Below are 72,089 nucleotides of genomic sequence, written 5' to 3'. Positions count from 1 at the left end.
GTATTACTCCCTCCACCTGTGCCTTTTTCCCTCTCATTCCAGAAAATTCCTTTTCTCCATCACACTCTTCTGCACCTCTCCTCCTCTCGGTGATCTCGTCCCAGACATCACACACATGCACTTACATATTTGCACCTACTACAACTATCAAAATCTCTCCCCTTCTTCCTCAAACCCCATACTCACCCTTTCACACCCTTTAGAATTGTGTAGTTTTCGTATGGTAACTTCGTCGGAATCTCGAACCTTTTGACCAAGGTAAGTTTGGAATTTCCAACCTCAAATCCTTCTCATGTTGAACTCCTAGTGATGTTTTTAATCTTAAATAGAAGGTTTGTGGGTGATTTAATACAGATTTCATCTCGGGGAAGAATTTTCCCAGATTTGTGGAAAGTGAACAGTGGTTGTTTGACCATTTTCAAACTAGATTTACAACCAACTTCGGTTCTCCATTGGGTTTCTTAAGGGTATGATTCTCTTCTCTACATTTCTAACTTCAAAATGGCTTTTGAATCATCAAGTTTGGTTTAGTATCGAACTAGAAACTAGCTAGGAAAGTTAGAAAAAAATTTCCAATTTTCTGAAATTCTTGGACCCGTGACCAACACCTTTAGACCACTTTTCCGGCAAACCCTGTCTATTTCACGAGCCCAAATGGGTATAGATCTATTTTCTACATTCCTAACTTTACTTAGGCTTTTGAATCAAGGATTTTGGTTGAGAATCGAGCTCGAAATGAGCTCTAGAAGTCTTGTGTTCCAAACTGCAAAAGTGCAGATTTTCGCAAGGAGGAAGAAGGAAAAAAAAAAAAAACACTAGAATCTGTTGGGCCAGCCCAACGTTTAAACCATTTCAAATTGGACCTAAGCCATTGAATTGGTTTAGGCCTTATGTTCAAAATGGATTAAGTCCATTTAGTTTTAAGTTGGGTTTTACACTTAAACTAGATTAAGTCCAAAAATTATTCTAAAAATATAAGGATGCTCATGGGGTTGAGTAGGCCACGATGATATATTCAAACACCCCAATTGAGCGACGTATAAGAAATTGATCCTAGGTTTTGTATATGTGCTATTGAATTAACGTTAAATTAATTGTTTCACATATAGGTGAGACGTTTTCGGAGGACGAGTGTAGCCAGGCAAGACTTGGGGACTACGACCTAACTGTATACAAGTGAGTGAGCTTTTGGTTTATATATATATATAGGGATAGGATCAAGGAACAAATATTTTTACACTTTTTAAGCCTTTTGATTACATGACATCAAATGGTTCTTATTTATTCATTAAATGACATGGATGCTTATGTGGATTTTAACTAATATTAAAGATAAATAAAACTGAAAAAAATAAAATAAAATCTAGAAAATTAAAAATATAATTAAAAAAGAAAGATAATTTAACTAAAATTGGTTTTCCCATTCCCATTTCGATCAAGACTTGGATTCAGACTTTGAACCCTAATAAAAAAAATCATGGAACTTCTTCTTTTCCGATGAGGAAGCTTGATAGAATCTCTTCTTTCATTTTATCAAAAATAAACCCTAATAATAACAAAACAAGATACTTTTTAAATTATAAAAATAAAAAAAAAAAAAAAAACGTGATACCAAGCATAGGTAATACCCAATGCAAACAAGGATAGTTTTTATTTTTATCAAAAATAAAACCTAATAATAACAAAACAACATACTCTTTTCCTTCCTTGGAGCTTTTATCGTATTTATCATCTTGTTTTTGAATTGGTGTGATAAAAACATGCTTGAGTTTATATTTATAGACGGTTTTTTAGACAAGTAATTTTGAAAAATAATCATTCAAATATTCAAGTACCTTCCAAGAAAACAAAACTGAATCCCCATCGTTCAACAACCGAAACACAATTCAAACTGAAATAACATGAACAAGGGTAATATATTCAACTTCATGTAATTGCCATAGGATCATGTATTACCCTTGACGAATAATTGTGCCTTGTATGACGAATATATGAAGTCGAAAGCTTCACTTAAACTGTTCATATTACCCTTGTATGACGAATATCTGATAATAATTGTGCCTTTTTTTCATCAAGGGTAATATATTCAACTTCGTATCAATCTAGGGTTTCTTCCCCCTTTTAATTATATTTTTAATTTTTAAGATTTTTTTTCCAGTTTTAGTTTATCTTTAATATTAGTTAAAATCCACATAAGCATCCATGTCATTTAATGAATAAATAAGAACCATTGGATGTCATGTAATCAAAAGGTTTAAAAAGAATGTAAAAGTATTTGTAAAAATATTTGTCCCTTGATCCTATCCCATATATATATAGACACACTTGGTATTTTTCCCAGAAAACTTAATTAAATGGTTTTATATTTTGAAATGCCATGTCAAATGCTCTCTATGTTCGATTATGCATTAGTATGGTTATATATATTGTTGCTTGACGCTGCAGACACTCAGGTAAGCTTCAGATGAGTATATTGATGGTAGTGAGCTTAATTGTGTTGAGATGTATTTAGAGCTTATTATCTTGCACCTTGGTGTTAGTGTTCCGCCCGAGGATAGGGCCTAGCCTTCACGTGATCGTTCACCTCCCGCATCACACGCTCACCTTGGATCTAAGGCAGATGCCAGCCTGTCGTACAGACCACATTAGGTGGTTCCGACTCGTAGGTGACTTGCGATACTTCGCACAGCCTTCACGTGATCGTAGCACTTGAGCGTATTTATTTACATCTAGCCTGTCGTACATACCACATTAGGTGGTGCCGACTCGTGTGCAGGATTTGATTGATGAGCTATGGTCCCAACCGTACAGGTCACTTTAGGTGACTCCGACTGGCATACTATTTCATATTGGTTACATCTGGCCTACTTATTTCTTACTGAGATTTGACATGGTATATTTGTGGAATTGTTATTTCGAATATAGTTTTAAGATATAAATATGCATGCTATTTTCTGGGAAGTATACAGGTTTTACGACGAGGGGTTATTATCTTTGATAATTGAAATGGTTTTTGAAAATCTTTGTTTTTGCCCACTCACACTTTCTGTTTTGTGCCCTTCCAGGTTTTAATTGCTGAAAGTTCGTATCAATGAGGATTCTTGGCAAATCTCAGGATAGATGGCTCTTCTAAGGGTATAATCATTATCCACTCTATTGTACTTAATTATGCTCTAATGTCACATGTGAAGTGGGTTCATTCCTGCTCACCATCGTACTTTGGTATTTAGGCACTCTTAGGTATAAATTTATTCATATTTTTCCACACCATCACACTTTATGGCTTCATCACCTTCCAGGTGTTGGCCAGCACAGCTCAATTCGGAGTCCTAATGGACGTTCTGGGTCGGGGGTGTATCAGTTTGGTATCAGAGCATAAGTTGGGCAGTATTGCATCCATCACACGCGTGATGAAAGCATTCTATGTTCTTGAGTCTAATTTTCGAAATTGCCACCTCGTCGACTACGAAAAATGTGTTCGTTTTTCCTAAGTTTTAGGCAATTTTGTCGACTTGTTGACATTTTAGAAGATTACTTTGGTGAACGCTTTTAGACTTAAAGCAAAGAACTTTTATGCCAAGGAAAGGTGGAGATTTGAGATTAGTTGAAGGCCTTAAAGCAGGGTTAAGGTATTGATATCGGGGTAACACTAGAGATCTATAAATCAATTTCATCATTATTCTTGAGCCATCATTATCAACCTTTTCGAGATAGGGAACCAGAACTAATTTTGATTCCTTGGCAGTACCCATTACTATACCATTTATTGGGATTTCTACGAAGTTTACTTCTTCAAGATTCCAAAATTGTCTTGTGTGACGGTAGGGTGCTAAAAGGATAGAACTTGACATAAGAACATGGGGAACAATCATTTTTGGTCCCCGATAGTACTAATCTCCTTAACCATTAGTTATTATTTCAGATCTTTAGGAGAAAGATCGATTTCCGTTTAAACTAGTTTTAAAGTAGAGTATTAGTAAATTTTCCTTTCTGGCTTGGGAATTCTAACCAATACCAGTATCCAAATTTCTTTTGGTGATGTACTCATCATTTCGATGAGTATAGGACCAGGTTGTGAGTTGTTGGGCCTATGAGTGGTGTAAAATCTTTGAGATAGTGAGTATTTTTTTTTTCCCTAAAATTATGGAACCATCTCATAAGATCAATTTCTTATCAGTCATCCAAAAACCACTATCTGAGCGGGCTCTAGTTTGTGTTTAGCCTCTAGCGACGCTACTAATTGAAGATATTGTCCGATATCCATGAACTGTCAACCGGTATGATTTCTAATACCAGACACATGCTAGTATCTGGAAGTGATACTTTTGTGCCTTACCGTTGATTTACAGTACTAGGGTAGCGAACAATATTAAAATTATCGTATATGTGTCAATTAGCGGCACTACTAATAGATAGAATAACAGCGGCTGCTGAAGCTGAAGAAACTAAATTTCAGAAAGTTAGGAACAAGCTTTGTATTAGGACAGTAAACTCATAGTTGTCTCTACCTTATCACCTATCTAGGTAAATAGAATCTCTTCAATTAGCCACCTTCTAGATCACTTCCATGGATAGATAGGAGAATTGAAGTACGAGTTAATTTCTCACTATTAGAGTGAGCTGAGTAATTAAAAAGTTGTGAGGATCTATTAGCACATGGCGTAGTGAAAGGAAATATTATGGTACGTTTTGAGGACGTACATTCAGGCGTCATATTCCAAAGCTTTACTTGAGATATTATCATCGATCTAATTTTTCATATTACACTAGTTTTCCTTGCGTCCATTAGAACAACTCCTACCATTTGGAAAAATTTAGTTATTAAAGCTTACCAATTAAGGAATTACCCAATCAAACATTTTATCTAGGATACTTCAAACCTAATTGCGACAGTGAAAGACTGAACCTTAGGTTTGTACCTAGACTTTAATAACTTTATCGGGTGATGATTAGAAACCATTTAAGTCCTACTACGAATGAATGGTCTTATTGGTGACTTTCTTAATTACCTCGACGGTGAGACCAAATTCTCTAAGCTCTGTTAGTCAGCTTATTACTAGATTTTTTTGATTAAAAACTTTGGGTAAATTGATACTCTTCTTGGGAGATGTGATATCAATGGACGAGATTATTTTCTTTTCCTAAAAAGTTTGTAACGAAAGAAAGTTGACATTCTCACAAAGGGTTGTGAATTCGATATATCCTTGATCTTGTTGATTTTATCGACAATTTATTAGTGATTTTCGCCTATAGTATCCTTCTTCACTTTTTGGTCAAGGAAAGTTAGTTTAGTTTCGAAAGTCGGGAATGAATAAAGTTTCTGACAACCGAATTGTTGTCTCATTTCATCATAGCTTTACACTCTTGGATGACGTTGATCTTTTGGAGATTCATGACAATGTATCTTTGAATGTTCAGCTGTGCAGAGGCAGCATGACGGATTATCACTTATATTTCCAATGTGTAGAATTGTTTGGAATGAGCCATCTTATCTTATCTATGACTTAGAGTTAACATTTATCATCTTTGCCTGAAAATCAAATGACATTTCTCTGTGGAGAACGTGTCCAAAATTCTTATCAACCTTAGAATTTCTTAAGTACTTTTACTCTTAGAATGAGCTAAGTTCCTAGCAGTGATAATAGAAGGACTAAATCAACATTTACAAATGTATTATGGTGTATCAGTCTGGTTGAACAAAAAGGACATATCTATCCTTGAACACTTTCAGCTTATTCTATCCTATTTTAGTTGGAAAATTCGAGTATCGTTATGGTGTTACCTTTAACCTATCAAGAAATAGTTCGAATGATTATAATCCCTTTTGTTATATGAATGGAGTTGGGAAGTATCAGTATACGCTCTCAGTATGAGGTATTTTGTATGTGTAGAAAATGTGAAAATCAATAATCATGATGTTGAACCAATGCTATGCTTATGTGGTATTCAATTGGTGGTAGCTTTACTTAAGTGGAAAGTCGTATTCTTCCAGCCTCAAAGTTTAAAGTGTTGACAATGATTTCATTCCTGAAAATGGGCGTTGAAATTTCAACAACAAAACACTTAGGAAGGCAACTAAGATAGAAGTGGGACGTTGTTAACTTTTCCATGTGACGTGATCAAGAAGTTCTTGTTGTGACATGATCAAATGTGGAGGTAGGAAATGAATAAAATCGAGGCTCCCTTTGATATGTTTGAAGAGAATCATTTTTCTAGATACACCCCGCTTTTGATTAACGTTGAGAGGATATTGAGGATATGGAGTTCAAACTTCCTGGACAACCACAAATTTTTTTTAATTGTGTCCAGAGGATGATGGCATTATGAGGAGGCTACTTCTAGACTTCTATACAAGTTCAGGCAAACAGAAATCCGACAAGAGTATTTATATTTCATCTTGCTACATGTTTCACTTCCCAAGCCTTTGGAAGTCTTTATGAAGACTATGAGTATTAGATGTTGTTAGTATCACATTTGTACCCCTAGACGAACGATTAGCCTGAAACAAGTTACTTAGACCTTAGTGGACGAATTGCATCTTGTTTGTTCCACCATTAGCTTGGTTGCAACATACCATTATCTTTATTTTAGTTGCTTGTAACCACGGTTACAATTTTGGTTTAGCTATGGTACCATTGGAGTTGACATACAGAGACTTTATGCATAGTGCATATTTGATAGACGCTTACTTTTGTTAGAGTTATGGGTAACTACGGTTATATTCCTACTTAGGAGTATTTGAATGATTGAGATTGTGATGTAGAAATTTTATGTTATTGGCAATGTATGCGTAATTCCCAATAGGGGGCATGATGGTAATATTGCACCCTCGGGAATTGTTACTTGCTTATCGAGACAACAATGAGTTGTCAGTATTGCAGGCTGCAGACTGTAATATCAATAACTTATTTGTTAGGTTCGTTAAACAAGTAAACAAGTAGGTCATTCTATGTTAGTATTTGTATTTACTTATATAATTAGTTATTTATTGTTTGGGCTCGACCCAAAGATAATACATGCTTATTTTCGAAGTACGTTACGCTACGAGTGCGTTTGTGAAAAATATTTTATGTTCATTTTTTATTTCAGTACAACTATTTTAACTTTACTTCATTACATAAATATTCTGATGTTATGTTTTATACGTCTATTTTTGGACCCTATGTTTTAATAAAATATTATATTTTGGCATGATATTGAAGGAGAAAGAAAGTTGAGCTTGGAGGTATGAAAGAGGAATAATTGCAACCCGATTGCGACGGAATGACATTCTCTTGTATACATCCGCTCTAACTTGATATCTCCTTCACGTATTTATTTTTCTACTGTCTTTTCACTACTTTTGTCTAGTAAATGATTTTAAATTCCGGGGACGTAGGTTGTTATAGCCCGTCCTAAATCAAGGTATATATTTTATCACCGAGCATGTAAAATGACAATAATGCCCTCGTGATTTAGTGACGTGAATGGACATATATAGTTTTAAATTATCCCCTCGCTCGCGAAATTAAATGGTGCTCGACGTTACGAGCACGTCGACATGAATTAATAACGAGTATGAGTGTAATTCTAATTTTTCGGGTTGGTTATTTCTTCTTTGAACCCATTTGTAGGGCCTTAACTCAATGGCCCAATTAAGGGCCTTATTACTCCCTCCACCCGTGCCTTTTTCCCCCTCATTCCGGAAAATTCCTTTTCTCCCTCACACTCTTTCGCACCTCTCCTCCTCTCGGTGATCTCATCCCCGACATCACACACACGCACATACATATTTGCACCTACTGCAACTATCAAAATTTCTCCCTTTCTTCCTCACACCCCATACTCACCCTTTCTCACCCTTTGAAATTGTGTAGTTTTCGTATGGTAACTTCGTCAGAATCTCGAACCTTTCGACCAAGGTAAGTTTGGAATTTCCAAGCTCAAATCCTTCTCATGTTGAACTCCTAGTGATGTTTTTAATCTTAAATAGAAGGTTGATTTAATACATATTTCATCTTGGGGAAGAATTTCCCCAGATTTGTGGAAAGTGAACAGTGGTCGTTTGACCGTTTTCAGACCAGATTTCCAACCAACTCCGGTTCTCCGTTGGGTTTTTTAAAAGTATGATTCTCTTCTCTACATTTCTAACTTCAAAATGGCTTTTGAATCATCAAGTTTGGTTTAGTATTGAACTAGAAACTAGCTAGGAAAGTTAGGAAAAAAATTCCAGTTTTCTGGAATTCTTGGACCCGTGACCATTTGGCCACTTTTAGACCACTTTTCTGGCGAACCCTGTTTATATCATAACCCTAAATGGGTATAGATCTATTCCCTGAATTCCTAACTTTACTTAGGCTTTTGAATCATGGATTTTTGTTGAGAATTGAGCTCGAAATGAGCTCTAGAAGTCTTGCGTTCCAAACTGCAAAAGTCCAGATTTTCGCAAGGAGGAAGAAGGATAAATATATATATATATATATATGTTGGGCCAGCCTAACCTTTAAACCATTTCAAATTGGACCTAAGCCATTGAATTGGTTTAGGCCTTATGTTCAAAATGGATTTAAGTCCATTTAATTTTAAGTTGGGTTTTACACTTAAATTAGATTAAGTCAAAAAATTATTCTAAAAATCTGAGGATGCTCGTGGGGGTTGAGTAGGCCACGATGGTATATTCAAACACACCAAATGAGCGACGTATGAGAAATTGATCCTAGGTTTTGTATATGTGCTATCGAATTAACGTTAAATTAGTTGTTTCACATATAGGTGAGACGTTTCTAGAGGACGACCGTAGCCAGGCAAGACTTGGGGACTATGACCTAGATATATACCAGTGAGTGGGCTTTTGGTTTTTAATATATATATATATAGACACACACACACACACTTGGTATTTTTCCCAGAAAACTTAATTAAATGGTTTTATATTTTGAAATGCCATGTCAAATGCTCTCTATGTTCGATTATGCATTAGTATGGTTATATATATTGTTGCTTGACGCTGTGGACGCTCAGGTAAGCTTCAGGTGAGTATATTGATGGTAGTGATGGTAGTGAGTATAATTGTGTTGAGATGTATTTAGAGCTTATTATCCTGCACCCCGATGTTAGTGCTCCGCCTGAGGACAGGGCCTAGCCTTCACGTAATCGTTCACCTCCCGCATCACACTCTCATCTTGGATCCAAGGCAGGTGCTTGCCTGTCGTACAGACCATATTAAGTGGTTCCGACTCGTAGGTGACTTGCGATACTTTGCACAACCTTCACGTGATCGTAGCATTTGAGCGTATTTATTTACACCTAACCTGTCGTACATACCATATTAGGTGGTTTTGACTCGTGTGTAGGATTTGATTGATGAGTTATGGTCTCAATCGTACAGGTCACTTTAGGTGACTCCGGCTAACATACTATTTCATATTGGTTTATTCCACCTGACTTACTTATTTCTTACTGAGATTTGACATGGTATATTTGTGGAATTGTTATTTCGAATATGGTTTTGAGATGTAAACATGCATGCTATTTTCTGGGAAGTATACAGGTTTTACGGCGAGGGGTTATTACCTTTGATAATTAAAATGGTTTTTGAAAAGCTTTGTTTTTACCCACTCACACTTTCCGTTTTGCGCCCCTCCAAGTTTTAATTGCTGAAAGTTCGTATCGACGAGGATTCTTGGCAAATCTCAGGATAGGTGGCTACTTCTGAGGGTATAATCCTTATTCACTCTACTGTACTTACTTATGCTCTAATGTCACGTGTGAAGTGGATTCATTCCTGCTCACCAGCGCACTCTGGTATTTAGGCACTCTTAGGTATAAATTTATTCACATTTTTCCACACCATCACACTTTATGGCTTCGTCACTTTCCAAGTGTCGGCTAGCACAGCTCGATTCAGAGTCTTAATGGATGTTCTGGGTTGGGGTGTGTCACAGAAACTTGAATATTTTTTTTCTAGGCCAACCATATTTTCCCTTTTAGGCAAACGAACAGGAGGCCTAACTTTTTCCTCAGCCAGATTGATAATCCATTTATTTGTATTCCAGATGTAAGAAAAAAGTTTTTCATCTTGCCAGGTATTAAATCGAGCCATGTCTTCGTTCACCCACTATTCTTGTAAGGCACTAGGAACTTTCATTTTGAAAATGTGAGCGAAGGATTTTCGCCTCTCTTCATGGGCATCAAGAATTTTTTTCGCTTCCTATGCTCCTTATTTTCCTCGCACTTTTCAATGTGTTTCTCTATTTGCCTAATATTAAATAACCTGGTAACACATCACTTCGTCTAGAAGGCTAACGAGATGACTTCTTTTAGCGAGAGAATCAAAGACTCCTTGATGCCAAAGACTTGGATAGATAACCAACCAAACTTGAAGTAGCGTTGTTAATCCAAACTAAAGTTACTTTTCAATCACCTGATTCTACAGCTCCAGTGCTGTTAATCCAAAATGAAGATGTTGCCGATTGTTAACAAAGTGCTGTTACTCCAAACTAAAGAGGTGATGGGCGGAGTTAGGTCAGTTAGTAATTTCTCAGAGTGTGAGAAGGGTTCCCGAAAAGCAAGGTTTTATGCAGAACTTTTGGTGTTAAGTTAAAGGTCTCTCTACGTTGCAAATCTCCTTGTATTTATAGAGATGAATTCTTTGATACCCAAGTCTGCCGAATGGTAAAATACTGATAATATTCCAATTTCTCAACATATTCTCTAAATATATTCAAAATTATTCTCACACGAAGCTCCATCATCAAGCCTTGCATTTCTCGACTCAAGTTAGAATTATGAACCTAGTCCTATTATACAATTTAATTCAACCTCTATCTAGAAGCCAATCCTGGTCTTCAAGTACTTTCAAGATAATTATCAATAACCCTTCAGACAATACTATGATTATCAAAACCATAATAATATCTAAAAAAGTTATTGAAATCATCTTAACTTTCTTGTAATCTAACAACTCCAAACCTATAGGCCGAGTGCAAAATCGGGTTTAAACACATCATTTGCAGTAGAAATGTCTTGCGAATGGAATTAGACGCCATATGGGTTGAAATGCCTCATATATGATAACTGCTATATATGGTACAGTGCATGGCAGGCCAAATTTACAAGGACAATGGTGCTCATCACGGTTATGACATTGGATAAACATTCACAAGACACGTGTAAATTATACATGCATGCCACTGTAACACGTACTCGGAAAGAAAAGGAAATACTTGCTTCCTTCCTCCCCATTGTTCCCAATGCCCAAAAGAAAGCATCTACGCATATATATATATATATATAGCTCCTAGTCGCCGGAGTAAAGTACGCGGTCAAGTTCATGTCAGTTTTCTTTTGCAGGGTTTTTATTTTTGGGTAAAATACTGTTTACTATTCTTATGTTTTGTGGTTTTCAACATTTAGTACATCAAGTTTCTTTTGTCTCAGATTACAAACATTTAGTACATCAAGTTTCTTTTGTCTCAGATTCATACCTAAAGTGTAAATTTGGAACAGTCTCATACATCCGTTAGTCAAACTGTTAAATCTGCCATTAATTGTGACGTGGCGCCCATGTGGACTATGACTGGGCGCCATGTGTCATCCACGTTTGTTTTTTTTTTCTTTTCTTCCTTCTTCTGCAACTTTTTTTTTGTTCCTCTTTCTCCTTCTTCCTTCTCCTTCTTCCTTCTTTTTCCTTCTCCTTCTTCTTCTTCTTCCTCCTAATCTGGAGAAGTTTTTTTTTATTTTTTTTATTTTTTATTTCTTCTTCTTCCTTCTTCCTTCTTCCTCCTTCTTCTTCTTTCTTCTTCTTCTTCTTCTTCTTCCTCCTTCTTCCCCTTCTTCCTTCCTCCTTCTTCCTTCCTCTTCTTCTTCTTATTCCTTCTTCTTCCTTCTTCTTCTTCCTCCGAATCTAGGGAGGATGAAGGTTTTTTTTTTTTTGGAGGAAGATGAAGAAGAAGGAAGAAGAGGAAGAAGGGGAAGAAGGGGAAGGAATAAGGAGGAATAAGGAGGAAGGAAGAAGGAGAAGAAGAAGGAGGAAGAAGGAGGAAGAAAAAAAAAAGTTGCAGTTGGAGGAAGAAGAAGAAGAAGGAAGAAGAAAAAGAAGAAAAAAAAACCTTCATCTTCTCCAGATTTGGAGCAAGAAGAAGGAAGAAGGAGAAGAAGGAGAAAGAAGAAGAAGAAGAAGAAGAAGAAGGAAAAAGAAGAGAAAAAAAAAACCTTCATCTTCTCCATATTCGGAGGAAGAAGAAGAAGAAGAAGGAGAATGAGAAGGAAGAAAAAGGAAGAAGGAGAAGAAGGGGAAGGAAGGAGGAAGGAAGAAGGAAAATGAGGAAGAAAAAAAAAGGAAGAAGGAGAATGAGGAAGAAAAAAAAAGGAGGAAGGAGAAGGAGGAAGAAAAAAAAAGTTGCAGAAGAAGAAGGAAGAAGAAAAAAGAAGAAAAAAAAAGAAAAAAAAATGTGGATAACACGTGGCGTCCAATCATTGTCCACATGGGCGCCACGTCACAATTAACGGCAGATTTAACAGTTTGACTAACAGATGTATGAGACTGTTCCAAAATTTACACTTTAGGTATGAATCTGAGACGAAAAAAACTTAATGTACTAAATGTTGAAAACCACAAAACATGAGGGTAGTAAACAGTTTTTTATCCTTTATTTTTTGTCATATTGATATTTCTTGCAACAAGCTCAACGTCAAGCTTACCCAAATTTGCTTCACTCCAGTTTGGGGCGCCGTGTATGACGCTCTCCCTTGGCTTCACATTATACTAAGGAATGATAGCTCTCTCGTCTTCTGACCTTAATTTTTCTATGGGAAATATGCATGCCATCGAGGGAAGAGGGCTCAAATTTCAACCGACCCTTCTCTCCTTTATAATTCAATTAATTTTATAACTTATTCCTTAAAATATGTTTGAAAAGACCAACATATTAAATATAGATAATATCTGAAATATCGGTAATCCAAAAACACGAAAATTTCAATAAAAATATCAGGATATTATTGATATCGATAAAAATTGAATAAAAATCACGAAAATTATAAGAAAAACTTGAAATTTTTTACTGAAACTTTGCATGTTTATTTAATCAATTATTTATTAGTTTATCACAAAAAATTGAAAAGAAATGCATTGCATGATAAATATAACTAATTTAAGTTGATTATATAGCGAGCTAGCAAATATTGTAAGTATAAAAAATATGTAGTAATTAATGAAAGAAATTTACACACACCATAATCATTTATATATAATGAATTAGTATAATATTTTACATTTTATACATTGCATGGTAATATACATGAATGACTTAGCAAGATCTAAAATATCAATGATATCGAAAATATCGGTAGTCCAAAAACACGGAAATTTCGATGGAAATATAAGAATATTATGGATATTTTAGACTATGGAAAAGACGAGATTAAGAAAATTTAAGAAACTATTTAACTACATGAAACATAAAAACTTAGAAAAAATTATTAAGGAAATCCGAGATTAACATCACACATGCATGCTAATTAAAACTTAGCTTAAGAGAAGAAAATAAACTACTAAACAAGACTAGTCATGATCATAAACTCTATGTTTTCACTTCACCCTAGATATTGCAACCAAATCAGAAGTGCTAATTAGAGTACTCAAGCTAGGGAGAGTGAAAACACAGGTCATCCCATCTACTCTCTCCTCACACTCTACCATCACATCTCTCACTTCTCACCCTATCAATAATCTACAAAGGGCAACCCTACACGTGTCCCCACCGAAGTGACTTTGGGCTGCTGCAGAACACCGTCACATGGAGGTTCCACCACCGCAGGCAAATACTCCTCCGAGTGGCACCTAAACACTTTACTCTCAAAGTTCTTCTTCAGTGCTTCGAGCCCCTACAACACGTCAAAACCAAAATGATCAAAGCTCAATAACATCAGTCGATTTCAAACCAGCAAATAAAACATTCGAAACTATATATAAATAAAAAACCGGTCCAGTAAAAGAGTAGAACGTCAACCTGAACCTTAGCGCAAGTGATTTCACATGTTTTCTTGTTGCTGCGGACCTTCCATTGTTCATTGTGAAACTTCTTGTAAAATCTCTTTGCAGCAGTAAAACTGGTGAAATTAACAAAGGCATAGCCCAGATTGGCAGTCCTCTTGTGGTTCCAAAATTGCCTACAGGGATAAAAGGACACAGATTAGCAATTTTTTTACAATTTAATTAATTAAAACACAGTTTTTGAACATTTTAAACTTACATAAAATGACAGTTACTGAACATTTTAAACTTACTTAAAATCCATTGGAAGATAAACAAAATCGAACTCAGATTTCGTGGTAACACCTTCGGTGCAAGCCTGTAGGTTCTCATCACGGCAGTGATTTCTCAGGACGGTCAGCAAATCACACCTCCTGCACAGTATATATATTATTGACTTTTCTGTATGACCAGATTTACAAAATAAAAAAATAAAAAAACAGTATATAAACTTATATCTCTGTTTCATGTTCCCCCAGAAAAAAACTTGCGTCTTGCGTCTTGTTTCTAACACAAAAGGATTCAAGGATAGGAAGACAAAACAGTTACTTCCTTCTTACAAGCTATGATAAAGTAAAAAGAACCGAACCTTAACGTTAAATCCGAACACTAAAGTTACTGCTTGTACGGAAAATAACCAAAGAAAAATAAAACCAAAACCAAGAACAGTAATTTGACCAACCAAAAAACCAGGAACATAAAGAGTTTTTACTGAAATTGGTTTGGGATGTTTTTTATCATGATCGTGGTAGGACCGGAGCTAATTTCCAGATCAGGACTTGCAGGAAACGGAATTACACAACCACCGCCACTGCCACCGCCATCATCACAGCCGCGCACAGTATCTTTCTTTATCTGCCGATACGACGCTGTATACCTCTTCCCAGCCGGCAGATCTTTCTTGGGCACCCAGGCGAGAACCCTAGGAGCACCCACTACATGGTTCTCATCTTCAAGCTTCTTCAAAGGGTTTCTGGACCTTGGTGCAGCAAAATTCCTCTTACTCTCAACACTCTTTCTCGGCACCCTTTTTGTAGTTGGGTTGGGTTGGACCAAGTTCAGTTGGCAAAAAAAGGATCTGGGCTGATGAACGATTCGATATGCGCATACAGGCCAAGCAGGAAGATAAGGCGTCTGAAAACGGTTCAAGAAAAAAGGCTGAGCCTTAGGATTTAGAGCTTTCGAACCCATTGAAAAACTGAGAAGAGAGGAACGAGATTTTTTCGGATTTGAGTGAGCTGAAAATGAAGGAAGAGGAGGGTTGTATATAAAGTAGAAGTGAACTGATGAATTCAACGGTGGGGATTGAAGAAGAGATTAGGGTTTTGTTTTAACATATCTGGATATGGGATCTCCGAAATGATGAAAATTGAACCTCACGTATACTAGTCATGGCTCATGCATTAAATGTTCTCGGCCAATGCAATAATACAAGACAAATCTCATTTGGCATTGGCGGCGTAACATTGAGACAGAGATATCAGACAGACAGAGGGACGAGAGAGCCCTCTGAGACAGAGATATCAGACAGACAGAGGGACGAGAGAGCCCTCTGAGACAGAGATATCAGAGAGCCAGAGGCCCAGAGGGAAGAGAGAGCCAGAGAGGGAGACAGAGAGACAGAGAGGGACTTTCTTGATTTTGTGCTTGCAGAGGGTTGCTTTTTCTGTGCATTAGACTAAAGCACCGAGAAGGTAAAATGTTTGAAAATAATAAGAGTAATTATCATTTTATTATTTTAAATATTATAGTGAAATTTGCGTTTTAGAATGGCAACGGTTCAATTTAAAGACGAAAATATTATATTTATCTTCATAATCATAAAAATTAATCATATCTATAACTGTAAATTAACTATTAGATGTTATTCATAATCATATTCATCGGATAACGAATTTGTCATCAGTTAACGGTTATATTCATCTTCGTTAATATTAAAAATATATTCGTTTAATTGATGTATTACAATATAATAGATACTAATTTCGTCATTATAATATAATGAATATTAGGGGTGCAACTTGGGTTGGGCCAATCCGAACCCATCCATATCCAATCCGACTTTAAACCCGAACAAGCGGATTTTTTTATAGTTATAACTAGCTCGAACCCAACCCAATTTCAACTTGTTCATTGATTGGGTTGAGTTGGGTTTAACATTTGTCTGTCCATCCCCAATCCAACCTAACCCGACTAACCAAACCCAATTTAACCAGATTCTCCTTAAAGGAATATTAACTTTAATAGTAGAATCCTTATAGTAGAATCCCTAAATTTGAAGTTTTTATAGTTTTATGTGATAATTTGATTAGGTACACACTTTTTTACTTATGTTAACCTTTTTTTAATTAATTAAATGCATGAAAATTAAAGAAATTAAAAGCAAAATCTTCAATCAGGATTGTGGGTCCCGTTTTTTACTAAAAGTGCACATTTTGTTGTTTATGTTCACCATTTTTTAATTAACTAAAAGTTATAATCAAGATTGTGGGCATGTTTTCCACTTAAGGTTGTTCTTATACAATTCCTATATGTGAGGACAAACATTATGTATTCGGTGAGTCTCTATACTTTAGGGACTTACTTTCCGATCCATTGGAGATTCATTTTGTCCCTATATTTGTTTTATACCCATTTTATACGGTGGTTGTCTATATTTAGGGACTACACTGGAGATGCTCTTAGTACTACGGTTTAGTGTCAAAGGAGAATTTAATTCATATTATTGCTAGCCTATTGTAAGGCTTAACACACTCCCTCATCATTTTAGTATAGATAATATTATTTGTTAAGGAAAAAAAAAACTAAATTATGTATGGAAACTAAATATATAGAACCATTGGAACTGAGTTCAATTTTGTGTGTAAAATTAAGAGCATCTTCAATATAAGGACTCAGATTTGAAGCCTAAACTCTTATATTCAGTCTAAAAAGGGTAGTGGATTTATGTATTTTGGTTTTCTTTTCCAATGTAAAGACTTAAATTATAAAGTCGTCTACAGTAGACCCAAAAAAATGAGTGTAATACCAATATATTAAACTCATATAGGAATTACACTTCTATAGTTCTGAAAATTTGAGTGATATACCAATATATCAAACTCATGAGTGTGGTACTAATAAATTGAACTCACAATAGTGTAACAATAGTGTTATAGAAATCAACTCAGGATATTTGATTCCTATATGTAATAATCACACTCACTTGCACCGCTGTGGAAGGCCTTGGACTCATTTTGAGTTTTAAGATTTAAGGTTTTGCAGTGGAAGAGAAAACAATGGACTCAATACTCAAATCCTAATTTTTTTAATAAATTTTTTTCTTGTTAGCATGGCTCCACTAACAACCCATCTCATATTGAAACTCAAATTTGGATATCACTTTGCCTCGAAACCAAATCTCATGTGCATCTGAGATACTTTACCTTATATTTGAACTCAAATATGAATTTTGAGTCATTGGAGATGCTCTCAAGTAACAAGAATGGGTTCACTAAAACTCAGCATTACTTATAAATTAGATCTCAGTTCCTTAGAACACCAGTTCCTACAAAGTCAGTCCATTAAAAACTCAGCTCCTACATGTTTCTTGTAGTTTATAGGTCTCATCATGTCAAATATATGGAAAAGAAAGCAGAATTGTTATTAGAATATAACTACATATCCCTTGATTATTTTCTTTGACAAATAATATTGGAATTACATTTGTTGGTCACCTCTCCAATAGAGGTTTAGAGACTTGCGTTTTATTTATACAAGTGAGACTCAAATGTATTAATTAAGTGGTGTGCAAAGTGGTTAGAATTAAATCTAAACGGTATATCTTTATTTTTCACTAAAAAAGAGTGCGTAATAACTATTTTGAAGTTTACATAATAATTCTATAATAAATATAAAAACGGGCTAATTCTTTTCACAAACCCTTTCTCATCTCATTGTCACCTTTCTAGTTGTAACCGTTATAAACAATTCAAGTAAAATTAGCGGTCACAATTAATAAAGAATGTGCACGAAATATAACATAGTACGTTGAAATTACTATCCTATAAAAATGGGGCTTAGATGATATAGTTAAAGTCAATTTCGGTTTGATGGAAAAGCACACCCATGTGTTCATTATAAAAGTGAGCCATTATAAGTAAAATAAAGGCATGTAATTATAAACTATTTGATGGGGTAACAATAATTTCTTAAATATAGTGTAGTAATCGGGATGATTAGGGCATTTCCAACAAAGAGATGTAAATTTGAGATGTAAAAATTATATTTACATTTTTGGAAATGTAATATGAGTTTCACTTTAATGATAGAGAAATTTTTTCAGTATGTTGAGAACATACTCTAATACACCAAGTGTTATAATACAAATAGTTGAAATTTTTTTTTATTAGGTATTCAACAATTTATATTAGGACACTTAGTGTGCCAGATCGTATTCCTGGCACATTGAAAATTTTCTTCCAATAAAAAGATGAAATTTGCAACTCATTTATTTTTATCTCTATTTGACTAGCAGAACCCACCTTCTAAAAATATATAATAAAAAAAGAGATAGAAATATACATTTTTATTTACAAATTCCATTGAAAATCGATAATTTACAATTCGTCGTAGCTTTTCAGCCAAGATAAAAAAATGTAAAATATTCTTTTAAATAAAATCTCAATTTATTTATGTAGTAAAAGAATATTACAAATGATTATATACCTTTCTTTTTTGGTTAAACGATTTATTTGTTAGATTAGGTGTTAGATTAGTGAGCCAACAGAGATTTAAACTCACACTGTGATGCAAAGGAAACACTTATTTTCATCACTGTGATAGAGAGTCACTTGCATAAATAATTATATATCGGTTATCCCAAATCTTCAGAATATGGTTAACCGACCAAAAAACTTGTCATGTATGAGTCCCTATAGTTATATCTTGAACAGTTCTCAATCGTTTTCTTTAATATGCATGAATTCATCTCACATCGCCCCATCGTGTATACTACTTGTAGTATCCTACTGGGGTAAGGGAGGGGTTGACGGAAAAACTGATCAGGCAAATTAAAGGGTGTACGTATATATTTGTGTTTTTTAACAAACGATATTATTTATACTAAGGAGGAGGGGGTCTTAGCCTTATAATTAGCTAGTAATTATATAGTTTAAATTTGCATTTGACAAGAATTAAACCTAAAATCTCTTATTTGTAAGCAAATAGAAATACTACGTAGTACTAAGTGACTGTGTTGTTTGTTATGACCAAGTCTATTACTTTAGGGCATACGATCGATCGTTATTTAAAACTGCATCAACCACTTTCTCAATGATTGGGAAACAAAGTTGGTAAAGTAATTCCTATGGCCTTCGTCGGGTTAAATTGTAAATGAACATATTTGGGAAAAATTGGTAGGAAAATTGCGACTCTGGATTTATTTCGCCCACCTCTTTTAAAAGTCTTGTTTAATTAATTGTTCCATTTTCCTCTTTTAGATCTTAATGTTTTTTTTCCTGTTACAGGCAACTAATCAAAAGGAAACTAATGATAAGGGTTTGAAAACTTTGAATATTAACAAAAAAATCATGTACTAACTTTATTTAATGGTTAGGACAAAACCCAATACTAAACCAGCCCAATTAAAATGACCTAAGCAATGGATTTTCTATTTTGCCCCTGACTACAAGTTAATGTCCGTTTACCATCCATAACCTCAAATCTCCTTCAATCTTGGCAATTCCGATTCCAACTCTGAACCAGAAAAAGCAATAGATTCAAAATCCAAATCCAAATCGTTCAATCCCAACGGGACGAATAAGATAATTTTCAAGAAAGATTGAATAATCCATATTATTTGATACCTTCTTGATGAATTTGTGGGTGGGGTCTTGGAGTCCAAGACAGAGCATCTCCTGTGTTTAAAATCTCTCTCCGCTGTATCGTCGACCACCCGACTTGCAATTAGAAGGCTCTCTTCGTCCCAATTGGCCACCGCGACCATGGATTTGAATCTGGAGTTGAATATAATAGCATTGTCGATGGTGCCTCTGATTTCGACTTCAACTGGGTTTGATTCTCTTTGCTGGTTTTTATCGAACTCTGTTGTGGCTCTTCTTTCCTCGCCAGTTTTCGTTTTCCGTTTTCAAAAAATACATAACGTATTAAATATCTTTTGTAAATTCGCAGGATGAATAAGTCTAGCAAGCTTGGAGGCGAGACCTACACAAAACGTGGCAACATTTGTTCAATGATGTTGCTAGTTAATTGACACGTTTTCATGCATGTGTCGATTTCCTTAGATGATTATGCTGGCATGTTGTTAACACAAATACCTTCACAAGCCTAGTCATTTACCCTACATTTATCGACATATTTACTTGGCTGCTAAGTACTTGGCTACTAAGCCTTAGTAGGTTTGTAGCCGACCTCCACATCTATAAATAGCGATCACCACTTCTCAAATTTTCATGTCTCTTCCTACCCGTCAGTCACAATGCAGGCATATGTTGTAGTAGTTGCATACATAATATTAGTATTATATCTATATAGAGATATTAAAAAACAAAAGAAAAGAGTGCAAATGTACACGGCGTTAGTTGTGATCAATTTTGTAGAGCTTGGAACTTAGATTGGAACAAAAAGTTAGGCTCTAGCTTCGGCGTTATTTCTGAAACTAATACTACACTATTTCTTAAACTGATCATTGAACACGAGATTGTCACTTTCTTAAATTGTACACTAGTATTATCACTATTGTTAAAACTGAACACATGTATTATACTATTTCTAAAATTAAACATTGACTATTTCTGAAAAATGAACACTAGTACTACACTATTTCTTAAATTGATTAATTCTGAAATTGAATATGGATATTATTTCTGAAACTGAACGCGGTTCCTATTTTTGAAATTGACACGAGTACTACACTATTTCTTAAACCGACTATTTATGAAACTAAATAGGGTACTATTTCTAAAACTGAACTCGATTACTATTTCTGAAACTGAACACAGTATTACACTATTTTGTAAATTGACTATTTCTGAAACTAAACATGGATTGGTGTGCGCCTTGCACGCTCATAAGCTTGTGGTTCCTAATTTCCTAATGGGTATTGTAACAGGAGATGGAATCATGGTAATGAGATACACTCAAATGCTTGATAAGCTTCCTCTTCTCTTTCCCATCATGTATATCCTTCCTGGTAGTATCACAGTTCAATTTAAGAAATAGTCAATATTTAATTTAAGAAATAGTCAAAATTCAGTTTACGAAATAGTCAATATTCAATTTATGAAATAGTGATAGTACCAGTGTTCAATTTAAGAAATAATGATAATACATGTGTTCAATTCTAGAAATAGTGGGTGTTCTGTTTAAAAAATAGTCAGTGTTCAGTTTAAGAAATAGTCGGTTCAGTTTAAGAAATAGTCAATGTTTAGTTTAGGAAATAGTCAGTATTCTGTTTAAGAAATAGTGATAGTACAAGTGTTCAGTTTAAGAAATAATGATAATACTCGTGTTCAGTTATAGAAATAGGCAGTGTTCAGTTTAAGTAATAATCAGTGTTTAATTTAAGAAATAGTGATAGTACTAGTGTTCAATTTAAGAAATAGTCGAATCAATTTATGAAATAGTCGATTTAGTTTACGAAATAGTTATTGTTCAGTTTACGAAATGGTCAGTATTCAGTTTAAGAAATAGTGATAGTATCAGTGTTCAGTTTAAGAAATAATGATAATACTCGTGTTCAGTTATAGAAATAGTCAGCGTTCAGTTTAAGAAATAATCAGTGTTTAATTTAAGAAATAGTGATAGTACTAGTGTTCACTTTAAGAAATAGTAGGTTCAGTTTAAGAAATAGTTGGTTCAGTTTACGAAATAGTCAATGTTCAGTTTACGAAATAGTTAATATTCAGTTTACGAAATAGTTAGTATTCAGTTTAAGAAATAGTGATAGTACAAGTGTTCAGTTTAAGAAATAATGATAATGCTCGTGTTCAGTTATAGAAATAGTCAGTGTTCAATTTAAGAAATAATCAGTGTTTAATTTAAGAAATAGTGATAGTACTAGTGTTCAATTTAAGAAATAGTCGATTCAGTTTACGAAATAGTCGATTCAATTTACGAAATAGTCAATGTTCAGTTTACGAAATAGTCAGTATTCAGTTTAAGAAATAGTGATAGTACCAATGTTCAGTTTAAGAAATAATGATAATACTCGTGTTCGGTTATAGAAATAGTCAGCGTTCAGTTTAAGAAATAATCAGTGTTTAATTTAAGAAATAGTGATTGTACTAGTGTTCACTTTAAGAAATAGTCGGTTCAATTTAAGAAATAGTCAATGTTAAGTTTACGAAATAATTAATATTCAGTTTACGAAATAGTTAGTATTCAGTTTAAGAAATAGTGATAGTACAACTGTTCAGTTTAAGAAATAATGATAATAATCGTGTTCAGTTATAGAAATAGTCAATGAAAGGTTGAAAAATCAGGTGACACAAAAATAAAAGGATTTTATATTACCGATGAACACAAGAATTTTGAGCCGTTAAATCTTTCATATTGATTCATTGCTTTGGATATGGTCTTTCCCAACTTTGATTTCTAGTAGATTTATTATTTCACCTTTTTCTTTTTCTGTCTTTGTGGGAAGTGGGGAACATTTGATCAGATTCTATGCGGAATATCATGCAAAATCAAAAGGCAGAAGACAAAACAAAAGTGTTATTTCTAAATTCATAAAGCAAAAAGAGAAGAAAGTCTAAGAAACTTCTTGAAGGGAATGGGCCCCCCTAGAGGTTGACGACGCACGTGAACCCATTTTTAACACTTGCCTCAATCCTGGTTCTTCCAAGTACAACTCCATCTAATATCTACCGTTGCTTCTAACTGATGATCAATTACACACCCTCTGATTAGCCATGTGGCACTACTTTAGCCACGACGTTTCCTTATGACCAATATCCGACGGCTCTGATTTAACCTCGCTAGCGTTCGGTTGCTAAAGCCGCAAGTCGGTTTCATCGTTCTCTACGTTGTCGCCACCGGCCTCTCTCGCGCGCTTGGCCCCAATCATCACCCTGAAAAGCTTCGGACTCGCCTCTTCCTCCTCTTCGTTCTCCCTCTTTCTGGAGAAACGTTTCTTGGGCATCAAATCGAGCGGTTTTAGCTACGGGAAACCGCTCTCCGATTGGGCGCAAGCGTAATTCGATACCATGGTGAAGATGTTGTTGCAGAGGGACTTTACCTCCGCCAGCTCCTTGATGAGCTACATGTTCTCTTTCCTTAGCCTCTCGTTCTCATCCATAATCTCCGACGATGCTCTGATCGGCGACGAACTCGAAGACATCACCTACTCGTCACCGGAGTTCGACGGGGAGATCATCGGTTTTGCCGTTGGAAACGCCCAAACCGACGCCACATGCGGCGGCGGAGGGTTAATTTTTCGACGTTGTATTTTGTAGAGAAGTCGCTTCTCGCCTCTCCGAAAGCTATCGTTCAAGAATTCCCATCGGTCCGACACAACTTATTTCTAGGTTCATAGCTTTGTTTCTCCAATTTGGACTCTGCAAATATATATCTTGAATTGTTTTAGTTTTTCGTCTTCAAATGCAGTTTTTGGGTTGAGGAATTCCGGATTTGATGTGTAGATTATTGTTTGAAAACTTGAATCGAAGTTGAAATTGGTTTGAGAACTTGAGGTTTCGAGCAATGGAGGTTTCGGTTTTTTAGTGCGGTTTGAAGGGGTAGGTATGCCGATCGTAATGGCGTTGGATGGAGGAGTGATTTTGGGATTGTAACCGTTAGTTTGGCTAACGAGCCTGTGATAGGCTCCGTTAGGGGCAATTTTGGAATATTAATTGTTATCCGGTTTGGGCTTTTTTTTGAGCCCGTGTGTTTTAGTTTTTGTAGGGCCTAAAAGATAAGTTTTGTGTCCTTATGATTAAAATTTAAGCCTTTTTTATCAAATAATAGTTTATGGTGGTTTTTCATTAAATAAAAGTTAGCCCAAGCCCTTTTCGTTAACGCTCCCTTATTATAACTATTATATTATTGTCAAACTGCATCTTCAATTCTCCCATGCATGAGTTAAATGAGAATCGAGATTATGAGAAGATAAGAGAGGTGGAAACCTAGAGGAATTCAACGTGGTACTATGCCTAAACCGTATGCTAGCCTCTAAATAAAAAATGTCATACCAAATTACTAAATATCTACATATCACATTGCCACTCAAGTAATATCTATATATTGTCATTAAATTAGTATCTACATACCCTAAACCCTATTATCCAAAGAACAATGTAATCATTATCAAAGCGTACAAGATGCGATCATGAGTATTGGCATAATTTTTTCACATTTTTTGCACTTGTAAATTAATTATTATGAATTTTCAACTCCACCTAAAAACATTGTTGACGAGAGTTTTGAGTCTTAAAAATCTAAGCGACAATGTACCCATCATCAAAATGTAGATGACACCATCACGAGCGTTTGCATATTTGTTTCACATTTTTCACAATTAAAAATTAATTATTATGAATTTTTTATTTAATTTGATATTTCCTACAAAATACAAAAATACAAAAATACATTGAAAAAATTTGAATAAACAATATTATTTCTGCTAAGATGATGGAGGAATGTGCTAAGACTCATTATAGACTGACAATAATGTTGAGATTGCATGTTATTCCTAATGGTATTGTCACGCTAATGTCAACCTTTCGTCACATAAATTAGAAGTTAGACCCATAGATAGATTATTGCCCGATTGAGAAATTGGGCTCGGCATGGAGCCTAATGCCTCATATTTGGCACACCGTCTAGAGCATCAGATATAACTAATAATACAAAACTGGTTATTTGGTGTCCTTACCGGATAAATAGTCACCTACTTAATAATGCGGTCAGCCTTTTTTAATACAGTTGACACCCGCTAGTTAATACACTCCAAAAACTCGGTACTAATTAGTCGGGGTTAGAAACGCACTGAGGTTCTTTCTTCTTTGCGCATCTACTCTTCTGGCGAATCAATTCATCTTCTTCTTTCTCTGTCCCAAAGATCTTTTATCTTCTCTCTCTCTTGCTTCCTCCCTCCTCTCCACGTTTCCTTCCCTAGTCGTCAATATATATTCAGCAATATTTCTCGTCAACACTTTTACAGTTTCAATCCCGGTGTACCGATGACTGTAGGAAAAAATAAAATAGAAAAACTCAGATTTATTCTTCTACGATGTTGCTGCAACAAATTAAAGTCCAAGTTCACTACTCAAATTCATCAAAAGCTTCATTAATATAAACAATTTCATGGGTTTTGCATCTTTGTAAATTGGGGAGCCTAAACCCCAGCTCGCACCCACGCTTTAGATCACCACCGACAAAAAATAACATTATACTAAACAAATTTCATATGAAGGTGAGGATTCTGAACAATTTCAACGAAAATGAGCAGTAAATTAGGAAAACAAAGGTAAATCTCGGAGAAATCCATGACGATAATCTTATGGCACTGATGCAGCCACTGGCCCTCCTCTTTCAATTTTTTTTATTTTATGTTTTCTTTTAATTTTTTAAATAGTCAGTTTTTTAATCCAATACATCATTAAACGTGCGATTAATTTAATCAGTACTATCTGATGAATATTTATCATATCCGAATGAAATAGCCAGTATAGTCCGAACTGCTAAATGAGATCAGGAGGGTTTAATGTGGGATGGAAGGGTATTGGGTGGCCTATTCCGGAAAGAGATCCTCTTCAAATCTCTTCCAACGATTAAAATTATTATAACTTTTAAAAGAGGCCTTTGTTTTTAGCTGTTAGATGAAATTTTAAAGGCTTGAATCACTTGTTCGTGAGTTTTGGTGGAAGAGATTCAGAGATATCTCTTTCTTATCTCCTAGGGGATTTATAAAGAAGGAAAACTAATAAAAATGGTTTGAAAACTTTGAGTTTTAATGATAAAGATAAAGTAAAATGTAAAATGAATAGTAGTAAGATTGATTTTTTAGTGTAAAAATATAATTTTTCGTTAAAGTAAACAGTATTAAAAACTTTTCATTAAAGTTCTCTTTGAGGATTAGAGGTTATCTCTTTCGATTTTTTTGCTTAAAGCATCTCTTTCAAGTTTTCAATCAAATCTAATTAAATATTAAAAAATAAAAGAGAAATCAAATCAATCATCCCTTATCAATATCTCACTGCAGATTTTCATTACAGGAACACTTGGAAGTGATTTCTATCACTTTCCAATCATACCCCATCTGATTTCAGAATTTATGATTTTTTTTATAGTTGGCCTTTTTGCGTACGAAAGTTTATAACATAAATTACGTACAAATGTTGCGCAAACTCCTAAGACCATATTGTACTGAAGAATGATCAGATGATTCGTTTTAATCTTATAACTATTCAAGAAATTAATATTTTATTAAACTATGTCAAGTCATATTTATTACCATCTCCAACCGAGAGGCTAGAGGACCATAGGCCAAACTTAGCATTGTAACAAAAAATCATCTCTAACCAAGAAATTCAAAGGGTCATAGGACCAAACATAATTTATTATTTTAATTTAAATACTACAACAACTTAAATTTAAAGTTTAGAATCATCATCATCCGCCATTGTATGATTATAGTCGGAGGTAAATAACAACTATCGGGCCATAACTTTCCTCTTTTTCCTATTAAAAGAGGCCTAACTCATTGGAGTGTAATCAAAAGTGTTTCTTTGCATATTCCTATCATCTATCTTTTCTTGTATTTGTTTGCCACGTTCTTCATGCCTACGGTTCCTTTCTTCCACGACAATGACATTTTGCTCCGCCATTAATCGCAAAGAGGCCGTCATTTCTTGTTGAAAGGCGATATCATCCTTTGCCTTGCCATTTTCCTTCAATTTTCGAACCTTATTTTGTCCCATAACCCTAGGTATGGAACCTTCACCCGCATACGGATTTTCTACCATTGTTTCTTGAATGGTAGGAGATCCATCTTCATCCCCATCTACAGCTGAGGATGCAGTTCCGAACACCCGCATAGGACCTACTCTATGTTGAGGTGGATCTTCAAATAACACTCACTCTTTACAAATTTCCCAACAACCGTGATGCTGAAAGGGTTTCAAGTTGTCCTCCATATACAATTCCTCCGCTTGGTGTACCTAGAAAATATAATAACAAAAATTAAAGAAAATTAATTTATGAAATTAAATGTAATATAATTAAATATTTAAAATAAATTGTGAAAATACTTACTTTGTCGTAGTAATTGGTGCCGCTTTAATGTCTACTTGCAGCCGTTAACAGTGTTTGATGACATTTATTCAAACTTGAATGAAGATGTTTCTTCCATCTTGAAGAACAACTCTCATGCTTTTGGGTATTCGGTGGAGTGTTGCCTTCATAGAACACATAGTATTTTTTGGACGTACGAGTCCAAACACCTTCACTTGTTTGAGAACTCTCCCTCACACTATCTTCCAAGACCCATCTATAAGCCCTGTAAAGAACTTCATCTTCTTTTCGGATCCAAGCTCTACCTTTCATTGTAGATGTGGCCATTTGAAAATTATTGAAAAAATTGAAGGAAGATTATTGGAAGAGGTAAGAAAATAGAATGTGAAGAATTGAAATAGAATGAAGTGAGATAGTATGAAATTGTGAAAATTATGAGAGAAATGGTTTAGGAATGGCTTAGGTATTTATAGGGAAAAAATAGGAATTTTTAAAATTTTTTGTTTTAAAAATTTGGTAGAAAAAAATTATCAAATCCAATGGCTATCTAACGTTAGCTAGCTGTTGGTTTCAAAAATTTGGGCTAGTCGATTGGCTTGATTCCTATTTTTGGCTTAGTAGGGCCCACGTGCCCTTCGCCCTACCCCTTGGTTGAAGACGCTTTTTGTGTCATTTCGGGCTATTTTCAACCATTTTGCCCTCTGATCGGTTGTAGATGGCCTAAGGTTATGCAAAAATACCAATTACATAAAAAATCTCGTCAATTTACGACTCGAACTTATGTTCTAATGTGAATGTACCATCTTCATTATTTTTTGTTAATTTTTTTTCAAAACATATGATCTACAATGCGTGGGACGTATCTTATGCTTCCTCAAAGACAAATTGATTGTTTTTTTTTTTGAATAAATGATATTATCTATACTTAAGGATAGATGAGTGTACTTAGTCTCATAATGGGCTAACAATAATATGGTTCAAATTCCCGTTTGGCGATAATCAAACCTAAGACCTCTCACTTACAAGTGAAGATGAATATCATTAGACCGTAATACTAAGTGACAAGAAAAATTGTATTAAACATATATAATTTCTACTCCAAGTCATATATAGGAGCTGTGAAAACACTAAGGCGGCATATTTGTGTGAATGTGAGACTCTTTGCCTTCACATCTATACAATATCAAAATATGGAATCTTGGTGATAAATTAGTAAAATTTTTGTTTTATTGTATATGTAAACCTCTTATAAATTATGTGGTGTTTGGAAAATTTCCCTATTCCTTTATAAATTCCATTAAGTCCATTGTAGAAATGATTATAACTGTTATATTATCAAACTGCATCTTCGATTCTCCTTTGCATTAGTTATGTGTGAAGAGAATCGAAAATATGAGAAGAGAAGAGAGGTGGAAACCTAGTAGAGTTCAATGTGATACTTATGCCTAAACCCTTTGGATTTTCGGAATTTCAGACTAACATTTCATCCCAAAGTCTGAAATGTTTAAACACACTATTTTATTCATGCAATATCACTGGAAATGAGGATTATGTGTCGTCAATGCTTTTGCATGATTATGGAAAGTTACGCAGGCTGCTTAGCCGTGGATCCAGTCTTAAACCCTATAGTACAGAGGATAATTAGAAGCTTGAATATTGGTGCTGTGTTCAGTCTACACTAACTCGAAATTTTATTTTCTTTTTGCAAAAAGCCAACTCAAATTTACTTCAAGGAGAACCTCCCAATTTTTTGACTTTGTTCCAACCCTTGACACGACTAGTCATTTATAGTTTAAGAAATTGAATGGTTCCATGATGATAATTCTACAATAAAAATGCAAGTATTATCCCTTACTTAATTACTCTCCTAGATCCATAATTCTAGTCAGATTACATCCGTAATTTTCACAAATAAAATGAAACTTTTATTAGAGTATTATTTAAGATTTTTAAACAAACGGCATACATAAGGTCATACTTACTAACATTTTCTTTCATGTAACCACCAAGGCGAAGTCACCGATTAATCTCATTTTTATAAGAAAAAAAAAACATTTTCTTTCATTTGTTGTTAAATATTGAATATAATTATCATGAACTTCTTTAAAAAAATTTAAACAAAAAACACTGTAATTTCTCTCATGTGTTAACTTTTTTGTAACTTTAATAAAAACTTATAAAAGTAATATTTTGATAGAGACAACTAATCACATTACCAATATATTCTCCAATAAATATTGGTCCAACATTCGATGACAGCCCACCTCTATTAAATTGTGTTTTTTTAGATGAAGTACGATATACAGTGATGGAAGATTGAAAACATAAAAAGATAAGAATATGTTGCTAATAATGGATCTCGATCAAAATCTTGTCAGAAATTTCAACTAAGAGAAAATGAGCATTCCACACTAAGCAACTTATATATCATTGTTATCCTAAAACAAAATATCAGAAAATACATCTGGAAGTTCTTCGAAATAAGTTACTTGTTATTTAGTGTCAAACTTAACCCTTCTAGCCGATGAGCAGCCTTGTTCATTTCACGACGACCATACGACACTTTCCAATGAGAAAAGTAATCTCAGAATCATGCGAACATCCTCAAAAATATGTCCATACGGGCCATCGTTAGTACCATCTACCTTTTGTAGCTCTGCAATAATCATTAGAGCATCCCTTCCAATTCAAAATTTTCTCCCGCTACCACCTCCATAAAGCAAGCTGCTTCTCGTGCAGCCAATAATTCGGCCAGAAGCGGAGAATCAACCCCATTAAATCTCTTCCCCAAGGCAGCCATGAACTCGCCTTTCTATCTTTTCGCCAAGGCAGCCACGAACTCCCCTTTCTCGTCTCTCACCACCACCTGATGCCTCCCACCACGCCGCTATCGTCCCAAAGCCGTCAAAATTGCATTTCAACCACCCATTCTCAGGTTTCCTCCATTTTTTCGGCGACGGCAGTTGTTTCACTTTCTTTTATCCCATGCCATTTCTTGTATTCTGTCAACCATGCTTGAGCTTGATACTGAATATCCACCGGACTCTATTTGTCATACTCTTCCACAAGAACGAGTTGAGGTTTTGCCATAAACAATGATAAATTGCAAATATTACAAGTAGAATACTGAAGTTTCCAATCTTTTGGTGCCGTATGTGTTGATAAATATTGGCTTCACCATAAACATACAAATTAATTACGACACTGATATAGGGAATAATTAATTTCCACAGTCGTAGGAATGTACTCACTTTTGATTAGGGGAGTGTTAACGAAAAAGGTTTGGGCTAACTTTTATTTAATAAAAAATCACCCTAAACTATTATTTAATAAAAAAGGCTTAAATTTTAAAGAAAACTAATGAAAAAGGCTTGAAAACTTTGAGTTTTAATGATAAGGACAAAATAAAGGGTAAAGTGAATAGTACCAGGATTGACTTTTTAGTGTAAAAATGTGGTTTTTCGTTAAAGTGAACAGTACCGGGTGCTTTTCGTTAAAGTTCCCTAAATTTTAATCATAAGGACACAAAACTTATCTTTTAGGCCCTACAAAAAATAAAACACACGGGCTCAAAAAAATGCCCAAACCGGATAACAATTAATATTCCAAAATTGCCCCTAACGGAGCCTATCCCAGGCTCGTTAGCCAAACTAACGGTTACAATCCCAAAATCACTCCTCCATCCAACGCCATTACGATCGGCATACCTACCCCTTCAAACCACACTAAAAAACCGAAACCTCCATTGCTCGAAACCTCAAGTTCTCAAACCAATTTCAACTTCGACTCAAGTTTTCAAACAATAATCTACACATCAAATCTGGAATTCCTCAACCCAAAAATTGCATTTGAAGACGAAAAACTGAAAAAATTCAAGATATATATTTGCAGAGTTCAAATTGGAGAAACAAAGCTATGAACCTAGAAATAAGTTGTGTCGGACCGATGGGAATTCTTGAACGATAACTTTCGGAGAGGCGAGAAGCGACTTCTTTGCGAAATACAACGCCGAAAAATTAACCCTTCGCCATCGCAGGTGGCGTCGGTTTGGGCGGTTCCGACGGCAAAACCGATGATCTCCCCGTCGAACTCCGGTGACGAGCAGGTGATGTCTTCGAGTTCATCGCCGATCAAAGCATCGTCGGAGATTATGGACGAGAACGAGAGGCTGAGGAAAGAGAACATGTAGCTCACTAAGGAGCTAGCGGAGGTGAAGTCCCTCTGCAACAACATCTTCACCATGGTATCGAATTACGCTTGCGCCCAATCGGAGAGCGGTTTCCCAGAGCTAAAACCGCTTGATTTGATGCTGTTTAGGCCCAAAATATCAGTTTGGGCCGAGTATAGAATTATTCTAGGCCCAACGTTTAGTTCTGGACCGGTTAGGTGATGGGCTTCCAAACTTGGGTCGGTTAAGCCATGCTGCAAGACGAGTCGAATTCTGGTGCAATGAGGAGTCTCGGCAAGATTAATAACCTGGAAGTGAATTCGGCTTAATAAAAGGCTAGGTTCACAATTATGGTGAAAATAGGACTGGTTGAGTTGGTATTTGATCAGGAGAAGAAGTCCTAATCCGGGTAGGGTTGTAACTCGACCTTGAAGGTATCCGGTGCTATAAATAGATGAGGCTGTTCATCATTCAGGCTCCCCTCCAATTCAACACACAACTGCCCTACGCAAATTCTCTCAACAACTTTGAGATTTTTATTTTCTCTTTTCACTGACACATCTTCCGTTGGCATCAACAGCACTGTGGCGACGACGGTTGGTTACCTATCCAAGTCTCGGTCGAGAAGGATTTCTGAATCCTTATTGATTGAGGTCATCTCATTAGCCTTCTCGGCGAAGTGAGGTGTTACATTTTACTGAGCTCGGCGCATTGCACGCCGAGTTATTTTATGATTGGATATTCTCAAGTGGGATTTAGAGTTCGGCATTCAGACGGCCAAACCACGTTCACTATTAAGACTTATATTTGCTTTGAGTATTTGTGCCCTTACACTTTGGTGTCGATTCGGCGTGAGTTTACTCTGACGAATAACATCATTGTGACCGAATCTGACGACGACGATTCGTGAACTTCGTAAGAATAGTAGCCTTGTCTTCAGGATCGAGAACCCAAGAAGCCGAGACGCGTTCCTTCTTCGGTCGCAATCGCAAGACGCAGAAGTCAGCCGTGCACCCAACGTAACATCAACAAATTTACTCCTCGACCGATGAGTTGGCACGCCCCGCATTCACCGAAGGACTTAGTTAGCTTATAGATTACTCGGCTTGCGCGCCACGTAGGCTTGGTAGTTTTTAGGGTCAACATTTTGGCATGCCCAGTGGTACCCAGTGCTAAACTACGAAGTTCATGCCAATTAAAACGCGATCGATAAAAAAGAAAACAGCTATGGGAAAATCAACAGCCGATTTACCAATTCAGAACATAGGACAAAGTGTGCCGCAGACGCAGAATTCCATTAGCGCCGTGATACCTGAGGCCACAAGCGCGATTCGTCGAGAAAGGGAAGTTAATCTTGGCGGTCAGTCGCGCAGTCTTGAAGTCCCTAACAGGAACACCTGCGTTCTCAATGAAAGGATAGTGGAGGATTGTGACGAGGATGGTGGCGAGAGAACTGATCCACCAACAAGATCGTTTCTTCGCAAACGACTTGACGAGCAATCTCGGACGGTTGAACATACGTTTAGTTGAGGAATCGATAAACTTCATGATGTGATACGCAATACCAGTGAGGCATAAACTAGATTACTCAAAGTACTGGTTAGTAAGGTCAGCGACGGTAGGTCTTTCGATCTTGCCCAACACTTGCCACAAAAAAATAATCTATTACCAATTGCATTGGCCGAGTCAACCCATGTTCGGCTCAAACCAATTAACTTGGAAAAAGAAGGAGGATCAAATAGTAGGTCAGACGGATCCGACCAGCGGGCGAAGGCAACACCCGTCGATATGACTGAGGTCCAATGGATGATCGATTTGGCCATGAAGAAAGGGCCGACGTTCCCTAAATTTATACATCCGTATCCGGCTTATGTGGAACAGTTCGAATACCCTAGAGGTTTCAAAATCCTGGATTTTAGCCTTTTCGCCGGAGAATCATCCTTATCCTCGTTGGAACATGTGGCTCGTTTCACTGTGCAATGCGGAGATGTCAATAGTGACTTTCACAAGCTGCGACTGTTCAACTTTTCGCTGACCGGTTCAGCATTTGCTTGGTATATCAACCTCCCACCGAATTATGTCCAAAGCTGGGAGAAGTTGGTCGAGAAATTTCATGAGTAGTTTTATCGGCTAGGGATGGAAGTGTCAATATCCTCGTTAGCAATGATGGCTTAAGCATCCGACGAGTCACCAATGGATTATCTTACTAGATTTAAATCAGTCAGGAATTGGTGCTGAGTACCTCTCCCTGAAGTCGAGTTCGTTAGACTTGCTTTGAATGGTCTTAACGTAGAATACAAAAAGAAATTCTTGGAGGCAAACTTTCGGGATATGTATGAACTAGCCCAGCATGTCGAGCAATATGATTATTTGCTCCGTGAAGAGAAGATCTCGAAAGCTCCGTCCAGAGGGACGATCTACAAAAATCCCACTGTCAGTTATGCATCGGCCGAAGGTGAATGTGTTAGCGTGGATGCAGCCGAGATAGTCATAGATAAGCCATACGTTTGCAAGGCACTGACTCAAATTGACTCTAAGGAAGTCAAAACCCGCTCGGCTCCGAAGAAACAATGAAAACGTCAAAAGTCTATACTTTTGATATTACAAAGGCCGATGTAATTTTTGATCAATTGCTATCAACGAAGATCATCAAACTTCGACCTGGGCATACCTTTCCCAAGGCCGAAGAGCTTAAAGGAAATATATATTGCAAATACCATAATTCAAGCAAACATAAGACAAATAATTGCATCGTATTTCGAGACAACGTCCAAAGTTGGATTGATAATGAAAAACATAGATTTCCGGAGAAGAAGATGAGTGTTGATACTGACCCATTTCCCATGGCAACAGTAAATATGGTAGATGCGTGCCTACCTAAGGACAAAGGAAAAGGGAAAGCCGAAGCTGTTATGACGCAACGCTTTCTGAATCAGAATTCTCAGCCACGTTTCATGGCTGACTTTCGTTCAAACAAACCACCTACAGCTCTAACGGGACCCGCTATTGTCAAGCCCATGACAGATTACAGCACTGATGAAGACAGTGGGACGGCGGTTTTATGCAGTAAATGTAAAGCAAATGTCAACACCGAGCCAAAGGAAAAGTCCTCTCCACCTATAATGGAACAACCTACAGCCGCAACACAGCAAAAGGTGATCAACGCATGCTAACATCAAGGGGTTTTTGATAGGCTCGGTCCTAAAGTAAGGGTGGAAGAGACACATTCAGTCAGACGGTGCTTCGATTTTGATGCTCATTTTTATGACAAGGATTATTATATACGTAACTCTAGCAGCTCGGAATCATCGCAGAGCTAAAAAACTTTCAAACCTCCCAAACCTCGAGACCAGCGTTGGTATACATATCACTCTTCGAAAGGCGTCTACACTGCACTGTCTAAATCCCAGAAACGTCGGCACCAAAGAATAGACTGCATGGCCCGTCGACAGGCAGCCCAAGAAACTTCGGTCCCTAAATGGCGATTGAAGGAAACAATTGCCAACGATGATGAACGACCATCTCCAACGATTATGACAGAGTTGGTTCAAGGGAAACGGCTGGTCAATCAAGATATCAAAACCACGTTTGAAGAGGCTGATAAATGGATCAAACTTCTTCTTCGGCTCGGGGAGATGAAGGCACGCTTTGAGCATTTCAGGCAAGAAGCTGAAAGCAAATTGCCCCCACCAGCCACACGAGAACCTTTGATCAAAATTCGACAGAATTTACATCCACCATTCCTCGGGAAGGCCTTGGAATATATATGAGAGTTTCATAAGAAATATTCGGCCAATGATCTGTATGGTTTGCCGAAAGCATGTTAAGATACAATCGATCTCGTCTTAACTTGCCCGGATGCCGAGCGAATTATTCAAAAGACCTTAGACCCATGATTGAAAGCTAGGTTCCAGCCAATACGAGAAGCTCGTGTCCTTGGTTTTGAAGTCGACCCATACATTGATATCAATGCAGCCGACCTTCCCTTCTCAATGGAGGACTTTAAGTATTTACGATACCATTTCGAAGTCTTTTCTGCTGTTTCTCTCTTCGGCCTTACGGCCGATGAAATAACACGAGTCGCACGGTTGGATGCTTATCTCGACACCAGGGATGCCCGTATAATGTACCAAGAGTAAACTCGTATCCTGGTACCAATCCCAGGCACACTTTTGATCTCAGACTCATCTGAGGCACCTACGCAGAACCAACAGGCTGCCGAAGAGACACCAAGGGCACAAACTATTGAAGGAGCATAGGAGTCTCTTGGTACAACTTTGATGGAAGCGGATGCCGCAGTCGGTGACCCGAAAAGAGAAGAGGCTGAAGAAAATGATCGCAACCTGATGGGCCCGCCAGTCTTGAATAACATGGAAATCAGTATGGTCCATGTTTTACCCGCTGATTTTCAGTCGAGCACAGCTCAACTGAATTTCCTCGATGGCGACGTAGTTGCCGAGGAAGTCGGTCACATTGATTTTGTAACCATTGCTGAAGTCGAGTCGACAACAAAAGATGACAATCTCAAGGTAACTTTGGCTAAATTGTTTCCTCGTTCCTCATCGGCAAAACTTCATCATTTGAAGCCATTGTACGTAACGACCCATATTGAAGGGTATCTAGTCTCCAAAGTTTTTGTCGACTGTGGAGCCACTGTCAATATCATGCCTGTAAACGTCATGAAGGCATTACGTCGCTCCAATGATGAACTTATTCCCTCCGGGATCACAATGAGCAGTTTCGTCGGAGACAAATCCCACACCAAATGGGTGCTTCCTTTAGCGGTAAACATTGTCGATCGTAATCACATAACCGTCTTTTTTATTGTCGACTCCAAGACCGAGTATAATGCACTGCTCAGTCGCGACTGGATTCATCAAACCAGCTGTATTACTTCATCATTGTATCAAGTGCTCATTTTTTGGGATGGCAAATCGGTCATTGTTCACCCGACCGATAGTTAGCCCTTCGAAGCTAACATGATCCAAGCATGGTACTATGATGACCACGTCGGCTACATCACCCTACAGGGTTTCAATGATGAAGGACGGCCGACTCAGATTTCTGTTTAAAAAGCTATCGAGGTTGGCACCGAAACTGTCCACCAGGATTCGACGAGACTCGGTTTAGCTAACTTCATCCTCGACCCCGATGATTGACACCGATCGGGAACAACATCAGGCCGAGGTTTCATATATTATGGAACGACTGCTGTCTCATTGGTATACTATATCTAAGCAACCAAATTCGGGCGTTAACCTCGTCGAGTTCCTCGTCGAAGGAGATAATGGTCCTGTCTTATCTCTTGACAAAATTTAAGCTACCCCGACCGAGCTCGAAGACAATCGGCCCCAAGTTAAGGACCTCTTGGAAGAAATTAATGTTGGGACGGCCGATGACCCACGACCTTTATTTATTAGTGCTTTACTTCCCCAACCTATGAAAGCCGAACTTTGTGCCCTGCTTGAGGAATTCAAAGATTGTTTTGCTTAGAGCTACCATGAAATGTCTGGCTTATATCGCATTCTCATCGAGCATGAGTTACGTATTAAACCTGGATGTAAACCTTTCCGTCAACCAGCTCGAGAATTCTCGACCGAAGTGCAACTCGGTATCAAGGATGAACTGGTTCAGCTTTTAAAAGCAGGGTTCATTCGGACAGCTCGATACGTTGAATGGTTGGCCAATATCGTTCATGTTTTAAAGAAAAGTGGTGCATTACGCATTTGCATTGACTTCAGAAATCTGAATCTGGCAACTTTCAAAGATGAGTATACAATGCCGATTTCGAATTTGTTAATCGATGCCGCGGCGAATCATGCGATCTTATCTTTTATGGATGGCCATGCCGGGTGCAACCAAATTTCATTGCTGAAGACGATGTGCACAAGACTGTTTTTCGTTGCCCGGGGGCACTCGGCACTTACGAATGGGTTGTCATGCCATTCGACCTCAAGAACACCGGCGTCACATACCAACGAGCAATGAACACCATATTTCATGATTTAATTAGAACCATCGTCGAAGTCTACATCGACGACGTTGTAATTAAATCTAAACACCGGCAGACACATCTGGATGATCTCCGACAGGCTTTCCTCCGTATGCGTCAACAAAATCTCAAAATGAATCTTGCTAAATGTGCCTTCGGTGTGTCGGTCGGTAATTTTCTCGGCTTCCTCATGCATCACTGTGGGATTGAAGTGGATGAAAATAAAGCACGCGCAATCATCAATGCTCCACCCCCGACAATGAAGAAACAACTACAATCCTTACTCGGTAAGATAAATTTTCTCCGCCGATTTATAGCTAACTCGGCGGGTAAAATGAAAGCGTTCTCTACGCTTTTGAAACTTAATGACTCAGATAAATTTGAGTGGAAAGACGAGCATCAGGCGGTGTTTACGTAAATCAAAGTCTCCCTCACGACACCGCCTGTCCTTGTCCCACCCCGGGGCGGTAAGCCTCTCAAGCTATATATCTCGGCAGTCGAAGAGTCCATCGGCTGCCTCCTCGCGCAAGACAACGATGCCGGACGAGAACAGGCTATTTTCTACCTCAGTCGAAATCTTAATAAACCAGAGATCAATTATTCCGCTGCCGAGAAACTCTGTCTCATCGTATTTTTCACCGCCTCCAAGCTTCGACATTACATGCTCCCATCGGTCACATAAGTCATTGCCCAGACCGACGTCATCCGCTACATGCTCACCCGGCCAATCGTAAAAGGTCGAATTGGGAAGTGGACAATGGCGTTGTTCGAGTTTAGCTTGCAATACGTGCCCCAGAAAGAGGTCAAAGGCCATGCACTGGCTAATTTCCTCGCTCAACACCCTTCCCCCTATGGTTTGGAGGGCACCGACGTCGAAATCGGCATGGTTGCAACGCGCGATAACTATTGGACGATGTACTTTGACGGCTCAAGTACTTCATACTCGGCTGGCTTTGGCATTGTCATTCAATCCCCAAACCACGATCGTTGGTATTTTTCGCTCAAGTTGGATTTTGAATGAACAAATAATCAGGCCGAATATGAAGCCCTCATCATCGGCCTTGACATCCTTTATAACTTGCGGGCAACCCGTGCCCTCATCCTCGGTGACTTCGAACTTGTGATTAACCAACTTAATAGGTCTTTTCGATGCATGAGTTGTACCCTGGCACCCTACCACATGGCCGTCAGTTATTTGGTCGAATCCTTCGACGGTATTACATTTGAACATATTTATCGGATCCATAATACCGACGCAGACGAATTGGCTCAAATTGCCTCCGGTGCATAACTCCTGGGGGGCAAGCTAGGCCGAGAAATACCCGTGTTACGACAGCTATACCCAGCCTTGGTTAATCAGTAAGTCATCCGACGCGACAATATGATACGCACCAGAGTCATGTCCTTACCATCGTTATTAGACTAACAAGACCTTATAGAAGTTTGCGCCGTCGAGGCAATACCGGATGATTGGAGAAAGCCTATTATGCAGTATCTTGACAATCCCAATGGCAAACACAGTCGCAAGACAAGAGTTCACACCACAAACTATGTCACGTACCAAAACGAGTTATACCGAAAGGGTGAGGATGGTCTACTACTGCTATGCCTCGGCCCCCAAGAAAGTGGTCAAGCAATCACAGAAGTCCATGAAGGGGTTTGCGGAGCTCATCAGTCCGGACGTAAAATGCGGTGGTTGCTTCGACGACACGGTTATTTTTGGCCAAGAATATTAAAGGATTGTATCGAGTTAGCACGAGGGTGCATACAGTGTCAGATTCATGGTCCTATACAACGGGTCTCGACCGAGTCATCACATTCGGTCACTAAACCATGGCCATTTAGAGGATGAGCCATGGACATAATCGGTAAAATCACACCATCTTTCGGGGCTGCCAAGCATGCATGGATACTGGTAGCAATCGATTACTTCACTAAGTGGGTCGAAGCAAAATCGTATGCCGAGCTAACATCTAAAGAAGTTTGTGACTTTATGGAAGAACACATTATGACCAGATTCAGCGTACCAGAAACGATTATAACTGATAATGGCACAATCTTTACAGTCAAGAGGTTTAAATAATATACGGTAAGTTTGAAAATTCAGCTTGAACAGTCTACACCATATTATCCACAAGAAAATGGGCAGGCCGAGGCAAGCAACAAAGTGTTGATCGTCATTCTCGAGAAAATAATAAAAGAGAGGCCTGGCATGTGGCATTTGAAGTTAAATGAGGCTTTATGGGCATATCGAACATCACTTGGATCGGCGACTGGGACAACCCCGTATACACTAACCTACGGATACGACGCAATGTTACCAGTCGAGCTAAGCATAAATTCATTACGAACAATTGAATAGAGTAGTCTGTTTAACGCCGAATATAATCAGTCGATGAGACAGGAGTTAGAAGACTTAGAAGAAGCGCGACTCGACTCTTATAACTTGCTGGTGGCATAAAAATAGATTACCGAGCGAGCATACAATCAAAAGGTCCGACAGAAAACATTTGGCGAAGGAGAATTAGTTTGGCAAACAGTGTTGCCCGTAGGACTTAAAGACCCTAGGTTCGGTAAATGGTCGCCGACTTGGGAAGGGCCTTTCGTCATACATAAGGTTCTCAGCAAAAACGCATATCATCTTAGAAACCGGACTGGTTTAGTTCACAAATTGCCAATCAATGGGAAGTTTTTAAAGAAGTACTATCTGGTCACATGGGAAATGCGAGAATAGAAATTCATTTCATTAAGATCGGTAGAAGAATACACAAATTGAGTTGGTTGATCAGTTTACATTTAAATAAATTCAGGGCGAAGAAGGAAGAAGAGTGCCGAGAAGAGCCTTAAGCTCCAGCCACCGCACCTCGCCCATTATGACCTCGGCCTACCGGTTCTTCTTGTCCATCTTCAACTGCTCGATTCGTTTTGCGCTCGTCACATACTCAGTCAGATAATCTCTGCCGCCCAACTCGAAGTCTTTCGCAATCTCAGAACAATAACCGATCTTCGTTCTACCAGTTCAGCTATTTAACGGTCAAGGTCTGCCAAAGCTTCCCCTTTCACCTTTAAAGCATCAATCTTCGGACGAAGAGCGTTTTGGACGACCATGGCAGCTTTCAGATCTTGTTCAGCCCGAAGAGCGTTCTCAAGGACACTAAAAGTCTCCCGAACTCGTTCTAAGGCAGACGACACCTGAATGATGGCTTCGGTGCTTATTTGACCATCTGCGCCGAGGTCGTTTAGGCAGACACCCAATAAATCGAGGCCTTTGCATTCAAGGACTTGCGATGTAGAGAGAGAGAAAACTTCTTGCACCCGCACCAGAGCAATTGAATCAGCGGGGTCAGTTGTAGGGGCCGAAGGGCCAGCCGTTCCAGCGGTACTTGACATGAGGGCTTTGAACTCGACTTCCCATGAAGCCTGCACACAAAAATTAGTTTAAGCTTAAGGAAATCACGAAAAAGGTAGCAAGAAGGTTTTGTTTTTAAACCTGCTGGGAGGAGACTTCGGCCATGTCTTCAAGATCGTTGCTCGAACCTAAAGAACTTAATGGCTGAGGCCAGTATCTTAGATTGCTTCTCAGTTCACGTGGCCGATGGAGGTTATCTACGTTCGAGGGCCACGGAGGCGGCCAAGAAATATAGATACCACCATTCGGTGCATAAAATTTTAGATGAAAATAGTGTACAGGCACCTGACATTTAGTATTTTCCTGATTTAGAGTTCCATGGCAGAGAAATAACCAAGGAAAGGCGGTAGGGGGTACTTACAAAGGCCGAAGTGGCTTCCTGCGAAGGGATATTGAGGTCCTGGTCCTGCGGATGAACGGGCGTTTTCGCCATCGCTTCTGGCTCTCCTACAGGTCGTTTGCCATGGTCGGCCGTAGAGGGGCCGACTTGGATAGCCGCCTCGAACATAGGAGGAGGCACCTGACATTTAGTATTTTCCTGGTTTAGAGTTCTATGGCAGAGAAATAACCAAGGAAAGGCGGTAGGGGATATTTACGAAGGTCGAAGTGGCTTCCTGCGGAGAAATATTGAGGTCCTGATCTTGCAGATGAACGGGCGTTTTTGCCGTCGCTTCTAGCTCACCGGCAGGTCGTTTGCTATGGTCGACCGTAGAAAGGCCGACTTGGACAGCCGCCTCGGACACAGGAGGAGGTTGACGGCGAGATTGAAAGCGACTCGTCAGTGGAACCTCGTCGCTCCCGTCGCTTTCTTCTAGAACGAAGGCCGAGGGTTTTGGATTTTTAGGATAAGTTCCTTCGGTCACAGGGACTACCTCTTCCGGGACGGGTGTAGCCTTGACCGGTGGAACAACAACTGGTTTACCAACTTTAGAAACAGGCCTTACTTGGACTGTTTTTTCAGCCGGAACGGACCGCTTCTCAACCAAAGCTTGGGTGATGAGGGGAGAAAGGGAAACACTGGGAGTCGTCGCCCCCGTCGTTTGACTAGAGATAACGTGAATCTCCCGTTCCCCTTTCTTTGCCAGCTTTTTGACCTGTTTGGCGGGCCGAGGAGCTTCGATGACCGGCTCAACCTCCTGACGAGGCCGTTTGCTCAGCACGACCTGCACAGCGGCCTTAGTCCTCTTAGAAACGACAGATTTTTTCTCGACTGCAGCCGCATCGACCACTTCCACCTTTTTCAATGGCTGATTAACTAGAAAAGTAAAAGCAAATCAGCAAAGCCGATCAATAGTTCAAAATTGAAGGAAAAAGGTAGAAATAAACTGTTACCTTGGGGTTGGGGGGCAGGAGCCTTCTTAAGTCGATCACCGAAGATTTTGTTCATGACGGTTTCGACCGGAACACCAAAAAACTGTTGGGTATACTCTTCCCACCAATCACCGAAGGTGTCAGTGCAAAGAAGTTCTGGAGTGATCGGTCGAAGATGAAATTTTTGGCACCGCTCCTGGAACTCTCTTTTGGCGTCGTTGCATTCCTTCTCTGAAGAGCCAGGTTCACGTTCGCGACTTAGGACGGACCGTGAGGAGATAAGGGGGACTAGGCAACCTTGAAGGTAGCCTAGCTACCGAGCGAGGAAGTTGGGGTGATACACTTCCCAACTCGCTCGGTGACCCTCACAGCCGAGAGGTAAGTCTCGGGCAAGCACGAAAGACCCCTATGATTGATGAAGGTTGGCATCTTCGTCCGCGCCCCATGCTAATGTAGGGAGTCTGATTGACGAAGGATATTCTCGACGGTGGTAGATCAAGAACTCATTATCAGAAAGGTCGTCAAGAGCGAAAAGTATCTGAACACTTCTTCGGCTTGGTGAGGGGGGATTGGCCGAAAAGCCAGCGAGAAATCAACAATCGTTGGCTGAAGAGGAGCAAAGTAGACCTATAGCCAGAGTTGGAAGACCTAGAGGGGACCATTCTGCTACGGATCGACCTTATCTAGGGTCGTTTTGACCAAGCAGCGTAGGAGATGGGCGAAAATGGCCGGGCTGAGTGCTAGAGTGTGACCGCTAGCTAGGGCTTCGGCCATGGGCATATTCTCGACCAGACACTTATTGGATTTGGTACAACAGATAAATTTGTTGTACCAATAGAAAAGGAAAGCCTCGTGTTCTCTTTCTCGCAGAGCCTCTTCTCCTCGGCCGTCAAAATGGAGATAGAGGGTGTTATAGTTGAAGAAGTTTTTGTGAAGCTTGTGAACCTCTTCTTTCGAAGGTATTTGGCCTTCACCGCTTAACGTCTCAAGAGCCCGCTTGTCGAAGAGCGCCTTCAAGTTAAGGTTCAACGAGTACCTAGAGAGGGCAGCGTCGATTGGGATTCCAGTCGGGGAAGTCCCCAAGATGGCAGTGAGATCAAGGATGGTGGGGCAAATGGGGCCGAGAGGGAGGACCATAGTGTTAGTGGCCGAACACCAGAAACATAAGGTCGCTAGGAGAAGCTTCTTGTCCAGGATGACCTCCATGGACGAAAAATGAATGGCGTCGTAAATGTCGAGGACTTTCCATTGCTCGTCGAAGAGCTTTTCCATTCGTACAACCCAGGCTACCCAGGTTGTAGTGGTCGAGGGCCAAGAGCCTTGGGGCCTTACCACATCCCACTTCGGCCATTCAAACCCTTGTAGCAAGGGTGACAGGCAGTGCTTCTGGAGAAGCCCAGTGATGGTTGATGGTACTGTCGCTTTAAAGAGAGAACCCAAGATTTGATGAGGGGTGCTCATGTCACTTTCGAATCGTATGGTTTTGATCGAACTTCGATCAATAATGTTCTGACATTGGTCGCATTCCTTGGAAAGCTTGGAGATGAAGGAAGCCATTGTAAGGGGATTAAAAGAATGCGAGACGAAATGAGCTTTTCTGGGTTGGGAGATTTGAAGACGAAGATCCGGAGGGAAGGAGTGCACCAGAGAGAAATGGCAAGAATTTCAGAAAATTTGAAAGCGTAAAGTACAAATGAGAGAATTTCAGTATTTATAGATTGGTGGAAGGAAGGGCAATCGTTCGAAATTCAAAATGAAGGGTAAAATCGATCGAGAAATTCGCTAATCATTATGAACATTTAGAAAATCTAGTTGAGAAGACCGATGGTTTCGTGTTTCGGGTGACACACGATTGCGTGTGGCGGCGAGATTTATGGTGAAAAATGTTTTGGCGTCCTCACGATGCTGAATGGTTCGTAGATCGAGGCGGCATGGTTGTGTTCAACAACGAGGTCATGATGATATGACGGTTTAGGGAGCCGCACATTTTAAACGTCATTATTGGGGATTAGCTGTATAAAAGGATGTCATGTGGTGTATTGGTTAGCAGGATCAAGATCGTGCAATCGTGTTCAACAAATGCACCTCAGAAATAAGAGCAATTGGTTAGCAGGATCAAGATCGTGCAATCGTCTTTAAGGCCGGGGCTCGACCAGAGGATTCAGGCCGAGGACCTCAGAAGCGAGTGGGCAATGTTTGGGCCCAAAATATCAGTTTGGGCCGAGTATAGAATTATTCTCGGCCCAACGTTTAGTTCTGGACCGGTTAGGTCGTGGGCTTCCAAACTTGGGTCGGTTAAGCCATGCTGCAAGAAGAGTCGAATTCTGGTGCAATGAGGAGTCTCGGCAAGATTAATAACCCGGAAGTGAATCCGGCTTAATAAAAGGCTAGGTTCACAATTATGGTGAAAATAGGACTGGTCGAGTTGGTATTTGATCAGGAGAAGAAGTCCTAATCCGGGTAGGGTTGTAACTCGACCTTGAAGGTATCCGGTGCTATAAATAGAGGAGGTTGTACATCATTCAGGCTCCCCTCCAATTCAACACACAACTGCCCTACGCAAATTCTCTCAACAACTTTGAGATTTTTATTTTCTCTTTTCGCTGACACATCTTCTGTTGGCATCAACAGCACTGTGAAAGCAACCGGTGATATCTTAAGTCGGCATAGATAACTCTGTCGTCATAGAATCAGCCGATCTCGTAGCATCTTCCGTTGGCATCAACAGCACTACGGCGAGGACGGTTGGTTACCAATCTAAGTCTCGGTTGAGAATGATTTTCGAATCCTTATTGATTGAGGTCATCTGATTAGCCTTCTCGGCGAAGTGAGGTGTTACATTTTACTGAGCTTGGCGCATTGCACGCCGAGTTATTTTATGATTGGATATTCTCAAGTGGGATTTAGAGTTCGGCATTCAGACGGCCGAAACACGTTCACTATTAAGACTTATATTCGCTTTGAGTATTTGTGCCCTTATACTTTGGTGTCGATTCGGCGTAAGTTTACTCTGACGAATAACATCACTGTAATCGAATCCGACGACGACGATTCGTGAACTTTGTAAGAATAATAGCCTTATCTTCAGGTTTGAGAACCCAAGAGGCCGAGACGCGTTCCTTCCTCGGTCGCAATCGTAAGACGCAGAAGTTAGCCGCGCACCCAACGCAACATCAATAAATTTACTCCTCGACCGAGCTCGGCCGACGAGTTGGCACGCCCCACATTCACCGAAGGACGTAGTTAGCTTATAGATTACTCGGCCTGCACGCCACATAGGCTTGGTAGTTTTTAGGGTCAACAGATGCCCAAGAAGCGTTTATCCGAAAAGAGGGAGAGCGAAGAGGAGGAAGAGGCGAGTCCGAAGCTTTTCGGGATGGTGATTGGGGCCAAGCACGCGAGAGAGGCCAGCGGCGACGGCGTAGAGAACGATGAGACCGACTTGCGGCTTCAGCAACCGAGCGCTAGGGAGGTTAAATCAAAGCCATCGGATATTGGTCATAAGGAAACGTGGTGGCTAAAGCAGTGCCACATGGCTAATCAAAGGGTGTGTAATTGATCATCAGTTAGAAGCAATGATAGATATTAGATGAAGTTGTACTTGGAAGAACCAGGATTGAGGCACGTGTTAAAAATGGGTTCACGTGCGTTGTCAACCTCTAGAGGGGCCCATTCCCTTCAAGAAGTTTCTTAGACTTTCTTCTCTTTTTGCTTTATGAATTTTAGAAATAACACTTTTGTTTTGTCTTCTGCCTTTTGATTTTGCATGATATTCTGCATAGAATCTGATTAAATGTTCCCCACTTCCCACAAAGACAGAAAAAGAAAAAGGTGAAATAATAAATCTACTAGAAATCAAAGTTGGGAAAGACGAAATCCAAAGCAACGAATCAATATGAAAGATTTAACGGCTTAAAATTCTTGTGTTCATCGGTAATATAAAATCCTTTTATTTTTGTGTCACCTGATTTTTCAACCTTTCATTGACTATTTCTATAACTGAACACGATTATTATCATTATTTCTTAAACTGAACAGTTGTACTATCACTATTTCTTAAACTGAATACTAACTATTTCGTAAACTGAATATTAATTATTTCGTAAACTTAACATTGACTATTTCTTAAACTGAACCGACTATTTCTTACAGTGAACATTAGTACTATCACTATTTCTTAAATTAAACACTGATTATTTCTTAAACTGAACGCTGACTATTTCTATAACTGAACACGAGTATTATCATTATTTCTTAAACTGAACACTGGTACTATCACTATTTCTTAAACTGAATACTAACTATTTCGTAAACTGAATATTAACTATTTTGTAAACTGAACATTAACTATTACGTAAACTAAACCGACTATTTCTTAAACTGAACCTACTATTTCTTAAAGTGAACACTAGTACTATCACTATTTCTTAAATTAAACACTGATTATTTCTTAAACTGAACGCTGACTATTTCTATAACTGAACACGAGTATTATCATTATTTCTTAAACTGAACACTGATACTATCACTATTTCTTAAACTGAATACTGACTAGTTCGTAAACTGAACATTGACTATTTCGTAAACTGAATCGACTATTTCGTAAACTGAATCGACTATTTCATAAACTAATTCGACTATTTCTTAAATTGAACACTAGTACTATCACTATTTCTTAAATTAAACACTGATTATTTCTTAAGCTGAACACTGACTATTTCTATAACTGAACACAAGTATTATCATTATTTCTTAAACTGAACACTTGTACTATCACTATTTCTTAAACAGAATACTGACTATTTCGTAAACTAAAGATTGACTATTTCGTACACTGAACCGACTATTTCTCAAACTGAACACTGACTATTTTTTAAACAGAACACCCACTATTTCTAGAATTGAACACATGTATTATCGTTATTTCTTAAATTGAACACTGGTACTATCACTATTTCATAAATTGAATATTGACTATTTCGTAAATTGAATTTTGACTATTTCTTAAATTAAATATTGACTATTTCTTAAATTGAACTGTGATACTACCAGGAAGGATATACAAGATGGGAAAGAGAAAAGGAAGCTTATCAAGCATTTGAGTGTATCTCATTACCATGATTCCAGCTCCTATTACAATACCCATTAGGAAATTAGGAACCACAAGCTTATGAGCGTGCAAGGCGCACACCAATCCGTGTTCAGTTTCAGAAATAGTCAATTTACAAAATAGTGTAATACTGTGTTCAGTTTCATAAATAGTAATCGAGTTCAGTTTTAGAAATATTACCCTATTTAGTTTCAGAAATAGTCGGTTTAAGAAACAGTGTAGTACTCGTGTCAATTTCAGAAATAGGAACCGCGTTCAGGTTGAGAAATAATATCCGTATTCAATTTCAGAATTAGTCGATTTAAGAAATAGTGTAGTACTAGTGTTCATTTTTTCAGAAATAGTCAATGTTTAATTTTAGAAATAGTATAATACATGTGTTCAGTTTTAACAATAATGATAATACTAGTGTACAATTTAAGAAAGTGACAATCTTGTGTTCAATGATCAGTTTAAGAAATAGTGTAGTATTAGTTTCAGAACTAACGCCGAAGCTAGAGCCTAACTTTCTGTTCCAATCTAAGTTCCAAGCTCTATGAAATTGATCACAACTAACGCCGTGTACATTTGCACTCTTTTCTTTTGTTTTTTAATATCTCTATATAGATATAATACTAATATTATGTATGCAACTACTACAACATATGCCTGCATTGTGACTGACGAGTAGGAAGAGAGATGAAAATTTGAGAAGTGGTGATCGCTATTTATAGATGTGGAGGTCGGCTACAATCCTACTAAGGCTTAGTAGCCAAGTACTTAGCAGCCAAGTAAATATGTCGATAAATGTAGGGTAAATGACTAGGCTTGTGAAGGTATTTGTGTTAACAACATGCCAGCATAATCATCTAAGGAAATCGACACATGCATGAAAACGTGTCAATTAACTAGCAACATCATTGAACAAATGTTGCCACGTTTTGTGTAGGTCTCGCCTTGATGTGAAAAATAAGTTAACACACAAAATCAAACCCTCTTTTTATCAATTGTAGCAAAGTATGTAAATAGGGATCGTTCTAGACCGGGGATTAGGAGGGATTGCTAAACACTTGAAAACTGACTTAGAAATGTAAAAACAAAGTTTAAAGCACTAGATTAGACTTAAAGAATGCAAAACTCACGTTAAAATACTAAAACGAACCAAAAGAATCAAAATAGCAACCAAACACTCAAAACTGCCTAAAAACCACTTTCTGGGCAGTTTTGAACACAAAACACTAATTTGGACGAATTTGGGTTTTAACTTGTACCAAAACACTTAAAAACATAAACCAACACACTTTCTAACTAATCTAGGACTTCAAAATAAATGGGGAATTGATTTGGACGAAAATGAACTAAATGGACAGATTGCAAGGAAAACAGATTGTAATAGAAACAGATTGTAACACAAAGTTATGAATAATCAATGGATGATGGAATGGCTAAGGGGTTCTTCTCCACACATGAAATATATGCAACCTAAATCAATTTCCAGTTATCAATTTAATAAGTTATGAATCTCGACACTCCAAGTTAATTAGGTCCGCTTAAATTAACCTTCAGATTTCCCTAGAATCATTGAATTGGATGAATATGCATCGCAAACAAATTATTCCCAACAAGTTCTTTATACGAACAGCATGATAAAGACACAAGTTAGAATCATTACGTTCTCTGGAAATCATAAGCATCGACAAGGCATTCGTAACTATGAAAAGCATGATACTCTTGCCAGGAATCTACTTAACACGATCGTGACTAGCGACCTTCACTACTTACGAATATAAATTCATAACGATTAGGTGAAACAAACTTATATCCTAGCATCAAATTCAAGCATGCAAATTAAGCGTGCACTCTCAACCAACATACAAGAATAAGTTCTAAATCAAACGGTTAAGCAAATTGTATTCACGACTTATACAACGATAACTGAAAGTAATCAACTTATTTCACATATATAATCATGGTTTTGAATCCACCCTTAGCCAAAACGAAATTAGCCAATCATACTTAAAGCAAAACAAAGATTACATGAATTAGACATTAAAATCCAAAGAAAGAAAACACCTAGAATGCTCCAACTTGGCAGCAAGTGCATCCAAGATTCCTCCTTTCCCTTGCTTGTGGCAGATTGGTTTGTGGACAGGTTTTGGGTAGTTCTATGGTGTAGACTGGATAAGGAATGGTATGGAAAGGTTTATGGTGAGTGTAGATGAGTGTTTGATGGTGAAGGGTGGTGGAGAACTTCGGCAAATAGGGTAGAAGAAGGTGGAGTGGCTGTGATATTTTCTGGGCACTAGAATGGTGTTTTTGGGGTGTTTTGCTGCCTAGGGTGAGTATGGACGAATTTCTGTGATGAATGGTGAATATGAGAGTGTGAACCCTTTGCCAAGGGGTGTAAACATGTATATATAGGCTAAACCCTAGAGAATCAGATTGGGCAGTGGGGAAAATGCACAGCAAGGAGGGTGAATTTGTGGTGTGCAATGGTCCAAGGATGAAAATGGAGCAATGATGCAAAGTATGGAGGGTAAAATGGAGTGGTATTTCAGCTACGGAGCATGAATGATTGTGTTCATTGCATGGAAATGAAAAGGGGAGGTGAAATGTTTCAGAAATTAGTCAAAGGTGCAGCAACATGTGTTGCACATGGCATTGGATTCCAAATGTGAATGATGGAGCATCAATTGGTGCATGTAATGGATGTAAAGGGTGTATAAAATCTGATGGGTGAAGGGAACAAGAGGTATTAAGCAATTGAGTGTAATAATTAAATGAATTGAAGCATGAAATCAGAAATTATGTAGGGGACAAGAGTGATCAAGCATGGCATGGGAATCCAAAGGGAATTCTATGTTATTTTGCACGGCAATGAAGGCAAGTTGGGGTGACAGAATTTTGGGCTGAGTTCTTCATCTTTTGGACCATAATTCTTCACATTCTTGGCCTCTTTAGTTCTCAAATTCGTCCATCCACTTTGTCCCATGCATTTGCTATCCATTCCAAGCCCAAAACTGCTCCAAAGGCCTCCAAAATGCATCATCTTGCATACTTTATACTTAGAGTCTGAAAACACACAAAAATAACTTTAAACACTAAAATAACTGAGGAAATACAACGTAAATGCACAAGAACAAGCTAACTAAGTCGCATAAATATGCTCCTATCAAATTCCCCCACACTTAGCTTTTGCTAGTCCTCGAGCAAAATAAAGAAATAAAACGAAACAACACAAATAGAATACAACCTAAACCTTCCAACATTTGCCTCAGGGATTCCAATGCACATGACATGTTAAAAATCATTATCCCCACAGATTTGAGTCATCTTCACACTTAAGCACGTACTTAATCATAGTCACTACTTACTTGTTCACGTTAATCAATTAAAACAATGATTTTGATGTAGTAACATGTCTTAGAGAAATCACTCAATTCCTTACAAGATATGCACTCAATTTTCACTCAAATTTTCTAACTACACACCCTATACTAGTTATATGTGAGAAGATTGATGTAGATATGAAAACGAACGCTCACATATATGTATCACAAAGAAAGCAATTTCTGGAGTTAATAAGCATGTTTAGATATGATCTCATGATTGGAATGCAACTACTTAGATGCGAGAACCAGTGACACCATATGCTCATATCAATTTCAAACTCCACATATTGAAACGCATGACACTCAAGATGAAGTTAAGGGTTGTAACGGGGCTTGGGGTGATGGCTAACAAATGAAGGATAAGGATAACAATCGTTCTTAAAGCAATAGCAAGCAAAGTAATGAAATTGAAACTTAGAATTCACTTAGATTGCAGAAATCAGCTTTTAGACACGAAGGGAAAATTCAAGCACTATTTAGGGCCGAATTCTATGTTTTGGACCCTTTCTTCAACAAGCAGCACTTTAAAACTCTTTTTTGCATATTCATCAACTCTTCTTTTCTTTTCAACAAGCATAATAACTCACACTTCCCCCACACTTGTTTTCTGCCATACATTAATCAAAAGAAATTCAATTTGAATCATGCTTTACTATGCTTCAAGAACAAGGGTATGGATGGTCCTAAACTAGGCTAGGTAAGGATAATGTGGTTTAACAAAGAATGTAGGCTATCAAAGCTCAATGGGGTTAACTTAAACATATAACGATATGGGATACATGGCAGTTTGGCTTTGGTGGTGGTAACTACACAACTTCATCTTGAATATGTTTTATGCAAATCAATAGCATGCTTTGAATGAAATAGGCATGAGTTCTAGCATTTGGAACTAAATGATGAAATGCCTTCTAAGTAATAACCAAGCAAAGAATAATGAGATCATGCAACGACTTTAGAAAAACAATAATGCACAGATTTTAACTCTCCAAATAAACATTTAGGCTCAAGTCTCACAAGGTTGTAGCGTTAGTTTGAGTTCTTTCCTTCAAGCATGTTACAAAAACTAATTTTTTCTTTTATGATTACATGTGATTTCATAAGTTATAACCACAACCACGCATAAATAAAGAGTAAATCAAACTTTCATCCATGTTTATAACTCTCTTTAACAGTCATGCAATTACAAACCGAATCCTCATCATTATGTTGGAAGGTACCCTAAGACACAAATAAGCACACAAAAACAACTCTTTTTGGGATTTTCAAAAACAATTTTTCAAATTTTTATGAATTTTCGGATTTTTATGTCAAAACACACTGAAACACTCCAAAACAGCTTAAAAAAATACTTAAAACAACAAGGAACAACACTAGAAGTAATGGGTGATAAATTTCTACGAATTTCATGCAAAACAATGGTTACCCCCCCACACTTAAATCAAACATTGTCCTCAATGTTTCAAGCATATACTCACACCAAAAACAAGCAAATAACAAACGACACATAAACATGACAAATATGGCAAAGTAAAAACCAGACAGAGTAGAGTTTAAGAACGCAAATCTGGTTTTGGAGATAGTTGATCTTGTTGACTTTCCACAGCTTTGATCTTGAACTGGATTGGAATTGTACGGCGAAGGTTTGCTCTTTGGTGATGTTGCAATTCCTTATTTGTTCTCCAAGCAGATGTGGCAGCTTCTCTAGTTCTTCATCTCAGACTCCTTCTGCTGGGTTGATTGTGCAAGCTGCATTCTTCTCTGCTTGTTTCTTCTGCACGACGGGCAGGCACGAGGTAAAGGTGTTGGTCTGTTTCTTGCTTCAATCTTTCCAAGTGCCCACCTCTTGCTTTCTTTCTCCTTGTCCCTAGTTGAGGATGAATCAGCACGTTGTCTCCACATGCTTCGAGGTATCATCTTCACTTCCCTTATACGTGAGAGACGAAGAGAAAACACAAGATGATGAGTACTCGAGAGCATGTACTGGCTAGAGAAAGGACAGGGAGAAAGCATGATATGAGATACTCGTGCTCTCAACCTTTATGATATGAAATACTTGTGCTCTGGATGGGTTGTTTGCAGGGGTATCCCAGGGAATGAGAAATACAAAGTGACTCGAGAGGGTTTGTTGGAAAGCCATTTCAGAGAGGATGAAGGGTTAAGTGAGGCTGAAAGTTGGGTGAGGCTGCTTCACTTTGAAGTTCAACATTTATAGAATTTTCTTAATGGCTAGGAAGGCATTGTTCCATTACTCGCATCGGCCAGCCTGGGATAATTTAACAGTAGTTTTCACGTGCATTCCGCTTCTCCAAAAATTTTCGACAGATTGCGCGTGATTTTCGCAACGCAGATGTGCAAATTGACAGATGCTGACACGTATCGATAAAGCAGAGGCCTCTTTAATATCTGAAATTTACGCTTCGAGTTCTGAGCTTCGTTGAGGGTAGAGATTGCATGTGACAAGTGCTGACGAGGCTGAGAGAGACAGATGGTTGGAATCGGTGCTTCGACAGACTGCTCGTGATTTTCGCAAAGCTGAGTTGCGTGTGATGGGTGCTGACGAGGCTGAGACAGTTGACACTCTTCGGTATCTGGAATTGGTGGTTTGTGAGCAAGCCCAACTTTTGAGAAAGCTGGCGCCTCTTCGATCTCCGAATAGCTTCTTCGATTTCTGAGCTCACCTCTTCGATCTCTGAAATCCCATCACGTGCTGATTTTTATAGAGGTATGCAGGACGTTCAAAGCACTCTTGAATTTCTGCCTGTAAAAACTCCCGTGTTGCACTTCTATGATCTTGACTTGTCCGATCTCCTCTTTCTTTAACACCTCTGAAAAATGTCTGGCCCTTCCGACCGTCGTTTTGACTTGAACCTTGGTGAAGGAGCAGCCCCTCCTTCTCCAGATAACATATGGCGCCCGTCCTTCATATCCCCTACTGGTCCTCTTACCGTTGGGGATTCGGTGATGAAAAATGACATGACCGCTGCGGTGGTGGCCCGGAACCTTGTCACCCCCAGAGATAATAGACTGCTCGCCAGACGGTATGATGAATTGGCGGTTAAGGAGTCTCTGGCTCTTAGCGTGCAGTGTGCGGGTTATGTGTCCAACATGGCCCAACGCCTATTTGCTCGAACCCGTCACGTTTAATCGTTGGCGGCTGAAATACAGAGTCTCAAAGAGGAGATTAAAGGACTCAAGCATGAAAATAAACAATTGCACAAGCTTGCACACAATTATGCCACAAACATGAAGAGGAAAATTGACCAGCTACAGGAAACTGATGGTCAGATTTTACTTGATCACCGGAGGTTTGTGGGTTTGTTCCAACAGCATCTGCCTTCGTCTTCTGGGGCGGCACCGCGTAGTGACGCTTCAACTGATCAACCTCCGACACCTCCTCCTTCCATGGCCCCACCGACTGCTGAGACTCCGCCGATTACTGCAACTTCTCCCAAGCAGCCTTTGTGAAGGCTCCCTCTTGTATTATGCTATGTTTTTTTATTTCCCCGTTTCCTGTTCATTTTCATGAAGTTTAATGTTAAAATCCTTTGCATATTTGTTAATGTTTCAAAATAGAAAGTCACAACCAAAAATAATTAAACAAGTAATAAAATTGACAATCAAGCAGAATAAATGGGTTGCCTCCCTTAAAGCGCTTGCTTTAACGTCTTCCAGCCAGACGATGAACACCTTCACTTCTCCTTGGAACCCACGGCATGCAGTGGGATCTCCTCCACAACATGCTCCACAAAGTGCTCGTAGTATGGCTTCAAGCGATGTCCATTCACCTTGAATTCTTGCCCGGTTCTCAAGCTCTTAATTTGGACTGCACCATGCACAAAAAGATTAGTAACAACAAACGGGCCAACCCACTTGGAACGTAACTTACCAGGGAATAGATGAAGGCGGGAGTTGAACAACAACACTTTCTGCCCAATTTCGAAAGTCTTGCCTCGAAGCATCTTATCATGGAATGCCGTGGTATTCTCTTTGTAAATTCTAGCATTCTCATAAGCTTCATGCCTTATCTCATCAAGTTCACTCAATTGAAGCTTTCGATGAATTCCAGCTTGGTCCACATTCAAATTGAAGGTCTTGATGGCCCAATGTGCTCTATGTTCTAATTCCACGGGAAGATGACATGGCTTGCCATACACAAGCCGAAAAGGAGACATACCAATAGGGGTTTTGTAAGCCGTTCGATACGCCCATAATGCATCATCCAACCGTAAGCTCCAATATTTTCTATTTGGCCCAACGGTCTTCTCCAAAATCTGCTTGATCTCACGATTCAACACCTCGGCTTGGCCATTGGTTTGGGGGTGGTAAGGTGTGGAGACCTTATGCGTCACATGGTACTTCTTGAGTAATGCCTCAATGGTACGGTTGCAAAAATGAGACCCGCCATCACTGATTAGCACCCTAGGCATTCCAAACCTAGAAAAGATATTAGTTTTCACAAAATCTGCCACAACTTTAGAATCGTTAGTTCGAGTGGCTTTCGCTTCCACCCACTTGGAAACATAATCAACGACAAGTAATATGTAAGTGAAACCAAAAGATGAAGGAAAAGGACCCATAAAATCGATACCCCAAACATCAAAGATTTCAACAACAAAGATGGGTACCTGCGGCATTTGATCTTTTTGGCCAATATTACCTGTCCTTTGGCATCGATCACATGTCAAACAAAAGGTTCTAGCATCTTTAAACAAAGTAGGCTAATAAAAACCACATTCAAGAACCTTAAAAGTTGTCCTTTGGGTGCCAAAGTGACCCCCACATGCATATGTGTGACAAAAACTTAAAATTGAGTGAAAATTTGATTCATGCACACATCTTCTTATAACCTGATCTGAACAATATTTCCACAAGTATGGGTCATCCCAAACATAAAATCTAGCATCCTTTTTAAGTTTATCACGTTGGAATTTGTTTAGGGTGCTAGGAACTTGTTTAGTCACCAAATAATTCACCAAATCTGCGTACCAAGGAGCACTTACCTGAACGGACAAGAGTTGTTCATCCGGAAATGTTTCGGAGATGGGAAGATCCTCTTCTTCACGCACCAACCGGCTTAGGTGGTCGGCAACAACCTTATCACTCCCCTTCTTGTCCTTGATTTCGATGTCAAACTCTTGAAGTAGAAGCATCCAACGAATGAGTCTAGGTTTAGCTTATTTCTTGGTGAACAAGTACTTCACGGCTGCATGGTCAGTGAAAACAATAACTTTAGTACCAATTAGATATGATCTAAATTTATCTAAAGCAAATACAACCGCCAAGAGTTCTTTTTCGGTTGTAGAATAATTCAACTGAGCATCATTCAAAGTGCGTGAAGCATAATAAATAACATGTGGCTGTTTATTCTTTCTTTGACCCAAAACAGCTCCAAGTGCATAATCCGATGCATCACACATCAATTCAAAGGGAATGGACCAATCCGGGGGAGTTATGATAGGTGCCGTGGTGAGGAGGTCTTTAAGATGCTTGAATGCTTGCTCACACGCCTCGTTGAACTCGAAAGGCACTTCCTTTTGTAGGAGACGGCATAGGGGTTGTGCAATCTTGGAAAAATCCTTGATAAATCGTCTATAGAATCCTGCATGACCAAGGAAAGAACGAACCTCTCTCATAGAAGTGGGAGAGGGTAAGTAGCGTACAAGATCTATTTTAGACTTATCAACTTCAATTCCATGTTCAGAGATAATATGACCCAAAACAATACCTTGTTTAACCATAAAATGGCATTTCTCCCAATTTAACACAAGGTTTGTTTCAACACAACGTTTCAAGATTAAAGTGAGATTATCCAAGCAATTATCAAAGGAATTACCAAACACACTAAAATCATCCATGAATATCTCAATAATCCTCTCAACATAATCAGAAAAGATGCTAACCATACACCTTTGAAACGTGGCAGGAGCATTGCACATACCGAATGGCATGCATCGATATGCAAACGTTCCAAAGGGACAGGTAAAAGTGGTCTTTTCTTGATCATCCGGGGCAATAACAATTTGATTATAACCGGAGTATCCATCAAGAAAGCAATAAAAGGAATGACCGGCTAGCCTTTATAGCATTTGATCTAGGAACGACAATGGGAATTGATATTTCCTTGTGGTTGCATTTAGCTTCCTATAATCAATGCACACTCGCCAACCGGTTTGAATTCGGGTGGGCACAAGCTCATTCTCCGCATTCTCGACAACCGTCACTCCAGATTTCTTGGGCACACATTGGATAGGTGAAACCCAACGGCTATCGGAGATGGGATAAATCACCCCACAATCTAGAAGTTTGATTATCTCCTTTTTCACAACTTCCATCATCGGCGGGTTAAGACGGCGTTGAGCCTCTCTAGTTGGTTTGACCCCCTCCTCAAGAAATATGTGATGCATACAAGTCGTAGGGCTTATACCTTTAATATCGGCCAATGTCCAACCTAGGGCAGATTTGAATTCCTTCAAGACACACACTAGCTTCTCCTCCTCTTGTGCTGTGAGGGATGAGGAGATGATGGCAGGTAGTGTCTCATTTTCCCCAAAAAAGATGTACTTCAAATGACTTGGTAGGGGTTTGAGATCAAGTATGGGTGCCTGAACGATGGATGGAAGCAACTTGTTAGTCGAAATTGGAATGGAATTAAAGTTAGGAGACTTACCACCATGCTTAGGTAGTGACTCAAGGGCAGCAACCAACTCAAAAATTTCATCACTAGGAGGCACGACATGGCCTAGTCCATGTATGCCGTGGGTTACACTAGAATCTGCCCCCTTGGTTGTGAGTTCCATTCCTCGTGTAATGACTTTTTCAAGCGCATCGTCATTCAAATCTTCAAGATATCCCTGCGCCAAAGAGTCAATTATATCAATAGAGAAACATGAATGGTCCTCACTAAGGTACTTAATGGAATAAAAAAGATTAAAATTAACAACTTCCCCATCAAATTCCATGGACAACGTTCCACTATACACGTCAATCTTCGTCCGAGCCGTCTTCATGAATGGCCTTCCAAGGAGGATGGGCAATGAAGGAGCATGATCTGATTCATCCATTTCGAGCACATATAAATCTGCTGGGAAGACTAAATGATCAACCTGCACCAAAACGTTTTCCAACACTCCCTTTGGATAAGCATTAGATCTATCGGCCAATTGTATGATTACACCATCATGTTTCAACTCACCTAAGTTCATGGATACATAAATGGAGTATGGCATAACATTTATAGAGGCTCCTAAATCTAGCATGGCAGATTTGAAAGGGGTGTTACCAATGACGCACGGAATTGTAAAGCTTCCCGGATCTTTGCATTTGGGGGGTAGTTTGCGTTGCAAGATGGCGGAGACATTCTCACCTACCTTTACCACTTCCTTAATTGAAATCTTCTTCCTAGTGGTGCATAGCTCCTTTAAAAACTTAGCGTATCTCGGGACTTGCTTAATGGCATCCAACAAGGGTATGTTGACTTGAACTTTCCTAAGTGTCTTAAGGATGTCCTTTTCAGCTTCTTCCTTCTTTGTTTGCACAAACCTGCTAGGAAAAGGAGCATTCGAAGGCACAACATTAGTAGAAACTGGATTTGACACATTCTTACCTTCATTGGATGAATTGGACAGATTTGGAGCCATGGGGGCTTGCGGCATAGGTGTGTCCACCTTTGCCGTGGGTGGGCATGTTTCCTCCTCCTCAAATTGAAGTTTTTCATCCTCTTTGTGACCTGTTTTTGATGAAGAACCTGCCCCAATCTCTTTTCCACTTCTCAAGAGTATGGCCTTTGCACTTTCAAAGCCTCCCTTCGGGTTTGGAATGGTAGAACTATGAAGCCTTCCTTGGTCTCTAATCTGCCCAACAACCTCGGCAATCTGCCCCATTTGTTTCTCTAGTTGGTCCACTCTTTTGTTTTGATTTTCCTGCCCATTAGTCAAAGTGGTTAGTAACTTAACAAATGTATCATTATCCAAAGCATTACCTGAATTATTTGGGGCAGATTGTGGTTAGACTTGAGGGGTTGCGTATGGTTTGTTGTAGAAGCCCGGGGGTTGTTGCCTAAAGCCTCCTTGTGGTTGGGCTTGTTGTGGCTCTCTCCATTTGAAGTTTGGATGGTCTCTCCACCCTGGATTATACGTGTTGGAATATGGATCATGTCTTGGCTGATTTTGGCTTTGAAACCCAATGGTATTAGCGCTCTCCCATCCACCATTCTCAATGAGTTGAAGACACTTTTCGGATGCATGTCCTTGGATAGAACATACGCCACACACCATGGGTCCTTGAATCTTCATTCCCTTGGCCATCTGTGAAACAAGAGAAGTAAGATTAGCTAACTGAGATTGAATATTGGAAGTGGAACTTACCTCATGCACTTGTTGCCGTGGGGGTCCTCTTTGGCCTACACCCTCGTATTGTTGAGCGTTCAATGCTCGATTAGCAATCAAGATTTTTGCAGCCATGGGCGTTTTGTCTACCAATGCTCCACCCGCCGAGGCATCGAGCATTTGACGTTCTAGTGGTAGGAGCCCTTCGTAGAAGTATTGCAAAAGCAATTCATCCTTCATCTGATGCTGAGGATAAGAAGCAACAAGTGATTTAAATCGTTCATAATATGTAGGAAAAGACTCACCTTCATCTTGTTGAATTCCACTTATTTTTTTACGAAGAAGAATGATGCGAGAAGGGTGGTGGAGAACTTCGGCAAAGAGGGTGGAAGAAGGTGGAGTGGCTGTGATATTTTCTGGGCACTAGAATGGTGTTTTTGGGGTGTTTTGCTGCCTAGGGTGAGTATGGACGAATTTCTGTGATGAATGGTGAATATGAGAGTGTGAACCCTTTGCCAAGGGGTGTAAACATGTATATATAGGCCCCAAAAACCCTAGAGAATCAGATTGGGCAGTGGGGAAAATGCACAGCAAGGAGGGTGAATTTGTGGTGTGCAATGGTCCAAGGATGAAAATGGAGCAATGATGCAAAGTATGGAGGGTAAAATGGAGTGGTATTTCAGCTACGGAGCATGAATGATTGTGTTCATTGCATGGAAATGAAAAGGGGAGGTGAAATGTTTCAGAAATTAGTCAAAGGTGCAGCAACATGTGTTGCACATGGCATTGGATTCCAAATGTGAATGATGGAGCATCAATTGGTGCATGTAATGGATGTAAAGGGTGTATAAAATCTGATGGGTGAAGGGAACAAGAGGTATCAAGCAATTAAGTGTAATAATTAAATGAATTGAAGCATGAAATCATAAATTATGTAGGGGACAAGAGTGATCAAGCATGGCATGGGAATCCAAAGGGAATTCTATGTTATTTTGCACGGCAATGTAGGCAAGTTGGGGTGACAGAATTTTGGGCTGAGTTCTTCATCTTTTGGACCATAATTCTTCACATTCTTGGCCTCTTTAGTTCTCAAATTCGTCCATCCACTTTGTCCCATGCATTTGCTATCCATTCCAAGCCCGAAACTGCTCCAAAGGCCTCCAAAATGCATCATCTTGCATACTTTGTACTTAGAGTTTGAAAACACACTAAAATAACTTTAAACACTAAAATAACTAAGGAAATACAACGTAAATGCACAAGAACAAGCTAACTAAGTCGCATAAATATGCTCCTATCACGCCTCCAAGCTTGCTAGACTTATTCATCCTGCGAATTTACAAAAGATATTTAATACGTTATGTATTTTTTGAAAACGGAAAACGAAAACTGGCGAGGAAAGAAGAGCCACAACAGAGTCCGATAAAAACCAGCAAAGAGAATCAAACCCAGTTGAAGTCGAAATCAGAGGCACCATCGGCAATGCTATTATATTCAACCCCAGATTCAAATCCATGGCCGCGGTGGCCGATTGGGACGAAGAGAGCCTTCTAATTGCAAGCCGGGTGGTCGACGATACAGCGGAGAGATTTTAAACACAGGAGATGCTCTGTCTTGGACTCCAAGACCCCACCCACAAATTCATCAAGAAGGTATCAAATAATATGGATTATTCAATCTTTCTTGAAAATTATCTTATTCGTCCCGTTTGGATTTGGATTTTGAATCTTTTGCTTTTTCTGGTTCAGAGTTGGAATTGGAATTGCCAAGATTGAAGGAGATTTGAGGTTATGGATGGTAAACGGACATTAACTTGCAGTCAGGGGCAAAATAGAAAATCCATTGCTTAGGTCATTTTAATTGGGCTGGTTTAGTATTGGGTTTTGTCCTAACCATTAAATAAAGTTAGTACATAGTTTTTGGTTAATATTCAAAGTTTTCAAGCCCTTATCATTAGTTTTCCTTTATAATAATTATTAGAGGTATACACGTACAATTCAAACGAAACTTTTGCCAATTTATCACTAAAAATTTATGTTAATATTGTGAAGATGTGAAGGTAAAGAGTCTCAGATTCTCACTGATATACCACCTATGTTAGGCATGTAAACACTTTTTTCAAGGGTGTTTTTCACGCATTATGATATATGACTTGGAGTTGTATTTATGTTGGGGTGTGCTATCCACACACCCCAAATTATTTCTCACACACTCCTTGTTAATTTATGTCCGTTGATTTTCCTTAATTCATCCGATCCGAAGGCTGAAAATTAGAAAGGTGCGTGAGAAGTAAAATGAGGTGTGTGGATATCACACCCCTTTATGTTTACCACAACTTGTATTCGAGGAAGCATAGGATACGTCAAATACATTGTACATCATGTGTTTTGACAAAATTTTAACAAAAGATAACGAAGATGTACGTTCACACTTGAACCTAAGTTTGGCTTGTTTATTGGCATGATTTTTTATTTGATTAGTATTTTTGCACAACCTTAGTAGTTTGGGTAGCATTTAGGCTTGGGCAAAATAAACTGAGAATTGAAATTGAACCTGGCTTGAACCGGCAAAAAACTGGTTGATTCGATCTATTTAATTTTTTTCAGTTTCGATACAAAACTGGAAACAGTAAGGGTTCACTATATGCCGAGCCGAATTGAATGAATTTTTTTTTTTAAATTTTTTTTAACCACATGGTTGAGTTCAAATCTTCTGCATTCGAAATACTATGTGATCTCACTGCAGCTTACCTACTTTGAGGGATACTTGGCCATTGATTTTACCTGAGATAGGTCACATAGAGGCCATGCAGGGTTTTGGGTTTACATGATTTGAACTCGGACTCTACCACCCGATTATTCCCTTTTCTCTCACCCCTCTACTTGATCTCTTCTCTCTCTGTCTCCCACAACGTCGTCCTCCATTGTTCCTCCACCAGACCACCATCGTTCTCTCCAGACTCCCATCCTCCACACAGTCCACCATCGTTCTTTCCAGTCTCCTTAGACCGCCATGCAATCAACCCCGAATTTGATCTCCGTCTACTCTGCTGCAGCGCTGCTCCATCGCAAGACTCCATCCACTCCAATCGTAATGGTAAGTCAATCTCATCAACTTTTCTGCATTTTTTTAAATTGGGATTTTGAATTTTAAACTTCACTTGTGTAAGTTTATCTTACATTGCTGGTCCCAAGCCCGGATAAAGGAGGAGGGGGAGGGCGTCAGGTAGTTGACAGCTGACACTCCTAGTTTACGTCGAATCCTTATGAAAATGAATCCAGAACGAAATCGCGTTAAAGCTAGGGCGTCACTCGTAAATGGCGCGTTGTGTGGCCCGAGCACAGTGATAAGTGAGCAAGGGTCGCTGTATCTCCATCGATATCCGGATGCAGTGTTAAATGAGTAAGGGGGCCATAGAAACTTCTTTTCGAACGACTCCACTCAAAGTTATTTGGGAGCATATGCTTCTATCAACTTTACACAGGACACACAAAAGAAGTACTTTGATCCTATTAGACGGGGGAGGTTGAAGAAGCTAGGACAAAATGGTAGAGTTCAAGAGAGTAGAATGCGTTTAGTAACGTGGAATATAGGAACCCTAATGGGAAAATCTATGGAAGTAGTGGAAGTTATGGTGAGGAGAAGGATAAATATTATGTGCCTACAAGAAACTAAGTGGGTTGGTCTTAGGGCAAAGGATCTAGAAAACTTAGGGTTTAAACTCTGGTATTTGGGCACAAATAGAACAAGAAACGGTGTTGGCATCATCGTGGACAAGACCTTGACACAAGATGTTGTAGATGTCAAGAGGGTAGGAGATAGAATCATGGCTATCAAGATTGTAATAGGACAAGAACTCATCAATGTGATTAGTGTGTACGCACCTCAAGTAGGGTTAGATACGAGTTCGAAGGAGGAATTTTGGGAAGACCTTGGAGACTTGGTGCAAGGAATTACTCAGACGGAGAAGTTATTTATAAGATGAGATTTAAATGGACACGTGGGCAAAGAGATAGGCAACTATGGAGGTTTTCATGGTGGCCATGGTTTTGGGGAGAGAAACGAGGATGGGGAAGCTATCTTGGATTTTGCAATGGCATATGATCTCTTCTTAGCCAACACCTTCTTTAAGAAGAGAGAAGAACATATGATCATCTACAAGAGTGAGTCGTCAAAAACATAAATAGATTTTCTTCTAATGAGGAAAGGGGATCGTATAACTTGTAAGGATTGCAAAGTTATACCGGGAGAGAGCTTGGTTAATCAACATCGCTTGTTAGTGATGGATGTACATATCAAAAGAGTGAGAAAAAAGAACAAGACTTAGAAGTGCCTAGGGACTAGATGGTGGACTCTAGAAGGAGAAAAACAAGCCATTTTCAAAGAGAAAGTAATCACCCAGTGTGTGTGGGATAGAGAGGGGGAAGCTAGCCAAAGGTGGGATTCCATGGCTAGTTGTATCCGAAAAGTAGTAAAAGAGGTATTAGGAGAGTCCAAGGGCTTTACTCCACACCAAAAGGAATCTTGGTGGTGGAATAAGGAGTTACAAAAAAAGGTGAATGCTAAGAAGGAATGTTGTAAAGCCTTATATAAGGATATGACCGATGAAAATGGTGAAAGGTATAGAAGAGCGAAGCAAGAGGCGAAGAAAGCTGTGAGAGAAGCTAAGTTAGTGGCTTATGACGATATGTATAAGCGACTAGATACCAAAGAAGGAGAGTTGGATATCTATAAACTAGCTAGAGCAAGGGACAAGAAGACAAGGGACCTAAACCAAGTGAGGTGCATCAAGGATGAGGATGGAAATGATCTCGCTACAGAGAACGCGGTCAAAGACAGATGGAGAGGTTATTTTCATAATCTTTTCAATGAAGGAACTACTCATTTTATGGTTGAGTAACTCAGAAGAGTGTAGAAACTACTCATTTTATCGTCGAAACATGAAGGAAGAAGTGGTTGTAGCTTTGAAGAAGATGAAACATAGAAAAGCAGTGGGCCCAGATGATATACCGATCGAAGTGTGGAAAGTCTTGGGAGAGACAGGTATAACATGGCTTACTGACCTTTTCAATAGGATTTTGAAAACGAAGAAGATGCCAAATGAGTGGCGAGAGAGCACTTTGGTGCCTATCTACAAGAATAAGGGCGACGTACAAAATTGCATGAACTATAAGGGTATTAAACTAATGAGCCATACAATGAAGCTCTGGGAGAGAGTCATTGAGCATAGATTGAGGCAAGAGACACGGGTTTCGGACAATCAATTCGGGTTCATGCTAGGACATTCAACCATGGAGGCAATCTATCTCTTACGAAGATTGATGGAAAGATATAGAGAGGGGAAAAAGGATTTATACATGGTCTTTATAGATTGGGAAAAAGCGTATGATAGGGTCCCAAGAGACATTCTCTGGAGGATTTTGGAGAATAAATGAGTACGAGTACCATATATCCAAGCTATAAAGGATATGTATGAAGGAGCAAAGATTGCCGTAAGAACTCATGAAGGACAAACCGAAAGCTTCCCCATAATGTAGGATTACATCAAGGCTCATCCTTAAGTCTTTACCTTCTTGCGTTGGTAATGGATGAGTTAACATGACATATTCAAGATGATATTCCTTGGTGTATGCTTTTCCCAGACGATATAGTGTTGATAGATGAAACTCAGGAAGGGGTAAATGTGAAGCTTAACCTTTGGAAAGAAGTGTTGGAATCTAAAGGTCTTCGCCCAAGCCGATCAAAGACAGAATATATGGAATACAAATTCAGTGCAAATGGAGGCCAAAATGAGTTAGGGGTGAGGATCGGAGATCAGGAAATACCAAAGAGTGACTGGTTTTGCTACCTAGGATTTATCTTACAAAAGAACGGAGAATTAGATAGAGATCTCAACCATACAATACAAGCTGGATGGATGAAGTGGAAGAGTGCATCCGGCGTGTTGTGTGACCGCCGTATGCCATTGAAGCTCAAAGGAAAATTTTATAGGACAGCAATAAGGTCGGCGATGCTATATGGCACAGAATGTTGGGCGGTGAAGCATCAACACGTACACAAAATGGGTGTGGCGGAGATGAGGATGCTTCGTTGGATGTGTGGGCACACGAGAAAGGATAAGATTAGGAATGAGGATATCCGAGGTAAAGTAGGAGTAGCCGAAATTGTAGGAAAGCTGAGAGAAAATCGGTTATGGTGGTTTGAACATGTGCAAAGAAGGTCTACTGACACTCCGGTTAGAAGATGCGACTATGGGATAGAGGTTCAAGGCCGAAGGGGTAGAGGAAGACCTCGGAAAACTTCGGAAGAGACTCTAAGAAAAGACTTAGAGTACTTAGATCTAACGAAGGACATGACACCGAGCACAATGGCGTTCTAAGATTCATATAGCCGTGTTGGAAATATGCCCTGAAAGTCAATCTTTGGAAGAAACCTTTCAGGACAATAAATGGATGTATAGATGACTCTTATACATCAAATGGCGAAGATACTATTTAGGACTATCTCTATAAACGATATATGTCCTAAATGGTGAATCCATGGACAATGGATCGATTGAAGAAGTAATCTAATGATGTTAGACTACAGAGACCTTTTTCACATAACCATCATGTCCAAAAGGTTCCTGGTCATAGGATTGTCGGAGGGATACTGACAATGCATAGACCGATATGTACTATGTCCGCTTCGATTAGAAGGATGGAAAGTATCATCCCATTCGTGTAGTGACACTAAGACAAGTATGTAGGTGCTCATTAAGGGAATGAGTTCACTGAACACAATCGAACGAGAGTACTTGTATGGAGGTTTACTCACATGTCAAGCAAGTAACTCTAATGGTTGGAATAATGTAAGTAGTCCTTTGACCTGAGGCATCATCGTTGTCTTGTGGTTAAGTACTTGATCTTTGATTATGTCAAAGTCACTCCATCCGTGGGTGTCCACGGCATAGTCGGGGTTAAGCCACTTAGTCATGAAGGCAAGTGAATGCGCAACAAGGAATCTCTAATCCTCGTTAAGAGAGGATGAATACTCTAAGATATGATTCGGGAATCTTCGGCCGAAGTATTGAGCGTTATAAAGGAAAGTGTTCCTATACGACTCAATTGAATCATATAAGAAGGAATAATCACATTAGGGGTTTGACATATCATATCCATACCTTAGTGATGTGATTGAGAGTATTGTTTTAGAGAAGGATCGAATTGCATTGTAATTCCAACTAAATAGGTTCTCCAAACAACTTCTACATTAGCTTGGGTAGCCATGATATATGGTTAGATGTCCCTCATGGCTTGTGAGTTCTTTTAGATGATTAAATGTAGTTGTCAAAGAAGAAGGTGAATTAAAAGTAAGTTTTAATTCACTAAGTGATTGGATTAAATATAATCAATTGGATTGGTGCCAATCACCTCACTGCCTTGCTAATTAGAACCTAAAACGATTGTTCACCAATACACTATTGTAGTGAGTAATTAATGGATGATGGAAATAATTAATTGGATTAATTAAGTGTTGTGATTAATTAGAAAGTCTAAAGAAATCATAAAAAAAAACGATATAAGATCGTTTTGGGCTTAAAAAAACGTTCGGGTTTAATTGGGCCCATTGGGCCTAAACCCATTGGGCTTTTATTCAAGCATAAGATGACTTGAAATGATAAAAGCCCAAAAGCCCAAACAACACTAAGGAGGCCGGCCACATAAAGGGAAAGGGAGAGAGAGGAAGTCAAGTGGTTGACTAGGTTTCTTTGTTCTATAAAAGGAACTTTATAGAGATATTTTTCATAAGGGTTTTTGGGTGTTCAGAACAACAAAAGAGAAAAAGAAAATAACTCTCTCTTCAACACCAAAGGCCGGCCACCATAGGGAGATTTTAGCTAATCATCTTTTTCTCCCTTTGGTTATTCCTTCATCCTTCTCACTACACTAGTGGGTGAGGATCTTTAGAGGTCTTCAACTTTGGAGACTTGAAGAGAACCTAGGAGCACTCATTTGTAAACAAAGTGGAGGAGGCAAGGAAGGAGGCTAGGCTCAAGGAGTTCAAGGAGCAAAGGTCTTAGAGGTGGTCCATCCTTGGTCTAAGATCTAGATCAAGAGGTATAAAACTACTCCTAAACTTTGTTCTTATATAAATTAGTTTTTGATGCATCTTACATAAACCTATGAATCTTGAAGGGGATTTATGTGACTATTGCTTTGATATTATCTGATAACATGCTTCCGTTGCTTTTGTATATAAATTTTGAATTGTATATGCATGCTAGTCACTAGAAATCCCATATGAATCTCATAGATTTCCCTTCAAGTGGTATCAGAGCCAAAGGTTTATGTATGATGTGTCCTAGGTTTATGTATGATGTGTCCTTTTGGATTTTATGCATATGAGTTTTAATATTATGTATGACATTTTGTTGCTTCATTCAAAATATGTTTATCTTTTGTTTTTCAATAGTTGAAAAATGTGAATCAATAGTTGAGAAAGATATGTATGCAAAAAGTGTTTTGTATGCATGAATGAAGAATGAGTTTTGAACAATTTTTGGGGTTTTGACTCTTAGGGAGGGCACGGCTAAAAGGTTTTTTTTTTGGCTATGTGTTTGTGTTTTTATTTTGAATCACACACACACTTTAAAGCTAGAAAGTAGAAACCTTGTCACTTTTGTTTTTGGGTTTGAAAAATCACCAAGAATATACAAATCTTGAAAATGTGTTCATGGTTTTGTTCTTGGTGTTCATGGTTTGGTTTTTGGTGAAAATGATTTTATTTGGTTTTCATGCATTGTTTTGTGGTTTTGGATGATGTACATACCATCCATAGCCATATCAAAAATTTTAAAATCCTAGACTTGACTAGGAGATTTCCATCACCCCTTTTCACTAAAGTCTTTAAAGCCAAAACCAAGTGACAAGCAAAATTTAATTTTTCTACTTTAACTTGGTTTAATGCATTATGGGTGAGACTTCCCATCCTCCCCTTAATGTGGCCGGCCTCCCCTAGTGGATTACCCACTTGTGGGGTTTTTTGTAATCTTTGAAAAGTTGATATTTATACTTTCAAGTATTTACGGTTTGACCTCTAACTTTTTCATATTTGCATTTAGGCCCCTACTATTTGAAAAGTTAAAATATTTGATTTTAATTTTATTGGTTGTTTGAACTCATAATATTATTATGCCCATATGCACTAAATCTAAATGTTTATGTTGCATTCCATATGATTATTTAATGTGATTAAGTAGTTAGAAAAATGGGTGACTATGGACTTATGCCTTAAACGATAATTGAGCTATGAGATAAGGCGCTAAACTCAAATTGTTTGAACCTTGGGAATGCATTTTAATTACTGTTTCAATTGGACCTTGTCACCTTGGACATTAATCTATCTCTCCCTCTTAGTATGTGTAATTTGTAGGAATTTGTACAAATCGGTTTGTAATTCTTATTACTTCTTAATCTCTTTTAGTTAGTTGATTCCCTCTAGTGCTAGACTAGAGTTTCTTTAACTATTGGTAAGGAGACATAACTAAAAGAGGGTTTTGACATGAGATTAAAGATTAAATGGGTCCAACGCCCTAATTAGCAATGAATGATCGTCTTTCATTTCTAATGGCTCAATGAAAATGTTTTAATTGGATTGAAAAGGCACGTAATTAAATTGACACAACCTCCCCGAGTTCTTATTCAACAATGTTGGCTCGTTGTTGCAATAACCTAATAAGTCTATGGTCATCCAAGAGCCTAAGATAACTATAAAAGTCCAAATTCAAAGGAATGCAAAAACCATAAGTAGTAGTAGTTACTTCCAATATTTGAAAAATTCGTTTTCGATATTGATTTGTTTTTCTCAAAACAAATAGTGGGAGTATCATACGCTACTAAACTATAATGAATACAATTAGTAGTTATATATATCTCCAATATTTTGAAAAATGTTTTGATATTGATTTGTTTTATGAAAACAAATAGTGGGGATATCATATGCTACTAATTTCATTAACTTTGGACTAATAGTTATAATAGGACAATTTATTTGAATATGATTAAATAAATAAAAATTGATGAGACCTTAAAATCCCTCAACCAACATACAATATTAAGTTGAAAGCGTAAGAGTGCTTTGAACACTTTTTCGTGGCCTTCCACCGTGGTAGGCTCCAATCGTTTATGACTTGTACACCGCCTTCACCCTATCATGGGGGAGTGCAAAGTGCATGCTTATACTCAGGAGGAGTTTATTTAAAACATTTGATGAGGTTAAGGTAGGCAACGAGTGTGGCCAACATCGTATCATCGTGAGGTCATACTTGAACCCCTATCTAAACCGACATGGTGGGAAAGAACTTAACTAAGAGAAATGGTGCCAACATCGTATCATCGTGAGGCATTGTTTTCTAGAGGCCAAAAAGATGGGTAATCACAAGAGGTTGTTGTGAATGGGTACTTGTACCCTCTCATTATTATTTTTGCTAGCCAACATCGTATCATCGTGAGGTGGGCTTGGTAATAGTGAGCCTCCCATAACCCGCTAGGAGCTTTCTTTGAAATCTGCCGGATTCCATCTTGAGGGATATGGAATTTGCCAAAAATGGTGGGTGGTGTCATTCGGTTTAAAGACCCGAATCGTTTGACTTAATCAACAATCAAACTAATTATTTTATTGTTTATGTATTTAGATATGGTTGGAAGCACACTCGCGAAAATACTCGACAAACATTGCCTAGAGGGGCACAATTTCCCATCATGGTATCGTAATGTCAAGATTCTCCTAACATTGGAGAAGATTGTTTACGTGCTAGACAAGGCGCCACCTCACATACCTCTCGACCCTGAGGCCACTGAGGATGAACATGCTAAGTATGACAAGCACGTTGAGGATGATACACAAGCCAAGTGCTATATGTTGGCTTCTATGAATGAGGAGCTACAGAGACAGCACGAGGGCATGGACAGTGCATCTTCCATCATACTCCATCTTACGGAGTTATATGGTGAAGGGACGCGCAACCGTCGTTTTAGCACTGTCAGTGAACTTGTGAAGACCAAGATGGTCAAGGGGGCTCCAGTACATCAACATGTACTGAAGATGATAGGACTCATTGAACAATTGGAGAACCTAGGTACTCCACTTGACGGGGAATTGGCCCAGGACTTCATATTGGCTTCTCTTTCTGATTCATTCTCGCAGTTCGTAATGAACTACAATATGAATAAGATGGATAGTACTCTCTCTGAGTTACTAAACATGTTAGTAACTGCCGAGAAGACTATGAAGAAAGAGAACGTTGTAAGGACTGCTGCAGTAGCCTACAACAAGCCATCCTCTTCCAAGGCCAAGCCGCAAGGCAAAGGCAAAGGGAAGGAGAAGAAGTCTCCCACTCCTAAGCCGCAAGGTGGAGTGAGGAAAAAGAAGGCAAAAGAGCCCAAGGGGACTTGCCACCACTGTGGAAATGAGGGGCATTGGAAAAGGAATTGCAGGTTATACCTTGCAACTCTTAAGGACAAGCCACAAGGTATGGTTTATGTTCTTATCTTCAATTCTAATTGTTAGATCTTCTAAATATTTATATTTGATATAAAGGGCTAATCACTTGTATAATTGTATATAGGTGGAGGAGCCAAGTAGAGGAATAAGCAAAGAAAAGTGTGGAGAAGGGTTCGGCCACCATGTTTTTGCTTACTACTTAGGAAGTTTGTTAGGCATTTAAAGATAGTCTTTAAACTTTCTTATTTTGTTAAGAACCTTTTAAGTGGCTTCATATGATGGAAGACCACTATTAGTGCCTACATGAAGGTATATAATTAGTCTCTAAATGTATAGAGCTAATTCTTTTTGTATTAAACATTATGAATGTTTGAATTATCATATCAATGTAATGTGATGAATGCCTTCTAATATATTATTTCCTTAAAGTAGTGTTATGAATTGAATATTGTCTTGTTGTATCCTAGTTGAGATACAAGATTTATATCACTTATTGTAATGTGATGACCAAACTTTAGACTTATCAATTATGGATAGATCTCACATGTAGAACATAGTAGGATACAATGAATCTTTAGATTTGGTTCCAATTGTCTACCTATGAGTTCTATAAGAATTGACAAAGATCTAGAGATTCCTTTCTTGAAGAAAAGGAAAATCACATTATAATGATATAAGTAATAAGAAAAACGTTTCTTATATGGCTATCACTTAAACCACAATAATCAAGATCACTCTTGATTCAATTAGTAGTTTTGAACAACTAATTGGGCATTCTTTAAATTGTTTTAAAATGTCAATTGTGTTAGTGATTAAACCAAGAAAGAAGTGTCTAAATCTATAAAATGTTTAAAGACTTTAGTCACTTAATAACGAGACATTAACTTAGAGAAGATTGAAACAAACGAGCTTGAAAGGTTTTAAAGCTACTACACAATGTCTTCTACCCGTATACTCCACGTTTATACATTTTGAATGTATGAAGTGATTTCTCATTAAAGTCATGAGAAATAGTTAGAGGTGTGAAAATGGATATAAACTCAAATATGATTGGTTAATAGTTGTATAAAGAATAATAGTACTTGACTATTATTAAGAGTTTGTAATTTTAATTGTTAAAGGACTCAAGCTCTTCAAACGTTAAAATTCTATGTTGTGTAACATTCTAAAGAATAGTCTTTGAATGTTGGTTTCGTCAACCTAACATAAAATGGTTATATGTTGGGAGTTGTCCATCATTCTCTTTTATGAGAACAAGCTAATAACAAAGCCCATGGACAAATTTGATGAAACAAAAGGGAATAGTTTCAAAATGAGTCACAACATATAGTTTAACAACAAGACAATCCAAATTCAACATCTTATGTAACTATAACGCTCTATGTAGTTTTGATAAAGAATTATATTAACCACCTGGAAGGAATGGTTGAGTTTCTATATCCTTAGTAGGAGCCATGCTTCCACTAAAGACTTGGATAATTCTTATATGACTACATTAAAGGTCTTAGTATGACTAAAACTTGTAGTATGGTGTATGACACCATATAATTTAAATGAATAGACTTGACAAAGCAAGTCACACATTTCAAAAGGAATTACTTGAGAAGGAATTCTTTTGTGTATGATTCGTTTAAATAACTTGTGTTAGCTAGAGTTGTTGATAGTCTCAAAAT

The 72,089-nt window shown here is 38.5% G+C and overlaps 1 protein-coding gene, 1 long non-coding RNA gene and 2 pseudogenes across 3 annotated transcripts; 2 read left to right on the top strand and 2 right to left on the bottom strand.

Moving 5' to 3' along the window:
• The first annotated feature begins 62 nt into the window (after positions 1-62).
• LOC126631542 (uncharacterized) lies at positions 63-3,137 on the top strand. The gene is made up of 4 exons (XR_007626376.1): positions 63-258; positions 355-467; positions 1,110-1,176; positions 3,066-3,137. It is a non-coding gene; the product is annotated as an uncharacterized LOC126631542 (long non-coding RNA).
• A 10,360-nt stretch (positions 3,138-13,497) lies between these two features.
• Positions 13,498-15,610, bottom strand: LOC126631540 (protein terminal ear1-like). 2 transcript variants are annotated; one of them, XM_050301656.1, is made up of 4 exons: positions 14,727-15,610; positions 14,269-14,388; positions 13,992-14,151; positions 13,498-13,866 (listed from the first exon to the last, which is right to left on the bottom strand). In XM_050301656.1, the coding sequence occupies exons 1-4, from the start codon at positions 15,203-15,205 to the stop codon at positions 13,705-13,707; spliced, it is 921 nt and encodes a 306-aa protein (XP_050157613.1). In that variant the 5' UTR covers positions 15,206-15,610; the 3' UTR covers positions 13,498-13,704. The 2 variants fall into 2 exon arrangements, with proteins under 2 accessions (XP_050157613.1, XP_050157614.1); XM_050301657.1 differs by having other exon boundaries at positions 13,998-14,151.
• A 6,933-nt stretch (positions 15,611-22,543) lies between these two features.
• On the bottom strand, positions 22,544-27,051 carry LOC126631424 (heat stress transcription factor B-2a-like; annotated as a pseudogene).
• Positions 27,052-28,095: 1,044 nt separating this feature from the next.
• On the top strand, positions 28,096-45,887 carry LOC126631423 (heat stress transcription factor B-2a-like; annotated as a pseudogene).
• Positions 45,888-72,089: the final 26,202 nt, after the last annotated feature.

This window comes from Malus sylvestris, chromosome 8 (assembly GCF_916048215.2).
Source record: "Malus sylvestris chromosome 8, drMalSylv7.2, whole genome shotgun sequence".
Taxonomy (NCBI): domain Eukaryota; kingdom Viridiplantae; phylum Streptophyta; class Magnoliopsida; order Rosales; family Rosaceae; genus Malus; species Malus sylvestris.
The sequence above is the reverse complement of the archived record's forward strand: the minus strand, read 5'-3'. Positions and strand labels throughout refer to the sequence as shown.

Coding starts and splice junctions, on each gene's coding strand:
- LOC126631540 (XM_050301656.1), bottom strand. CDS start 15,205: ATGGGTTCGAAAGCTCTAAATCCTAAGGCTCAGCCTTTTTTCTTGAAC. Junction 14,389..14,726: donor AACATCCCAAACCAATTTCA/GTAAAAACTCTT, acceptor TATACTGTGCAG/GAGGTGTGATTTGCTGACCG. Junction 13,867..13,991: donor TCACTTGCGCTAAGGTTCAG/GTTGACGTTCTA, acceptor GACGTGTTGTAG/GGGCTCGAAGCACTGAAGAA.